Below are 72,089 nucleotides of genomic sequence, written 5' to 3'. Positions count from 1 at the left end.
CTGTATCATTTTGCTTTGTTCAATAGGATATTTTCAAGGAGTTTTATCAAGAAGGCACAAGGACAGAAATTTAACGTGGCTAAATTCATTTGGTGAATGTGGTGTTGAAAGCAGCGTTTCCTAATGGCAAAAAGGAGCTTGAAACATCTCTTTTTCAGGTTGGTCACTTCTACGTCAGTTATGCTTCTGTTTACTACCTGTGGGGCTCTTTAAATTTCACTTGTTTAAGTGGATGAAAACTAATTGGTTTCCTTGCCAGACTGTTGTCCTGATGCTGTTTAATGATGCTGAGATGCAAAGCTTTCAAGATATTAAGGATTCTACTGGCATTGAGGACAAGGAACTGAGAAGAACTCTGCAGTCCCTTGCATGTGGAAAAGTTCGCATTTTGAATAAGGTGGGTGCCTGGGTGGTTTCATGCATTACCTGATTTGTATGTAAAATCTTTATTTGCAACATAATTGGAAATGCCGGGTCTTATAAATATGTGCTACAGATTCCCAGAGGTAGAGAAGAGGAGGATGATGATTTATTCGAGTATAACGACAAATTTACTGATAAACGCAACCGTGTGAAGGTACACTGGTTTGTATGTCCAGCTAGCATAACAAAATAACAGTGATTATCAGAAGGCCTCAAGCTAGCATAAGCACTAAAGCCTGATAAGTTTTAAAAGTGAATTTGTAGTTCTGAAGTTTTGCTCATGTCCACTAGAGGGTGACCTTATTTTAGAGTTGCACCATTTTGGATAGCCAGTCACATTACGAAGCCTAAATTATTTTGATTCGTGTAGTTAAATGCCTTCAAAATGAAGGAAACAGTGGAGGAGAGCACCATGGTCAATGAAACAGTAATTGGAGACCACACATACCAGGTTGACCTTTGTTTATGTCCCAGACTTTTGCAATATCACATGCTTCCCATCCTATTAGAAAATGGTTTGTGGTCTTTTTGATTGAAATTTTTTCTTTGCGTGATGTATTGGAGATTAGGGCTGCTATGGTTCGGATAATGAAATTTCGGAAAGAGCTGAGTCACACTCTTCTGTTGAATGAACTGCACCAACAGGTAAAAAAACACCTCATTTTTATTTGTCTTTATAGATAAGCATGTGTGGGCATGCCATAATGGGTTGTGCCATACAGGGTGGGATGTCTTCTTGCCAATAAGGAGGAAGACACAGATTGAAGACACAGATTGAATATCTACTTGACGGTGAATACATTTTGCGGGACAAAAATGCTCCAGAAACTTACCGCTACGTGCACTGATTTGGGAAACTCACCTCTTCTAACTGCCCTATGAGGGGAAAAGTTTTGAGTTGAGGAGGAAGAGACAGGATGCCCCCGGTTCCTTGTCGTCTGACTCATGTACAGACATATTTTTACAACTTTGTTGTGATCAATACCGCAGTGTTGTAACTTGTACATTGGTGAGGGTAATATGTGCTGGTAAAGCTCAATCAAGAACTTCAAGGTCGGGTGTTTTGGACATGCGATTTTACAGGGGAAGATGACTGAGCATTTTTTTCCTGGGAGAGAGGGGTGAGGTAAGCTTTAACAGACCAATTTTTTCTATACATATTTTTGGTTACTACAATGAACTACAAAAGAATATTAAATCCTTCCGTGTAAATTTCTTTGCCTGAATCAATGAAGCAAGCCCAAGACTCAGAAAAATTGAAGTCCTAGAGCGATGTAGACCTTCTGCTTAATTTTAGAGGTGGGGAAAGGATTAGTGTGGGAACCAAATTAAATCACCCTAGGTCAAATAATTCCTTCCATTTGAGGATTATTTGACCTAATTGGGAGTTACTCAATTTAATTGGGAGTTACCTAATTAAATTGGGAGTTACCCAATTAAATTACGAATATTCTCGTGGGAAGAAATTTGTTCCCACAAATTGGTGCTTTCATTGAGAGCTCGAAATAATACTCAAAGCGTGCTCCAAATCCATTTTCCACACTTTTTTCCAATCAACCATGGTCGATACAAGACGTACGAAGAGTAACACCACCACGACGGGCCCGTCTCATGGTTTCGTGGTGGAAACCTCACTGCAACCGCAGGGAACCATGGCTGCCAACACCTTGCGGCTGCCTCCTAGCGCTTTGCAGCCACCTCCAACTGCCAGAATTGCAGAACGGCTGCGGCAGATAGCTGCTGGAATTGTAGAACAATCGCCACATGGTCCTGTGACTTGCACAGCCTTGTAGCCGCAAGCGCCAGCGGCCAGAGCTGCTCTGCCACGCCATCCTGCCGTCGGAACACAGCAGCCACACCACTCAGCTGCCGGACTTGTTGCACAGCCCCACGGCTACTTCGACGCTGTCCTAGTCTTGGAGCAAATCCACATTGTGGGTGTCATCGACGGGTGGCAAGTATGTTATAAGGCTCACATTGTGGGTGTTGCCAATGGGTGATGACAAGCCCCCTTTATCTGTCAATATAAGTTTTCGATGGGCCTCTAGTACTGAAGGATCACTCTTATGCAATTTTGATAATTAAGACCATGCATACATTCTCATTCTAGGTGCACAAGCAAATGATTATAAGGCTATGTATTTGTATATTTATATTTATATAGTTCCCTTCGATTGAGGGATCCCTCAAATTTATTTGAGGGACACCATTTAGGGTCCCCTACAAATATTTTTTCAACGATCCAAATCATCTATTTCTGAAGTCTACATTCATAGATCATTCTTGCAAAAAATTAGACAAATCGGAAATTGTTTAGATATCCAATTGTGTCCTACAAAATCAATAAATATGGTGCTTCAAGAAAGTACTAAAATTTCAATAACACAATTGAGTGGTCAAACGATATTGGATTTAAGTGATTTTTTGTAGAGATGATCTTTGAATGATTATCTAAAATGTAGACGGTTTGAATTATATATATATATATATATATATGGGTGTGTGTGTGTGTAATTGTTTGAGCTTGTTTGAAGAATGTTCTAGCTACTTACTGAGTTTATCTCACCAGTAGTTTATTGTGGTTTCAGGTACCAAAGTTACTGAGGAGTAATAGGAGGCTTAGCAGCACCAATCCTTGGTCATGGTCCCATAGGGTTTCCGTCCTCTAGACTTAGTTGATAAAAAAAAAAAATAAGTGGTTGACACATAACCCTCTTTGAAAATTTGCTTTTCTTCCACTAGATTTACTTATTTCATTTTTAGCTAAGATTTCGTTTGGTGACTCTTGAGTTTCTTTAAGGAATTATTGACAATTGGTTTTCCTTTCAATTATGATTCAATTGACATATATGTTTATTATTAACTCTTAAGTAGGTAGGATAAGTAGCACCTTTCGTAGTACGTAAGGGGGGGTGTTACAGTTGGTATTAGAACAACGTTCTAAGGGACTTTTAGCTCTTTAGACTATAGGATTTGTGAAAGTAGATGGGACCAGTTCGCTATGTAGAAGGGACTATTGCTTCCAGAAGGAAATACAATACATTCCTCTATGTTTGAGGCCAAAAAGACTTTGTCTGCTTTGGGGATGAGTTATGAGAAAATCCATGCATGCCCCAATGACTGCGTCTGGTTGTGTCGTTAAAGGATATAAAGCTTGTCCAATATGCGGCGATGATACCCTAGTCACAGGTTGAAAAATGGCCACAAATTTTGTTTCATCGGACATAGAAAATGGTTACCAACATATCATCCATATTGGAGGCAGCGTGCAACTTTTAATGGGAAACCTGAATATGGCACACCTCCTGAGCCATTAACCGGAGAAGAAGTGATGCAGATGGTTGAAGGTATTAATTACAAATGGGGCTCAAAAAATGAGGGAAGTGTTGGAGCGATGGATGTGAGAAGAGCTTTCAAGAACTCAAGAATCGACTAGTGATTGCCTCGATTTTTACTATACCCTCTGGTTTAGGTCGATTTGTGATCTACAATGACACTTCTCACAAAGGGCTTGGATGTGTTCTAATGCAAAATGGGAAGGCGATTGCATATGCATCTCGACAATTGAAGACTTATGAGCAGAACTATCCGACCCATGATTTGGAGTTAGCAGTTGTGGTATTTGCACTAAAGATTTGGAGGCACTATCTATATGGAGAAAGGTGTGAGATTTACACGGATCATAAAAGCCTTAAGTATTTCTTCACTCGAAGGGAACTCAATATGAGGCAAAGGCGATGGTTTGGGTTAATGAAGGATTACGACTGTGTGATCAATTACCATCCAGGGAAAGTCAATGTAGTAGAAGATGCCCTAAGTAGGAGGACTACAGGCTATGTTGCCGCACTGTTAACTACACAACTAGAAATCACGAGAGATTTTGAAAAGCTCAGTATTGAAGTTCGAGGAGGAGGTGATCGCTCGCATTTGACGGCATTAGTAGTACAACCTACCTTGATGGATAGGATTAAGGAAGGTTAGAAAAAAGATGCTGAGACGGGGAACATCTTAGATAATGTTTTAGAAGGCAAAGAATCAAACTTTAGGGTATCAGAGGATGGGGTATTACATCTTGGAAAGAGGGTGTGTGTACCCAACGATGACTCAATTAAGAAGGAGATATTAGTTAAATGCATAGTTCACCTTACTCGGTCCACCTGGGAAGTACCAAGATGTATCGAGATTTACAAGCCATTTATGAAAACGGAAGTAGCTCATCATTTTGAACAATGTCTGACTTGCAAGCAGATTAAGACAAAGCACCAACGGCCGTCTAGGCTTTTGAAGCTGTTATTGATCCCGATTTGGAACTAGGAGAGGATAGCCATGGACTTTGTGGTAAGCTTACCAAGGACTAACAAGGGATTTAATGCTATTTGGGTGATTGTTGATCAGCTAACAAAGTGTGCTCACTTCCTCCCAATCAAAAATACTTACTCAATGGATCGTTTGGCACAACTATATGTGGATGAGATTGTGAGGTTGCATTGAGTACCTATGTCCATTGTGTCTAATAGAGACCCCCGATTTACTTCCATGTTTTGGAAGAGCCTACATAAAGCCATGGGTACGAAGCTTAATTTCAGTACAGCCTTTCATCCACAAACGAACGGGCAATCGGAAAGAACTATACAAACTTTGGATAACATGTTACGGGCTTACGTTTTGGATTTCAAGGGTAGCTAGGATAAGTATGTACCATTGATTGAGTTCTCATGCAACAACAGCTACCATGCGACAATTGATATGGCTCCTTACATAAGGAAGTGTTGCTAGCCCGTACATTAGGATGAAATGGGTGGAAGGAAGGTGTTGGGCCCTCAGATGGTTCAAGAAGCTAATGAAGGGATCGAGATCATTAGAGAGAAGATGAAGGTTGACCAAAGTCGGCAGAAGAGTTATGCCGACACGAAAAGGAAAGATAGGGAATTCGTGGTTGGGGACAAGGTGTTCCTTAAGATGGCACCCATGAAAGGAGTTATGAGATTTGGAAAGAAAGGGAAGTTAAGCCCAAGGTTCATTGGCCTGCTTGAGACCTTGGAAAGGATTGGTGAGGTGGCTTACAAACAAGCCCTTCCACCAGCTTTGGCGGAATTCATGATGTGTTTCATGTATCCATGCTTCGGAAATATGTACATGATGCAACTCATGTCCTAAGTTATGAACCACTCCAACTCCAAGATGACCTCACCTATGAACAGAAAGAGCATGAACTACGATCAAAGAAGATACCACTAGTGAAGGTGTCTTGGAGGAATCATCCTACTGAGGAGGCCACCTAGGAGCACAAGGATGAATTGCGGGTCAAGTATCTAGAACTTTTCGCCACCAAAGGTATGTCAAATTTTAAGGACGAAAATTTCTTTAAGGATGGTAGATTGTAAGGCCCAACATGTTCAATTTCCTCCTTATAATTTATGTTATGTTATGATACATTTGTGAATAAGGCTGAGCATAATGGTTTACTTTAGCTTATTCTAAGTTTTTAGGCCCAAGATACTTTAATTTATGAAAGCCCAAGAAGCTTAGTGTGAGCAGGCTGGCCCTCCGATACGTTTTAAGAGGCCATCCAAGGTTTTAGTGCTAGAGTTAGGGCTGGCCCATTAGGTGACACATTTTAAAAGTGAACTTTAAGGTTTAACTCAGTTGGTTACAGAGAAAAAAATCCAAAAGGAAGGAGAGAGTTCGAAAAAGGGAAAAATGATTTTCTGGAGGCAAACTGACGGCTAGGGCTTAGAGAGGAGGGTTCGAGAAGGTAACAATCATTTCTCCTTCTAAACTTTTGATATTAAAAACTAGACATCCTCAGCTTTCTATAAATATAAAGATCTTCGAATTTGGACAAGTATAAAATTTTCAAAAGGGGTTTCACTAAAACACCCAAAATGGGAGCTGAAATTATAAAAAAACCCAACACCCAAAACACTTTATAAACACACGCAAAACCCATCATTACATGCACTCAAAACCCATTTAAAAACACACCCAAAAAATATACAATTGTTGATTTTGGGTGTGTTTCTATGTTTAAATAGTGTGTGGGTTTTTTTATAAATACATGTCTAGGATTGGGTTTATTTATAATAATCTATTTTCAAAATTGGTCCTATGATGTTGATTCCAGTCTTCCAATTACGAACATCAGTTTCGTAATTGGTCGACGAAATGGAATTCAAACTCCATTTTACCTCAAATTTTGATATGAAGTAAACCATTAAGGCTACTATGACTCTGTAAAATCTCGTGATCATGGGACTTATGGTTATTTTATGAGGTGGACTGAGTCAGGATCGGATGGCTTGATAGACTGAGTTCAGGAACAGATTGGGAGTCTTTAATGGGATGGTATTCGATAATAAAATGACTCAATATTTTTAACATACGTAAATTAAGATCGCTGATTCAGTGACTGAACACTGCCGTTTGACAGCAGAAATTCTAGTTTAGGGTTTTGTTTTTGGGATTCGTTTCGAGGCCTAAACAGTTGAGTTTTGTTTTCAAATGTTTACCCTAAGACCCCTATATGTCTATTTTAAGCATATGAATTCTGGAACCATTTCGTATTTGGTAGAATTTACAAAAATTATTTGAGTACACGCTGCAAGTGCTGGCAGACAACTTTGCCTTTGTATAGGGCCTTATTGGTTGAATTTGTTTATAGGTTAGCACCTGTTTAAGGCTTATATCTCAACTGGTTTTGTGAGATGCTCACTACAAGGTAAGTATCCTAGACTTGCTCTGGAACATGATAAACATATATATATTGTAATACCCCAAAAAATTCAGGGTGGATTTTCATATTTTAGTGAAAAATAATATTATGGTGGAGAATGATTATGGATATTTTATCAAGTGATTTTGGATTGAGATTATTAAATTAAGTGTGTTTAATTTGAAGTTGGACAAAAATGACCAAAAAAATACCCCTATGTGTGAGAGATTACCAAAATACCCTTGTAGGCAAAAAAAAAAAAAAAACAAAGAAACATGGAGGGCATCAAACCACCCTCCTCCCATTCTTCCCCTCTTGCCTCAAGCTTTCAAATCCACCATTTATGAAAGGATGAGTCACCTATTCTAAATTGATGACTCACCAAGCCTAAGATTTTTCAATCATGAATTTATTCTCTTCCTCCCCATTCATTGTATCATCACTCTCTTCTAAATTGATGACTCACCTAACCTAAGACTCTTCAATCATGAATTTATTCTTATCCTCATCATTCATTGTATCATCACTTTCTTACTCGTTCACCTTATTTTCATCCTCATTCTTCTTTTGTTCCTCTTCAAAATCCAAAATTCGTCACTTCCTTGGAGCAGCCGAGAACTCAAATTTCGGAAGCTCAAATGAGAAAACTTCCTGCATAAAAGTTGTTCATTTACGTGATTCCTATAACATTCTCCAATTTCAGCTCAATCCGACTAACACAGGCTCCAAAAAGTTGGTATGATCACAATATGTTCACCATTTTCTGATTTCGCAGTAGTATGCTCGGTTTCAATATGTTTCTATGATTTCCTCTTTATATCATATCCAAAGGTCAATAAAACTCAACTATTATAACTCTCTGAAAATTGGTATGAACAAAACTTGTTCATTGATTATATTGAATTTCTTGTTATAGATGTGTACTTTCTCTCAAATGGCTTGTTACTTGTCATTCCATTGATCAAATTAGCCACTATCATCTAAAGTAAATGATTCTTTGAAGGTATGAAGCTCATCTTCATATTGTCTCTTTGAGTACTAGTTGTAAATTAAGTGTTGGTTAGAATGCCTCAATGACATATATCTCTTTCGAAGTGAGTTTTTGTGAAGTTCTAGATTATTTCGATGTGATTTTGTTCCAATTTTATTATGGGATTTTCTTACATCAAAATGGATATCTCAAGGGTTATTTCAAAGTTGGTTTTGTGTCATTTGAATTTAAATTGATTTTTTTGTGAAATTTCAAAGTAGAGATTATGTTGCTGGAATTGTTCAGATTCTGCTATATGCCCTATTTTGAATATGTGTTTGAAAACTTCTTGAGCTTGGATTTTCATGACATTTTAATATGTTTTACTTTCACGTATCTTCTTCAAATCTGGAAAGTTTTATCTCGTTTGGTTGTAAATTGTAATTTTGGTGATTTTTCAAAACAAGTGTACAAACCTGGAAAAAAAAAAAAACAACATTCTACAGAATTTTGGTTTCTATTTTGACATGCTTTCCTTAACCCTAATTTTTATCAAATTTTGACGTTTTTAATGTTTGTATGTCTAGTTGTGATCTAGAAAGTTTTACATTATTTTGATTTAAACTCAATATTTAGTGAATTTTCAAAGTTAACGTGTTCCAACCCGATGATTGGGCTATGTCACTTTTAATCTTGGTGCTTATATATAGTACTATAAATATGAATATTATTGTTGAATTGCTTGGTGAATATTATTTGATGTTATGTGAATATTATTATTGATGTTTCTTCGCGGATATTATTTGACGTTGGATGAATATAAATGTGATTCAATCTGAAATATTATTATTATTATCTCTGTTATTATTCAACAGAGATAAATGATGTTCGTGCTACATTACATATGCATCATAAATACAGTGGTGTTTGGGGTGTATGTGTCGTTTAAGGTATATTTAAGGGGTGGGAGAAGGCCTTAGATATATCTGAGTAAAAAAAATGTGGAATATATTCAAGTAACGGGAGCAGGGCTTGAATTTATTGAGGTGATGGGAGCAGGCCTCTAATGAAAAGTGAAAGTTGAGAAATTTGTAAATAAAAGAAAAATGGGTTAAGGGACGGATGGGCGCTAGTTCATATTTTAGGGTATTCGGAGCCACAGTGGTAAAACGCATGGTATGGGACATGCATGCTTGTTTCCCTAAGGTATGAATTAGTGGGATTAGAAGGGAGTGAGTTCATGGCATCATTGCATATGCAAATTTATTTACCTGGTTTGATTGCATAATTTATATATCTTGTGTTGTTTGATGCATAACACTTTGATTAACTGTGATAGCTGACCTTGAGGGGTTTGACGACACTCTACTGGGCATTAGAATGCTCATACCCTAATAGATTGTGCATGATTAAAGAAGAAGTTTGAGAAAGCGGGTTTTAACCAAGCTACTAGGCTTTTGTTGTTGATTTGTGTAATTAATATTTGTAAGTAGTCAACCGTTTGATAAAGATCTTAGTGTGTATTTAACTACGAGCTACTGCGACTCTGATTCTATGTTGTTAAGTAAATTTGTATTTATTTGTGGCTCTTTTTCTCATCATATCATGGTTGTGGGATTTTATTCTTAGGACTATGGTATGACTCACACCCTGATTTGGGATTAATCCTTATTTTTGAATCGGGTCGTGACATGTATATGAATGTGTGCCTATACATATGCAAATAAGTAACTATATATATGATTATATCATTTGATTGTGGGGTTTGTATGTTTGCAAATAACATGGTTGCTACCTAAGTTTGTTTGATTTGTGTATGTAAGTGTGTATAAACCATTACAAGTAGGTATGATTAAGTCATGTAAAAGTCTCAATACACCATTCAACCATGACTTAGTTTAAGTAAGGACTACTAGAGAATCCTAGGTCACTAAGAGGCCCCGTGCATGGGGTGCACAACAAGTTTAAGGCTCACAATGTGGGTGTCACCGATCGGTGACGCTCAGTAAGTTATAAGGCTCACAATGTGGGTCTTACTGGCATGTGACGCGTTGTTTGTTACAAGAGGCTCACATTGTGGGTGTCATCGACGGGTGACAACAAGTATGTTATAAGGCTCACATTGTGGGTGTTGCCGACGGGTGACGAGAAGGCCCTTTTATATGTCAGTATGAGATTTTGATGGGCCTCTAGTACCGAAGGATCACTTTAGTGCAATTTGGATAAGTTAAGACCATGCATTCATTCTCATGCTAGGTGCACAAGCGTATAAGTATAATGCTATGTATTTGTATATTTATATATATAGTACAATTGTAATTGTGTGAGTTTGTTTGAAGCATGTTCTAGCTACTTACTAAGTTTATCCAACTAGTAGTTTATTGTGGTTCCAAGTACCGAAGTTACTGAGGAGTAATAGAAGGCTTGGTGGCAGCAGTTCTTGGTCATGGTATTTTTAATACTGGAATTGCATGCCCAAAAATTTTTAATACTAGAATTGCATGCCCAAAACCTGCATAATGAAAAAGTGATAAAAATAATGTCAAACATTACAATTTATTACAAAATTAATGTCATACAGAGCCATTAATTAATGTCATACAATTAACAGAATAACTAATGTCATGCATTACTGTTGTGTAGATACAGCTGCACCAAAATGGATTCAGTTGCATCCTCAACTTGTGATACTCGCAAGTGCACGAGCCATTTGGTAGTATAGCATATGTAAGTGCGAGGTCGATCCCACGAGGATTGGTGATTGAATGATCCAATTCATTTTCCCTATACAAAACAGAAACAAAAACAAAGAACATGAAAGAAGGAAAAAAGAAAATAAGAAAGTAACTCAAGCAAATAAGTTCCCAAGTTCAATTAGATTAATGGATTGATTCTAGCTAAAGTATGGTTAAGCCATGGTGTGTGGTCATAACCTTGTGTTCCTAATTCCCTAATTTGATCATTTGTTGTCTAACCTAAAATTAAGCATTAGGAACCCATTAAGCATAGAAGAACAATTTAAACAACCAAGCATGTATCTAATCCCTGTTGTCGAATGTCCATACATACTCTTCCTATTCATAGTTCAATTCGAATTAAAGCATGGTGTCTACTCTTAATTCAAACCAAGATAGCTAACATGCAAGCCTAAATGGTGATCAATCATTCAAACTAGCATATTAACTTATAAGCATAATGAATAAGAACAAAAACCATAATTGAAACTTGGAAACTAATCAAACTTGAAACTAAAGAAAAGAATTTACATAATGAAAAGTAAAGTGGAACTAAGAAAAACTTAAGGAGAATTTCAGCACAAAGATCTCATTATAACAATTGAAAACTAGAAAGGAAAACTAAGAGAATTTGAGGGAGAGAAGGGAAGGGAGCTCTAGAGAAGTGTTTGAGAGCTCCCCCCCTTGGGGTGTGTTTACAAGCTTAGAGAACTTCCCTATTTATAGGCCTAGGGGAAGTGAAAATCTGAATTCAATATGGCTAATGCATACAACACTTGTTTTATAAAATCTGAAATGGTTGATGCACTTGTATTAGAAAATCTAAATTGGGTGATGCACTTGTATTAGAAAATCTTGAATTGGTTGATGCACTTCACCAATAGATCCCACCAGCAGCCCTAGCTCATCTTCATGTCACCATGACCAAGCTTCCAACCAGAAATGATAGCTCATACCTAGCTCACCATGACCAAGCATCCAACCAGCACATGCTGAGGTCAGCATGACCAGCAACTTCAAGGGCTTACAACTTGGGCTTCTCTTAATCAAATTTGGACTTTAAGCACTCGAAATTGAAGTTCAGAATGTCTTCTTTCTAGCCATATGTTATTTGGGCCAATCCAAGGTCGGAGGAAGAAGTTAAGGCCGAAACAAATTGCTAACTCATTTTCCGCGCTGATAAGATCCATCCTGAGCATGGTTCTGTGTTTGCTAGGTAACGGACTCCAGATTTATCCAATAGGGCTGAATTTTGGATATGTTATAGTACACACCAATTGGAACAACTTTCATGAATAATGTGGCCTCATTCGAGCTATGTAGGTTGTTGAAACAAAGCTTGCAATATGACCTACGGAACTGGACTGGCAGGGGGCTGTAGCCAAAATGAGTTTGTCTTTAAGCTCTTCATCCATTCATCCAAATTAGGCCTTAACATGCTTGAATTGCATGAATTATGCTCTCTAAAGCCATCATTATTACCTAAAGCTCAATGAACTGAAAGATAAACACAAAAAGGATTAAAAGCACAAGTTTAACTCAAAAACATAACCAAATCATAAGCTAGAAGGGTACAAAATGATATACAATTATGAACCGATCAATTACAACCATCAATCAATCCATATATCTTCACATCCCTCTCTAATATTTTCACTCTCAAACTCACCCACTAGGTTCAAGATGTAAAATACGATGGTCCAATTAATAAATTTCAAAAACAGACATCTAAATCATACCCAACGTCGTTTTTTAACAAATGACGTGGAATGGATGATGTAAACGACTGTACATAAATAAAACCGCCATTTGAAATTAAAAAAAACACTTTGGTTAATTAAAATTGATATTACATAACAATTAGGCCACCCTAAAAAAAATAATAACCAACAACGACGGTCATGTTAAGCCGTTACTACTCAAAATTCATGTCGGCATTGTTCATAGAAGCGACATTTCAAAATTAATAACACGACGGTAAACTGCACAAACCGACATATTTAACAAATCACTACGACCTCCCATAAATATTTACCGTCGTCTAAAAGAACCCCAAAAGGCTTCTCAATTTAAGTATCTGTCATGAGAGTTCTTCTGAAAGTCGGTAAAATGAAACTTACCGTCGTCTCACAAAATACACACGATGATATTGGTGTTACAAGCACCGTGAACCATAGGAACCACGTCTATATTTATATTGTCCACATCATGATAAGTAAGTAAAAACGACGCCCAGGTAAATACTAGGGTTGTAGTATATAGTAATAACTACGTTCTTTCTATATTTACAACCGTTACTACAACATTTACACGTCAGTTAGGACCATAAGCGTCATGGAATCATATTAACCATGGCAGTTTATTTTAAATAAGTGTCGTGAAAGTCATTTTGAACGACCATTACGTAATATTTAGTGTCGTGGTTACTCTATGTTATGGCATGTTATCTCATTTAGACAACACGACTTTCCAAAAACCATCGTCTAAGATTATCCAAGTTACCTTTTTTGCTATTTTTTATATTAATTAGACGTCAGTTATGAAAAAATAGCGTTGTCATATATAGTAATAACTACATTCTTTCCACATTTACAGACGTTACTACTTTTTTGCATGTCGGTATGGATCATAAACGTCGTGGAATATATATTAACCACGGCAATTTATTTTAATGTACCATCGTGGAAGATATTCTACACGACGGGAAGTTAATATTTAGGGTTGTGGTTACTCTGTGTTACGTCGGTACATGGGTAAGTTGTGACATGTTATCTGCTTTAGACGGCGCAAGGTTTCTAAAAGCATCGTCTAAGCTTGTCGAAGTTGGCCTTTTTTGATGTTTTTATATTAAGTAGACGTCGGTTTTGTTTAGAGATGACGTAGTATGTTGTAACAACGTCGGTAATTTACCGTCGTGGTTTTATGCATCCAAAGATGACGGTCGATTTCATGACGGTTTAAAAACCATCTACATGACAGTGGATTCTCGTTGTCTATTGCGATTTTTGTAGTAGTGCATGGCCATAAAGAGATCAATGTGAAAACCTTGATGATTATTTGACCAAGTCGGAGAACGTAAGACTTAAAATTGAACTCAACCAACTAAAGTAGTCTTCTAATCATCTTAGAAGTTATCTAGGTTTCGATAAGGATCCAAAGCTCAAACACCATCCAACTAGCTGCCTTGTACAAGTGTTTCAAGTCATGTACAAGAGCTAGGGTTCCTACTTATATATGAATTGGGATTCGATATCCTATTGCATTATGGTACCTCTGGGTGTTTCTTGATAGGCAAGACATCTTGAGGGATGCATAGAAATAAATGGCTCCCTTCGAGACCGATACACACCAACTCATTAAGATTCACCCCATCCAAAATAGAGAGAGAGAGAGAGAGAGAGAGAGAGAGAGAGAGAGAGAGAGAGAGAGAGAGAGAGAGAGGAGAAGAGCTTTTATAGCTACTTCAATTCAAATGGCTGATCCAGGTATGCCCTGGCGGATCCATTAAGGGTTGAGCTAAGGCTGCATGCACTCAATAATGTTGTTTACCTATCAAATGTGCCAAGTTTCCATGAAATTTTTTGTTGGATAGGGGCAACTTCTAACCCTCTACTTATGTTATTCTTTTTGTTTCTATGGATTCACTCTTTTCATTATTCTCTTTATGTCATGCAATAGAGGAATTAGGTAGAAGGTGTAGATTTTGTGTTATTGATTGGTACTATTACTAGTAATGTTTTCTTGCCCCTAAGAAAGAAAATTCTTAAATCCGCCATTGCATATATGTGTATTAGGTTATATAACTATCTAGATTAACACGTCTGACTAAGCTCCTCATTACAAGAATAAAAGGTAATGAAAATTTTATTAATGTGCAAGACAAAATGTAGAGAAGACACTACTACAAAAAGTGAAAAAGACGACCAGAAAAAAAAAAAAAAAAAAAAAAAAGGACGGTAGAACCAAATACCGTCGTTGTGTTTAGAAAGACGACAGTAACAGAAAACCGTCATGGATAAGTAACTTAAACACCTAAAAAATGGAGGTCCGCTTGAATATTTTTTAAAAATGACGCACTCAAATAAAAAAGCGTCATCTTGTTAAAAAGGTTTTCTTCATAGTTAAATTCTGACCCAAAAACAACGACAGCATGTATGAAGCCACCGACGTAGAAAGTAAAGACGACGGTTCAACAAAAAAGCCACTGTATTAACTCCTACATAAACACGACAGCAGAAGAGTAGATAACGACATCTAAATTACAATATCCACGTCATATTTATTATATATCAAGACGTATTAATGTTGTACACGACGACGGTCGTAAAAGTAAGTAATAACCACGTTGGTTTGTTCAATTAGCGACGTATAATATTTATTTACCACGTCCTAAAGTTAAAATTACCGTCATATTTATTCAATTTATATGTCTACCTTCTCTGTAAACCACCGTCTTAATTTTTATTGCTTTTTAAGATTTTTTTTTTTTTTTTTTTTGGGTAGCCTACGCTCCAACACTTTGCTAATATCTTTCTTAATATCTTCTGAAGCACTATAAGACATTTCAAACCTTCAGTAAAGAGAAAAGAAAAATCAATTAGATCAAAATTAAACCCCATCTCCAAAACAACTAAACAAGGAAATAAGGAACCCAAAAAGAAATACAAATAAAGGAACTGAGATTAAGGGCCCTCTTGCATTTCTGCATAGCCTGCATGGGCTTGGTTTTGCAGAAGGAAAATCATCAAACATATAGGACTGAGAACACTACCACTTATCTCTTATTTTTCTGACATTTTCTCAACAGCCAAAAATAAACAATAAGAGAACCACACAAGATCATCAAACAAAAACATGTATGCGAACCAGAATCTCTTTGCTACCTTCTCCCTTTTCTTTCTTGCCTTCTCCTTTCTTGCACTCAGCTTTTCTTGTCTTGAACACTTCTCTTTTATTTCTTTATCAAAGGGGGACCAAAAACCTTTTTTGTTGGCTACCCAGAAAAACAAAACTCCAACTTCGCCCACTTACAAAAGTAATTTGAATCACAAGCTCAAATACCTCTTTTGAGAAAGCAGCAGCAAAACCCACTTCCAAGACAATTAATTTTAATTGTTTCCAAGAAAAATCACAACGGTTTATATAGAAAACCGTCATCACAGGAAAATTAAAATGAGATCCCAAGAGGTATGAAATCTTACCAGTGAGATCTTTGGATCTTGATCATAATCAAACCACCAAAGTGACGTCGGAAGGAGTTGTTGAATTTGAAGGCCCCAAATTCCCCTTCAAATGGTTTCTCGTGGACACTTTAGCTTCTATCCATTTGAAATATGAAATGTATAAGAAGCTAAAGTGACTGTTCAGATTTCAAATGGATAAGAAGCTAAAGTGTCCACTAGAAAGGTGAGAGAGAGCACAGGGCTAGAAGAAGTTGGAACCGAAATTGAAAGAACGCGTGAAAAGCCAAAAATTTATACAAAATATCTTCAAAAACCACGGCGGTCTTTATATAAATACGACGTTTAATAGTAAACACGACCATTTGAATATCACCGTCGTCGTGTTATTTTTCGTACGACGACGGTGATGTTTTACAACTGTCGTCTGAAATTGAATATCACGGCGGTCTTTTTCCCGACGTCTTCTATTTATTGTTACGTCGATCTATTTAATTAACCGTCGTTGTTTCTCTTGCAGGTTAATTAAAAATGGTTTCGAAATCTCAAAGCAGGGAGGCTCAAGTGTCAAAAGGTCCTAGTAAGGACCTTGCAGTTTCAAAGGCTCAAAATGGATGAAGCCAAATCATTTCAAAGCAAACCCGCGAAGATGATGAGATTTACTTCAACCTCTGAGAAAGACCCGAGCTCAGCCACATTTGATGAGGAGCCAAAATCGACTCACGGTATCAACACAATGAGACATGTTGTGAAGAGGAAAATTCAGAAGATTAAGCATGTGGTTGAGTACAACAAAAGGGGCAGACCACATAGCAAAGCTGCTATTGAGATGCAGTCTTACATTTCCCTCTTGTGGAATAGAAATGGACTCAATAGCCCAAGGACCTGAAGGAGCAGATTTGGGAAGCTGTTCAAATGGCTTATGTTGTTGGGCAAGGGGACAAGAAGCTGGTGCTATCGTTTGCCTCCAAAAAATGGAAGGATTTCAAGTCTACCTTAACGAGGCAATTTATCCTTCCATTCAAAAATGACAAGGAGAAGTTAAATGAACCCCCTCAGCTATATAAATTCATAGAGAAATCTCAGTGGGATGCCTTTGTAGCTTCAAGGTTATCCCCAGAATTTGGGGCTGTGCATTCTGAGCAGTCACAGAGGAGGGAAAAATGCGAGTACAACCATAGGTAGTCTCGAAAAGGGTATGTGGGTTTGGAGGATGAATTAGAAGAAACCATGCCCAGTGAAGAAATCGATCGTTCTCTGCTATGGAAGAAGGCAAGAGAAGATAAGCAGGGAAACATCTCAGATCCAAAGGTTGCAAAGAAGGCAAAATTAATCGTAAGTCTCACTAACTCTGTTCTAAATTTGAAAAACATAGTGTTTTATTTTCGTATAGACGTCGCATGTTTAAAATCTCTGGTACTTTCTTTTTCTGCTTTTTAAATTTTAAATAGACGTCGCTCTTTTAAATATCCGACGTTACAATTTCCAAACAATGACGGTATATCTTTACCAACATTTGAAAACCATAATACGTATATTTCTTCCAAGAACTGATGTTGTGAGTGATATACCACGACGCTTTTACTTGGTTTGCATTTTATTTATGCCTTGAAAATAACGACAGTCTTTTTTTGCCGTCGTCTCATTCTTTCATAAATCATTGTCTATTTCATTAAAGCATTCACTGCATTTTAATTAGACGACCTTTCTATAGTGTAGCGACGTTAGAACATTTACACAACGACGGTTATGTCTGTACTGTCATCTATGACCTTAACTCCGTCAGTATGTTCTAGAAACCGTCGTTTATATTATATACCACATCAGTTTGGTTGGTTTAGTTAGAGTCGTTTATTTTACTTGATATACAAATTTACTTATATTTCTTTATTTATTTCTTGTAACAGGATCTCTCAAAGCTAGACATGCCACCTCTTCTGTTAGCCCTATGCCAATTTGTCCAGACCAAGTTGAAGCCTGCTAACGAGATCGTGAGAGTTCACATTCCAGAGGAAGTGTTTGACACTGAGCATGATACATTCCTCTTGTGTGAAGATATTTTACAGTTTGCTTCCATGGTTGAGATTGGAGCCACAGTGATTGCAGTATACATGAGGTAATTCTAGAAATCCTTTTTTTTTTTTTAAATATTTACATATCCCTTTCTTTTAAATTAAAATATCATTTAATTGAATTTCATATATTTATGTACCTATTTGACTATTTAAAAATGGCAAATATGGTAAACCTTGTTGGCCTCGTCAACCCTAGACAAGTCAGTGCTCAATCTGGATCTTTATCTTTCCGAACAAAACAACTATCAGATCGCCTGAAAAACGCAGATGGGGATCAATTTTTCTTGGTGCCTTATAATCCAGGGTTAGTCCCCTTAACTATTTAACCTATTTTCCGTGTAATATTTTTCTTTGTACTATTTAACCTATATGGATCATTATGTGTAGGGGCCATTGGGTGTTGTTAATTGTGAGACCAGCTAAGGAGACTCTCTATTACATGGATTCATTACCAAACCGCATTGTTGACGATGACATGAGAAATATAGTGAATACGTAAGTTGATTTATTCCAATCTAAGATTTTTTTTTTATATGTGCATTTGAATTATACGACAGGTTCGTATAATACCGACGTTATAATTAAAATACGACGACGGTAATTTATTACAGATGTTTGAAAGAATTTACTATGTCAGTATTTTCTTTAAATCGTCGTTTTAATTGAAATACCACGTCGTTTGGGTTTTCCATTTAAGGACGTTTTAATTTTTTCTGTTCAACTTTCAATTACAAACAACTTTTGGTTATACGACGTTTTTCCTTGTTACCGATGTTATAATTTTACACAACGACGGTAACTACCGTCGTTTGAAATAAAATACTACATCACTTTTTTTTTAAAAATCCGTCGTCTTCACTAATTTACCACGACGGTTAATATTTTTGTTTAGATTTTTCGTTTGGTCATTAACACTTTTTGTTTTCTTGAAACAGTTCAATGAAAATGTATAACTCTCATGTAAGCAAACATTCATCACGTAAATCAGCCATATGGAAAAATCTACAAGGCACTCCTCGACAACCAACAAATGTAGAGTGTGGCTATTACGTTATGTGTTTCATTAGAGATATAATTCATTATCCAAGCCTAGAATTTGAGAAGAAGGTAAAAGGAAAAATTTAAGATATAATTTCTTTATTTTACTACCACGACTTTTTCTTTAAAAACGGTCGTTTTTATCTTTATAACATGTCAGTTTTTTCGTTTATTTTGCAATTTGACAAGAAAAAAGAACCAGTTCAGTATGTACAAGAACATATTGACGAAGTCAGGCTGGAATGGGCAGAATTCGTTAACAAGTAATTACAGAATGATAAGTGATGTAATTTATTTTAATAATGTTTAGGTTTATTTTAATTTATTAACAATGTACATAAATATTTTTTTTGTAATCAATTGAACAATCATCAAAAAAATTAATTAATTTTTTGAAATTTTTTTTTAGTTTAGGATATTTATGTCTTTAAATGAATTAAAACGAGAGTAATTCATAAAAACTTAATTTAATTCCCAAAAACCGACGTCTCATATGTGTATACAATCGCCGTCTTATTATAACGGGATATATAACATCAACGGCAATTCTTAAAAACGCCATGTAACAGGAATAAACACGACGGTTTATATTTACCTTCATCTTGTATAAAAAAAAATTTGTACCGATATACTACGTCCGTTAGTACAAACATATCGACGTCTTAAAGACATACAACGGCAGTTAGCTTAAAAAATTTGACGTTGTATATGAAAACAACGGCGGTAACGACTTTAGAAAAGACGTACATATAACCCACGTCCGTTATTAAGAACAGGATGACATGGTAACGTAAGAACCACGTCGTTTTTTCTTTTCGACGTCTCATATGATCTAGGACGACGTTTAGTGTTGTTTAACGTCGTTGTAAAGGGATCCAACGTCGGTTATGTTATTTGTCATTCATTTTAATATGACTTTTATATTTTATTTAATTCCTAATATTCATAATAAATTCAAAACTAATTCCAAAAAATAAACTGACAACTACCATGCACTCATTGAAAGATTGTCTCTCCCCTAAAGCTTTAAAAAATGTAATTTTTTTATAATAAAAAATTATTGTATTTAATTACTAATATTCATAATATATTTAAAAAAATCCGAAAAATAAACCAAAAAATTATATGCACTCATTGAGACAATATCTTGGCTCTAAAGGCCTTAAAAATGTAATTTTAGTTTTCAAAATTATAAGTGATAACAAAAGTCAAAAAAATTTAGAGACAAAGCACGATAGTCCTTATACTTTTCATAACATAACCCTAAGGTTTATGTGATCCATTGGTGGCCATAAATTCAAAATTATGAAATTCAGATTTTAGCCTACTAATATGGAAGGCATTGTTGTAAGGAGTCCGCAGCAATTTTCGGTTCATTTTTCTCATACTTGTGTATTTTTTTATAATTATTGTAAAATTTAGGGTTTAAGGTTTATGGTTTATTGAAACGACGCCGGTTTTCTCTCGCTGTTTTTGGTCAATTACACGCATTCGAATCCCAGGAAACCCAAACCCAATCTAATTATTTAATATTTAAGACGTCGGTTTTTTAAGGAGCGACATAAAAATAATTTACTACAACGTTTACTTTATTTGTCTACGTAGTTTCATTTTACAACATCGTCTGTTTACTTAAATTGTCGTTGTAAGTAAACATTAAGCGTCGATATCGATATATTTACCATCGTCTTTGAAAAACACGGTCCTTTGAAATTTTTGACCGCGATCTAAAATTTTCAGAATTTCCCTTTAACCCTAAAATATTTTGATCTCTCTCTTCAACATAAATTTGTCTTAAAGTTTTCGCTCTCTCTCAAAGTATTGGGTATATTCTCCGAGCTCTCTCTCAAGCGTTTGTTATATTCTCTCAGCTCTCTCTCAATATACATGAAAGTACAAACCCTAATCTCTTTATTTAATGATATTGCATGGCTTCTTAAATCCATAAATGTTTTCGTTGGTTTTGGTAGCTTTGGTTTCTTAATATATGTTTTGGGAGCTATGGGTTCTTAATTGGGAGCTATATATGGGTTCTTTTATGTTTTGGTGTTTGCATTCTTGTAATAATAACTCTCTGTTTGGGTTCTTTTACGTTTGTTTGGCCATGGGTTCTTGGAAAAGGAATGGGGATGAGAGATTTAGACTGCGGTTTTTTGTAAACCACGACGACAGTTGATGGATCAAACCGTCATCTAAATTTTTATTATACGTCGGTTGTTCATTTACTCCCGTCATCTGAATTTTAGTTTGCATTTGGTAACCTAAAGATGACTGTTTCTCCATTAACCGTCGTCTTTAGGCTACCAGAACCTAGAACTTTGTTCTTCAAAAAGCAATACAAATTTCTGGGTTTGGGTAGCTTAAGGACGACGATAACTAGAGATACCGTCATCTGAATTTCTATTACACGACGATTATTTTTGTAAAAACCGTCGTCTGATTCTTGTTTTATTTTTTATTTTCAATTTATTCTCTGCTATGTGAATATAGTAGTGTTTCATTTCTGGTCTTTTCACTTTAATATATATATATATATGATTTTATAGTGTGTGAGATGGATAAGTCGTGGATGCATGCGGATAGAAGATCGAAGGCATATGAGTTAGGGGTGGAAGGATTTTTGAATTTTACTGTAGAAAATCTTGGAAATACAACTCATATTCGTTATCCATGTGTTAAATGTGGGAATATTCGATTGTTTGGGGTTGGAATTATAAGGGAACACTTATACTTTAATGGAATTGACCAAAGCTATAAGATTTGGACATGGCACGCAGAACCTTGGGAATGGACTACTAATGCTAGTAGAAATGTGGAAGAAGATAAGCAAAGTAGGTTCAGTTTTGTTTATGAAGAATTAGGGATGGATGATATTGATTTAGGCGATATTGGATCTGATCCTTATGAGTTTGCCAATGTGATTGGGGATGGAGATCAACCCTTGTACCCTGGTTGCAGTAAGTACACGAAGTTGTCGGCTTTGGTGAAGTTATATAATTTAAAAGCAAAACATGGGATGAGTGATATTTGTTTTACAGAATTATTGATATTTCAAGGAGATTTGCTTCCAAAAGGAAATACACTACATTCCTCTATGTACAACGCAAAAAAGACTTTGTCTGCTTTAGGGATGAGTTATGAGAAAATCCATGCATATCCCAATGACTGCATCTTGTATAGGAAGGATTATGAAGATTCAACTAATTGTCCTACTTGTGGTATCTCAAGGTGGAAGGAAGGCAAAGATTCAATCTTGAAAGAGGGTGTGCCAGCGAAGGTGGTGTGGTAATTTCCTCCAATTCCAAAGTTTAAAAAGATGTTTAAATCACATAAGACAGCTAAGAGTTTGACTTGGCATGCTACTAGAAAATCAATTGACGGTCATATGTTTAATCCAGCGGGTTCCCTGTCTTGGAAACTTATTGATGATAAATGGCCCGAGTTTGGTAAAGAGCTAAGAAACTTGAGATTGGTTCTCTCATCTGATGGATTCAATTCCCACAGTTCTTTAAGTAGCAGATATAGTTGTTGGCCAGTTATCTTAGTTACATATAATCTCCCACCATGGCTATGCATGAAACGGAAGTTCATGATGTTGACCTTATTGATTTCCAGTCCTAAACAGCCCAGAAATGATATAGACGTCTACTTAGAGCCTTTGATTGATGATTTAAAATCTTTGTGGGATGGGATTAAAGGAGTGTATGATGCACACATAGGAGAATACTTTACACTCAGAGGTGTATTACTGTGGACAATTAATGATTTTCTTGCATATGGGAACTTATCTGATTGTGTCATTAAAGGATATAAAGCTTGTCCAATATGCGGCGATGATACACCTAGTCACAGGTTGAAAAATGGCCACAAAATTTGTTACATTGGGCATAGAAAATGGTTACCAATCAATCATCCATATCGGAGGCAGCGTGCAGCTTTTAATGAGAAACCTAAATATGGCACGCCTCCCGAGCCATTAACCGGAGAAGAAGTGTTGCATATGGTTGAAGTTATTAATTACATATGGGGCTCAAAAAATGGGGGAAGTGTTGGTGAGAATGATGGTGACAGAGTTTGTTAGAAGAAGAAATCAAAATTCTTTGATATCGAGTATTGGAAATACCTTCCTGTGAGGCATGTCCTAGATGTTATGCACGTTGAGAAGAATGTTTGCGATAGTATTATTGGTACATTACTGGAGATCCCTGGAAAAAATAAAGATGGGGTTGCTGCTTGGTTAGATTTATTGAACATGGGGGTCAAAATTGATTTGCAACCCAAGTATGGAGAAAGACGTACTCGCTTGCCTCCGGGGCCTTGGAATTTGTCAAGAGCGGAGAAGAGAGCGGTTTGCAATTCTTTCTATGGTATGAAGGTCTCTAAAGGTTATTCTTCAAATATAAAAAATCTTGTATCTTTAAAAGATTCAAGACTTGTTGGCCTTAAATCTCATGATTATCATAACTTGATGCAACAATTGCTCCCTGTGGCAATTCGTTCTGTTTTGGAGAAGCCTGCAAGGTATGCAATAACTCAATTGTACTTCTTCTTCAATGCTATATGTACAAAGACAGTAGATGTTTCCAAGCTAGATAAGTTGGAAGAAGATGTAGTAGTTACTTTGTATTTGCTTGAGAATTACTTTCCCCCTTCATTTTTTGATATCATGGTTCATCTAGTAGTACATCTTGTCAAAGAAGTTCGTCTATGTGGGCCAGTATATTTTAGATGGAAGTATCCATTTGAAAGATTTATGAAAGTTCTAAAGGGGTATGTTCAGAATCGGACTCGTCCCGAAGGTTGCATTGCATAGCTGAAGAAGATGTAGAGTTTTGCACCGAGCATTTATCTGATGTTAGTACAGTTGGAGTGCCATCAAGCCAAAAGATGGGAGTTTCAAAGCCTTTATCAGGTTGCACAGTGAGCTTAGTTGATCAGGACTTGTTGAACCACGCACATCTATATGTCTTGGAGAATACGGAGGAAGTCCTACCTTATATCGAGTAAGTATGAGTTTTATTCTTTAAGTAGCCATTTTAAATATTATTATTCCTTATGCTTATCTTATATACAAGGGACCGTAATGCTTGATTTTTTCTTGTCAATGTAGGGAACATATGATCCACATCAAGACCACTTATCCAAAATTTAGAAAGAGAACAAAGTGGCTGCAAGATAACCACAATAGCACTTTCATTCAAGGGCTACACTTTAAGGTATATATGTTATTGAATGACATATTGAACTTTTAATTTTCTTTCTTTCTATGTTAGATTGAATTAAGAGATATGATTAATTTGCAGGTTCAAAGTGAACTTAATTGGGAAGAGAATAATGGCGTATCAGAATATTTGAGGTGGCTAGCAGCTGGTCCAAGCATGGCAGTGCCATCATATAGGAGCTATCTTATTCATGGTGTTAAATTTAACACCGAGGCATAAGATGATGTGCGAACTGTCCAAAATAGTGGAGTTTATTTACTTGCACATACTACGCAAGTTCCTAGTGCCAATGATAAAAACCCTATTGTCTCCAATATGGATTTTTATGGTGTTATTCAAGAAATTTGGGACCTTGACTACCAAAAGTTTAGAATCCCAATCTTGAGGTGTGATTGGATAGATAACACTTCAGGCCTTGTAGTCAACGAACTTGGATTTACCCTTGTAGATCTGAGTAAAATTGGACATAGGATTGACTAATTTGTTATGGCTTCTCAAGTCAAAAAAATATTTTATGTTGACGACCCAATGCATCGTGGTTGGTCGGTAGTGTTATCAATGCCTAATAGAGAATATAATGATGTTATTGGTGATGATGTGCTAGGTGATATTAGAATTGAGTGTGAGCCATTTACTAGAAGGATACCAAATGTTGACATATTTGATGACCTAGTGGGTGAGTTTGGGATTGAAAATATTAGAGATGGGTGTGAAGATATATGAATTAATTGATTGTTGTAATGTATGACATTGGTTATGTAGTTAATTGTATGACATTAATTAATAGCTTTGTATATCATTTTAATTCTGATCACATTTTCATTATGCAGGTTTTGGGCACGACAAATCAAAATTTTAAAATATTGGATTAAAGGTGGGAAATACGACGGTTTAGTTAAAAAAATGGAAAAACAGATGTCTAAAATAAAACCAACATCGTATTTTTTAAAACGTCGTGGAAAGAAAATGCAAAAGACTGTAAAGAAATAAAAACCGCCATCTGAAAATGAAAACACATCAGTTTATTAAAAATTAAATTACAAGTGATATGTAGTAATAAACATCAATGACGGCACACAAAACAAAACACGACGTATATTTCTCTATAACATGACGTTGGAGTACTCCAACCGACGAATTTGGTAAACACTGCTTCCACGATTAAAACATACCGTCGTCTAAAGGACGAAATAAAGGCATCTCTGTTCTATTAACTGTCGCGACAGATTTTCTACACGTCAGTTAGTCTAAAATATATGACGTCTCAGAGAATACATACGTCAAGGAGGGTTACACAAGCGACTTTTAAAACCCCAACCACGTCAACATATATTAGAAACCGATGTGGTAAGAAATTACAACGTCATACAATTGGATCCTCATGACGTAGTGAAGGAATTAACGACGTCGGTTAGTCTAAAACATCTGACGTCTCAGGGAATACATACGTCAAGGAGGGTTACACAAGCGACTTTTAAAACTCCAACCATGTCAACATATATTAGAAACCGACGTGGTAAGAAATTACAACATCGTAGAATTGGATCCTCATGACGTAGTGAAGGAATTAACCACGTCCTTTATTTTACAAAAATCGCCGTTGAAAATATAATCCACGTCGTTTCGTTTCCTGTCCACACCTTCAATATAATTTTTAACGTCAGCCTTTAACAAAAGTAGTTGTGGGTAGGATTTTTTACGGCGATATTGAATAATATTGTGTCATTTTAAAATATTCAGACGTCCGCTTTGTAGAAAAAGCTTCGTCTAACTCTGTCCAAGGGACTTCTTTGTATAATTTAAACGACGATTCTCGCAAGAGATAGACGTGGAATATTTTTAAAAAGGCGTTGTTCTCCTGCATTCCGACGTGGATAATCATATAAGCAACAGTTTTTTCACATTTATGGCGTGGTTAAATGATTTTACGTCGTCTTTTACAAGTTAAACGTCGGTTTGTTTATTTATTTAACGTAGTATATTTTAACCACGACGGTTTCTAGTTTATACAAATCTTTATTCCTTCAATTTGAGACGTGGATAATTATCTGTACATCGGTGCCTGTGTGATTATTGACATGTAATATGCTTTAAACGTCCATTCTTTTGTGTATTTGTCGTCTTTTATAAGTTAGACGGCAGTTTGTTCATTTATTTAACGTAGTATACGTTAACCAAGACGGTTTCTAGTTTATACAAGTCTATATTCCTTCAATTAGGTATGTGGATAATTTTATGTACGTTGGTGCTTGTTTTGATCTTGACATGGGAAACTCTTTAGACGTATGAGTTTTAATAAAACCGTCGTCAAATGTTGTCGAAGGTTTCATTTTACGATATATATATATATATATATATATAGTAATTAGACGTCGGTTTGTAATATTTTTTGACGTTGAATGTTTTAACGACGTCGGGTATTAGCCGTCGTTGTTTTATATATCAAAATATGGCGGTCGATTTCACGTCGGTTTGAAAACCTTCTAGATGACGGTGGATTCCCATCGTCTATTTCGATTTTTGTAGTAATGAGGACACTCATACCTAAAATGAATTTTGTTTTTGTACAAGTAATAGTCTAAATTATAGGGAGGGGGTTTCTCACAAACAAACAACCAAGATGTCATGGGGGTTCAAACCTGAGACATCTGGCTTACAATTTAAGGCCGTTTTTTAATGGGCTAGACTCCATTTTTTATGTGGGCTTTTTTTTTTTCTTTTTTCTTTTTAAATAGGAAGGAAGGCTCCTAAGAATTAAATAAATGCGGTTGAGTTGATATATACCAAATACTTTAATTGATGAGTGCTCCTATTAGGTGGGAAACCTCCATTGTTCTGGAATATGTACATTGACCACCTTGACAAAGGCACCATATTCAAGTTTGATTATTGGATGCTCAAAAGTTTTGTGGGACCATTTCTCCCCTATAAATCATTTTCAACTTTATTTGAAGAGAATATGTGTGTGGAATGGTAGAAAGTGAAACAAGAAAATATAGAACATGTAGAACAATTAAAGCAAAAATAGGTGAATGGGTTCTTGTCAAAATCTTAGATATGCCTTCACTCACCAGTCTGTCTAGATATGTAGGGCACTTATCTAATTTTCCCTTTGCTCTAAGTCGTTGGAAAAGATTCAGAATGTTTCCTCTTTTTGTTATTTTGCATTAGGTCGACTATAAAAAAACAGGATGATATTTCCCATATTAACCCTATAGGCTAGCTATAGACTATAGCTAGGTAGCTAGCTAGCTGGGACACATATAGGAAAACAGGCAATTGCTACTTTAAGTCTTCCAATTATGTGGGCTTGAATGGAGATGATAGATATGTGCTTATTTTCCTAAGAATATCTGTTTGAAATTAGGCAAAACCACCTGCCAGCCTATCCTTTTTCAATTAGGTCCATAAAATAAATGGAATATTATCCAAGTCTTCCACTATATAAACTTTAGATTTTAATCCCATAATATGGTCAAGAATGTTGCTACTTTGTCGAAACAATGCTGAGAGACATCTTTTGTTGATGGAGATTTCTCTATCAGATTGCCTAGATATAACTTGAAAGAAGAGAATCTTTTTATTTTTTTTCATTCTTTTGGGGCTTGAATTGACATGTTTTTCCTGTAATTGGTGGAATTAAAGAAAGGACTCAAACACACCCCAAAAAAAAAAAAATTGGCCACCAAATTCAAATCTGTATTAGCGGAAAAGAGGATAGAGACATAATCCTGGAGAGAGATGCTGAGAGCTACAAATATTCAATCATATGCAGTAAAGACTATCTCCTTCACTAGATTCCGTTCTACTGAAATAAATATGTACAACTGTTGCAATCATGCTGGCAAAAAGCTTGATATAAACGTATTTGTTTTAGTCCATTTGTCAATAAATCGCTTGTGTCATCTTTTTTAAAAAGTGGAAAACATATGCTGATGCTTTAATAGTGTTGAAAAGATCATCAAGTTGAAGAAAATACTTCACATATTATGTCTATATTTCCCATATGCATACCCTCCAGGCAATAACATGTAACTTGAAAACTTAAAAAAGAAAATTAAAGTTTATACGAAAACAACGGCATGTTCGGGAGTGCTTCTGAAATGGCTAAAAACGTGTTTTTTGACAATATTTGGCAAAAAAATTTGGAAGTGTTTATGGGTCATAGAAGCACTTTCTGAAGAACATGCTTCAGGGAGCACTTTCGAATGCTTTCTGAAAAGCACTTGGATTAACAAGGACAAACGAGCTTGAGAGTTTGAGATCGATGGAACAATGAAGACAGAAGGTTTAATTTGTGAGGGTAATGAAGATGAATCATCTGATAGTGCAAGATGGCTTTCTCATGTTTGGTACAAACAAACTTTATGTCCCAATCAAGTACTACCTAAAAGCCTATGGATAATAATTTAATATAAAAAATACCTCAGCTTACTTCAACAAATATTTGCTTTGACACTATATAACAGCTATATTGATAAAGGAAGAACAACTTGCGTGTGCATATATGTCTATGCACCACTCAAAAAGACCATGCATTCGTCAATAGGCACATTGGCAACGCAATTGATTAACTATATGCTTTTTTTTTTACTTTGTAATGGTGCATTGCAAACATTTACTTATATTGAAAACTAATGCAGTATGTTCATGTTAGCTAGAGTGCTTTCACGTCAAAAATGGAATCCTTGCATTATTAGTTTAATGGGTTATTTACTCAAATGGTCCTCAAATTTATACCCGAGTTGTATTTTGGTCCCTCAATTAAATTATTCTCTCAAATGGTCCATCAACTCTTTATTATTCGGTAAATTGGTCAAAACCTTCTAATTTTCTGTTAGATTTAACCAAATTTTTATGGTAAATATAAATTTTTGTAATTAAAAAAATAAAAATAATGTTAAAATTAATACAAAATTATAAAAAAATTTGAAGAAAAAGAGAAAAAAAATCCTCAAACCCAAACCTAGCGCACCCCCCTCCCCCTGATTTCTTCTCCCCCATTCCCCCACAAACTCCTCCCCCTCTCTTTCTCTCTCTCCCATTCAACCCCCCGGCAACAGACCCCTCTCCCCTTTACTTCCCATATTTCTTCTCACCCCTCTAGATGCAAAAGCCATTTAGCCAACCCTCTGCTGCACCCACAAAACCACAAACGCTTCAAGTCAACATCAAGACTCCTTAACGGAGATGTTTAAGAGACATAGATGCTTTTTAAGGTACACTCATTAATGACCCTTTTGTCTAAATTAGCAATCTTATAGAGATTTGACTGGTTTCAACACCACAGCAACCTCCATCAAATCAACCTCTCCATAAAATACTTAAAGTGCATAGAAATCTGACTCTCCCACTAAAACCAACTGTATGTATATGTATCGTTTGTTCCATACCGCAACCCTCCCTGCACAAAGAGAGAGAGAGAGAGAGAGAGAGAGAGAGAGAGAGAGAGAGAGAGAGTAAAAGCTTTTTATTTCATTTTTCAGTATTTATTTATTTTTAACGTACGAAATGACCAATTTGTTCTCATATTTAACGGCAATATTGACAGAATGTAAGGTGGACCAATTTGCTGAATGATAGAGAGTTGATGGACCATTTGAGCAAATAATTTAGTTGAGGGATCAAAATGCAATTAGGGTATAAGTTTGGGGACCATTTAAGTAAATATACCTAGTTTAATCGATCTTGGACTTCTTCGGTGATTACCAATTAGTTTTAGGTTAAATTCTCACATGATAACATTGTCTCATAGCAAACTATTCACATTTCACGCTCAATAATCATCTAATGTTGTCCACACGTTAGGCTTGAGTGACCCCACATGTGAGAGAATGAGTATTAGTCTCGCGTGTGCATATATGCACCACTCAAAAGGCCATGCATTCGTCAAAAGGCAACTCGGCAATGCAATTGATTGATTATGCTCTTTTTACTTGTAATGGTGCATTGTAAACATTTACTTATACTGAAACCTAATGCAATGTGCAATTTTTGTTATGTTGAGAGTGCTTTCACGTCAAAAATGGAATCTTTGCATTATTAGTTTAATTGATCTTTGTAGAAAACGTGTTTCCTTGGTACAGAGTACATATTGGTCATTAAGAACAGGATCATTGACAATCTTCGACTTCTTCGATACTTGCCAATTGGTTTTGGATTAAAAGCTCACATTATAACATTGTATCATAGCAAACTATCTATGTTTTGGGCCCAACATTGAGCCAATGATGTGGTGTTAGTTTTGAGTGACCACACATGTGAGGCGGTGTGTTGAGATTGTTATCCTACATTGAAAGTGGAAAAGTCTTGCATTAGTAGTTTAAATAATTTTGGATATCTTCATGCATTGTCAATTGATTTTAAAGTGGATGTTCACATTCTAATAATTCATCTTTCTTTGTCAAAAAAAATTTATTTATTTTATGTACTTTTCAAGATTAATTATTGTGCCAAAAATGGGAGAGGCAATCACACACAAGAATATGAGAACCCCAATCTCCACGAAACCCATAGCAATCACACAAAGACATGTGCTCACCTTTATATATTTACATGTGGTATAAATGAGGCCCAAACCCTGGTACAAACAAATACCAAAAATATTGTGATCACGCAATAGTAGGTTAATTTATGTTCATGAAGATGTGTCAAATGTTGAGAATAATAGTAAACATACACTTTGAATTAAAATAGTCCCTCTTCATGCTAACTATAGTAGGCTTAATGCGCGTTAGTTAAACAATGATGAGATTTACCCCAACAAGAAAATACAAAAAGCATGTAGTAGTTGAAAATTTTACCCCAACAAGAAAAGAAAAAACATGTGGTTGAGACTTGCGAGAAAGCAATGTATTGGAGTGAGCTAATTGTCCATAATTAAATCAATCATTTGATTGGAAAGTCACATATATCACAATCAATTCACATTCTGGGCACAATTATTGTTAGCACGTGATCTCTCAACTCTCCCCAAGTCAAATTTGTGGATCCAGGATGTCCTTTTGCTTTTCATATATATAATTTCTTAAATCCAACTTTTCATATATTTTGGGGAGCTTTTATTTGGTTGGGGCCAAGGTCTTACATATTAGTGATTTTCAAAAATAACCATTATCAAAACATTCAGAAGCACCGACAAATTATCAATATATAAAAAATTGGATAGAAATTATGAGAATTGTGATACAAATTATGAAATTTTTTTAATGAGTACATTGCGAACTGACAAATATTGTGACTTCAAAAATGTGTACTAATTAATGAAAGAGGACTAATATTTTGTTGTGTTAGGAGATCGAAAATTGTCAAAGATTATAGATATGGTATTGTTGAAACGTCGTGATAAATGATAGAATCGATAGCACAATCTATAAAATCACGAAAATTTGTTGGTTCCGCTGCATTAGTCTCCATTGATTTACATCTACATCAACATATGCCATGTTGTTAGGCCTTTGAAAGATCTGATCTAACATAAGAGATTTTGGATCGTCATTTTTTGTGTTAGGACTTTGTAGACATAGGCTTTTACTGTTTTTTTATTTTATTTTTAGAACTGAAGTGTTGCATTCAACACACGGCAAAGAAACCGCTACAAAGCTACAGATCAAGAGGGCCCATACACGAAGGGAAACAACATATGGTGCCCAAGGTTAAAAACCAACTAAATTTAACAGGGGCCAAAAGTAAAACACTGCTAGTGACAAAGATAAAACAGCTAAAGGAGTTACATGAGCAAGGACATAGGTAGAGCCTAACACGCGTCCATTCCTTCCAGTTGGAAATATGGAGCTAAATACCTGGAAAGGGAGACCATCTTTGTTCATAATAACATGGGTCAGAAAAGATGGGGTCTAATGACCAACACTTCTGTGCGCATCCTTTCCTTTGCTAGCATTCCCAAAAGATTGGCCGCTTCATTCGCTGAATGAGGAATCCAAGAGCAATGACAATTAAAAAAGTTGGAAAGTTGCTCCTTGAACTTGCTCACGATGGGATACAATGTCCAAGCCCCTCTGGCAATACTGTTTTATGCAAGGGCATTCGGATTGCATTCTTGAATTTGGGACCTAGTCCAAGGACTAACCCTATAAATAAGTGTCCAAAACATGTTATTTTTCGCGCTACGAGTTGTTGAGGGGTATTTTTAAAAGGATTAAAAGCACTCTATGACAACTAAATCCACTTCTGATTGCATTTGGTAGAATAATTTTGAAGTGCTTATGGTTCATAAAAGCTTTTTATGGAGCTAGATGCTTCTTTAGGAAGCAGTCCAAGAATTTTTAACAAAAACTACAACATTCTTCTAATAAAAGCGCTTCTAACAAAAGCAAGTATGAATAGAAGTGAAGAATGGCCTATAATACCCACACACAAAAAAAGTTAACTATTTGGTCTTAAGCTTTACTGGTCTTAAGACATCGATCTTCCTTTTAGGCTTTTATATATATGTGAAGCTTTTAGTAGCTAGATTCACGTAATTAACTATAGTCTAACGTTTCTTTTTTTCGTTTGAAAGGAGGGGTCTAATGGTTTTTGTGCTAGCTTTTGACCATGAATATTAAGACTCAGAAAGAAAAGGAGAATCAATGATTACAAGCCAAACCCCCAATGTCTCCAAGTTTATTTTTGTATGCAAAGACTTTATTCTTGTGTGCAGAAAGTCTTGCATACACATACCATCAAGTTCCTTTACAATTAAGGGCTTAATGTCAATTAACTCACTGAAGAGAGAGATTGCAACTATCAAGGCAGCGTTCCTTCCATGTAGCATGGTCCTAAATAACTAATTTACTATACTTATATTAACATCCTCCTCGTTGAGAAGAAGTCATTTTTTGGGGTGTTTTGTGCACTCACTACTCCAAAAAACGAAATAGACGACGGGGATCCACCGTCGTTGTAATGCTTTGAAATCCATCGTTAAATCGACCGCCGTCTATTTGGGTGTCAAACTACGACGGCTTTTCACCGTCGTTGTTTATCTGTAAAGACGACGGTTTTTAAAGAAAATCGTCGTTGTTTAAAGGTAAAGATCGTTAATTATAGGATGAAAGACGATGGTTTTAAAAAATGTCGTGTATTGTATGTAAAGATGATGATTTTTTATGAAAACTATCATCTTTACATACAATAGACGACCATTTAAAAAAAAACAGTCATCTTTACTTCACAATAGACGACCCTTTTTAAAAAAAACTCTCATCTTTACATATAATAGATGACCTTTTTAAAAAAAAAACCATCATATTTACATATAATAGACGACCCTTTAAAAAAAAAAACGTCATCTTTACCTATAATAGACGACCTTTTTTGTAAAAACTGTCGTTAATTATCTGTAAAGATCATGATTTATTATAAAAACCGTCGTCTAATACGTTCCCAAATTGCTACATTTTAGTTCTTTTTGATTTCCTATGATGCTATACAATGATTTTAACTAGAAAACCAACCATAATGCTTTATTAATGAATATATACACTCAAAAATAGTTTCTTTCATAAAACTTGAAGATTCAATAGTTATTACATAGTTAACCAATCTTTATTCTACAACAAACATAATTCCTAGCAAGACCTACGTACTCCTAATCCAAGCCTTCCTCATCCAAACATACAAATGATGCACAACTGAAGTCTCCTCCATCATCCCTATAAATAAATCAAAATGACAAAGAAAGAAAACAAAAAGCTAAGATTATAAACATAAAAAATTAGGTGGAAGAGAAATTTTACCATTGGACCATATTTCCATAGAAAACTTGTAAAATGAGCATAAAAAAGACCGTCGAGAACTTGCAAAAGAAAAAATTTATAAATAAAATGATAGTGAAACGAGAAGGTAACAAATTTTCAACAACAAAAAAACATATGACTCACATAGAAAACCTGCAAAAGAAAAAGTTATAAATCTGCAAGCTTCCTCCTCATCTCCTGATAATAAAATCAGAAAATCTAAAAAAAACCAGAAATATAAAAAAAAATTATGTAAACAAACCAGACAAATCAAGAGAGACAGAAAATTTGAAATCAGGGAGACAAAGAACATACTAGAAACGCAAAGAGACTAATCCAGAATTCACTAGCAAGATATAGAAGGGTATTGAGAGATTAGGTGACTTTCAAATCAAACCTTTCAACCAGCTTTGATTCTCAAATACAGAACCTCCCTCTACATATTATGGATCTGCGAAAATCTCTCAACTCTTTCATTGATATCGATTTTTTGATGATTTTGTAGAGAGTTTCATGAGGGTGTTTTAGAGAGTGCAGGAGGGTTTCAAGGAGGGAGATATAAGGTTTTCAGAGACGGGGGAAAATCTGAAAATTTGTCGAGCACGAATTCACTTAAGTAGCCTTTTTTTAGCGTGTTTTAAAAGACGACGCTTGTTAATGAGAGATAAGGTTTTCAAAGACGGGTGAAAATTTGAAAATTTGTCGAGCGCGAATTCACTTAAGCGGCCATTTTTTAGCGTGTTTTAAAAGACGACGCTTTTTTAAAAAAAACCGTCATCTTTACATATAATAGACGACCCTTTTTTAAATAAAAAAAACCGTCGTCTTTACATATAATAGACGACGATTTTTTTTATAAAAAGCGTCATCTTTACATATAATAGACAACCATTTTTTAAAAAAACCGTCATCTTTACTTCACAATAGACGACCATTTTTTACAAAAAAAACGTCATCTTTACATATAATAGACGGCCCTTTTTTAAAAAAAACCGTCATCTTTACTTCACAATAGACGACCCTTTTTTACAAAAAAAGCGTCATCTTTACATATAATAGACGACCCTTTTAAAAAGAAAAAACCGTCATCTTTACTTCACAATAGACGACCCTTTTTTACAAAAAAGCGTCATCTTTACATATAATAGACAACCCTTTTTAAAAAAAACCGTCATCTTTACTTCATAATAGACGACCCTTTTAAAAAAAAAACCGTCATCTTTACATATAATAGACGACAGGTTTTTCAAAACAACCATGTCTTTACCAAAAAAAGGACACTTGATTTTTAAAAGACGACGCTTGTCATATTTGCTGTCGTCGTTTTTTGGTCAGATTTTAAAAACCTTTTTAATAAGACAACGCTTTTTTATTTGTGTGCGTCGTTATAAAAAAATATTCAATAGTACCTCCGTTTTTTAGTTGTTTAAGTCACTTATCCATGACGGTTTTTTTGTTACCGTCGTCTTTTTAAACACAACGACGGTTTTTTCTTCTACCGTCGTCTTTTTCTGGTCGTCTTTTTCACTTTTTGTAGTAGTGACTATTTCAAATTCTAATAGAATTTATGTGGATATATTTTGGTTGATAGAATAGCATGTCCTCTACTATTGATATTTTTTATTCTTGATTTTTCATGCATTTATTATCACATCATAATTAAAATTTATATGAATTCCACGTTAAAATCCGTAATCTAATACCCTATTCCTAGATTTCTTGATTCATGACTTCCCTCATTTCTAATAAGGAAACATACTCTAGGTGATATAATAAGAGAAAGAGAATCAAACGCAAAATCTTATGTGCAAAATATTTCTAACTTCATGAGCCACAAAAAATATGAAGTTGATCTCACAATAATCCGAAAATAGAGAAGGAAAAGAAAAAGAGTTCAAAACTAAGATCATCATCAACTAATTAAAAAAAGGATATGATTTTCCCACTCCTTTCTTGTCCATTTACATTCCCTTCATTGAAAATTGTATGTTCCCACTCCTCTTTTATTCACTTACACTTCTTTAAAAAAAACATTTCTCATAATATTTGCACTGCAGAGCTTCACGTGTGCTCGAGGTTGTTTGACTGATCTCCTCATTAAAAGGTAATTAAATTTTTAAATTTTTTTTTAATTACTACAATATTGAGGAAAGAGAACACTGTCCATGATGAACTATATATATAAAGTAATAATTAAAGAAGTAAAGATAAAATAATTGGTTGAAATGAGAAGGTATTAATGTAAGATTCGTCCTTGACCTCTTTGATATGGCCAAAAGTCTGGGAAAGCTGAAACAAAGACTAGTAAAAGGGTGTGTGAAAATTCTCGGTACTGATATAGATGCTTCCGCACAATTCAAATCTACCTAATAAATAAATAAATTCCATAAAAACATGTACGTTTCAAAACCCTAATCTCAATTTCCGAGGAATGGTTGACATTGATCGATCCAAAATCCAAATGCTTAATTAATTAATTGATTAATTAAACTAATAATAATCAATAATCCCCCCAAGCGTCTTAATTAATGATATAATCAGGAAGGTTCATCGATTTCCGACAAAGGAGAGAACAAATTGTCAGTCTTCTATGCTGTTCCGTGTTGGTCGCCGCAAAAATGTTCGTAATTTTGGATTATAAATTAACAATTTATTATGTGTTTAATTAATACTGTCTGTCAGGAACCCTAGGAAAAACAAATTCTTCTTCTATGCAAAATTGCCAGTGCATGCTAGCACTTCTTAGCTTGGACACATTTCACTTGGAAAGTTGAGAAATTCGAAAGATTAATTCCTAAACTATTTCAAATTTAATAATTCAAAATTTTTTATAAAAAATGGATTCAACAACATTTTTGTTGTTGTTGATCTCAAGGTAGGGTTTTGTTGTCTCTCTCAACCTTGAGTTCATACATGAACTCAACTTTTTAGGACACACAAAATTATAGGCAAGGTGTCAACCAAACACCAGGGCTTGGGGATAGGAAAACCTAGCCCTTGCAAGCAAACCCAACAAGCAATGGGTTGGGATGATTTACTTCAGCCCAACTGTATAAAGAACCAAAATGGTTTTATTTTGTTCTAGTTTTTTAAATACAAGCGATATTAGAGAATGATGATTTCAGCACAGAATCTCTAGTGGGTGCAATAATAACCACTTGAGCTACAAATCTTTGCATATTTCCTGTTTTAATAACACCAAAATGGTTTCAATTTATCTCCTACTATAAAAAATAAAAATAAAAATTGAATACCATACTTTTCTTTTTCTTTCTTTTTTCCTTTTTCCTTTTCTCAGTATTATAAATTTATAATTAATAGTCTATGGACCCCAAGTCCTTATTGGGCTTTATGGGTCATGGCTCGTGAAGGTGTTGGTTGGTTGAAAGTTTGACAGTTTGTTAGTGAAAGAAGAGGTAATTGCAGAATGAAAAGATAAGAAAATTAAAATAAAATTAAAATTAAAAAAAGAAGAAGAAGGGGGTTTTAATGAAAAGGGTGGGGACCCTAATTTGCGTGCCCAGAAGCAGAGCCAGAGCCATGGATGGGTGACTTAACCAAAACCAAAGTTGCATATAACAAAAGGTAACACATACCGATGTTTATAGGCAGTGGTTAAAGGTATTAAAAGCTTTGCATCATCTTTCAATATGCCCAAGATAATTGATTCTACTTTTGTCATCAAAAGGGGAAAAAAGAAAAGAGAGAAAAAAATATATATATATATATTATACCTTTGTTTCTCACAAGCAACTGAATTATGTGTCTTTGTTTATAAGCTTTCAACCTTTTGTGCAACAACTAGCCACTTTTTGTCCAAGAATAGAGTTCTAGTCATTATACTATTTCAATTTTTTTTTTCTTCTTTCTATTGTTGTAATTTGGGTCCAAATGAACCTTTTAACAACTGTGTATGACTTTAGTATACTATCGTCTCTCTTAATAGGAAAGGTCCTCAAAAAAATAACAACAAATATGGGCGTGTACTTCCTACTTTCTTGATTTTTTTTATAAAAAAAATTATAATTAAAGGAGAGGAGGAGAAAATAGGAGAAACAATATATAGGAAATTTAATTTATGCAAATTACTTTTCCATTTGTTTTAAATTTTGAAATGCAATTATCATAGTTTCTTTTCTAAGTCTAATCAATAATCGTATATGTTTTATTAATTTTAGATCAGAAGTCAACCAAATTTTGACTTTTTAACTTTGACCTAATTAAAACTAAATGAAAAACAATAATTTAAGTGATTATTAATATTGAAAATATTTTTGACCTAAATGAAATTAGTCCAAAGAATTTTTTATGAAATAGAACTTAAACAAATTTACATATTTTTATGAATTATCCTTCCCCTTACTTAGTTTACTATTACATGGTGTATTGGGGCGAGTGCCCTATTTATAGAGGAAAAGTGGGAGGTACTTTGTGTTATTATTTCGATGTGGGACTGCGTCACCTGAGAGGCTGTCACGTGTCCGAGAGCTTGAGCGGCACGACAAGTGCCTTTGTTTATCCGGTTCGGCAAAGGGTGGGCTTGCCGAGGGCTAGTCCCCTTTCATGATGACTAGCGTATATCCCAGTGGCTGGGTTAAGCTAGAGAGGCCTTCGGTTAGGTCCCATTCCCCTGTGATGTCCTCGCCAAAGACGCTCGGTCAAATATGGTATGAACACTTTATCTTTTTCATGTCACCCTTCTTTTTTATTTAATTTAAAGGAAACAAAAAAATTTAAAAACAATAGCTTGTACTAAAATATATATTTTTTTTTTAAATTAAAAACAAAACGCTACCAAACAATTAACCCACCTCCATGAATACCAATTGCAATGTTTCAATGTCAAATGTCAACATGTGGCAAGAAATATAATCAATTAAAGCTAAATTTTGCCCCCTAAAAAATTGGGTGATGTTGAGAGTATTCCACATTAAAAATAGAAGTTGTACTTGAATGCTTAAAGTATTTTGGACCTTCTCATCCATTTTCAATTGAATTTGGATTAAGTACTCACATTCTAACATGGTATCAGAACAAGCTATTCAAGTGACAGGTCTGACAACCGCACATGCAATTGTTAACACTATAAATTTATCTTACATTTTAAATCAGGGCTTTCATTCAATTGATAGTAATATTTCTTCTGAGATTGATCAGCTCTCAAATTGAAATCCAAGTCCTAAAATTTTGTCTCTATTTTTCTTTTTCTTTTTTGAAAAAAGAAAAAGAAAAAGAGAATTGTTGGCACATTGGTAAACTTTGTACGCCAGACATGCCCTGCTGTTATGGTGTCACAGAATGTCACAAGGTGTGTGGGTAAATTTTGGTCTGTCCAGAAATTGACCATTGTTCTTTTTTAATCCCGGCCCCAACATTGTCCGTGGTACACGTGGTTGGTGACCAGGGCGCAAGAGAGTACTTCGGATGATTTATAGCTCCCAGTTTCATTGCTGGAAAAGACATAATTACCCCTTCCAAACCCATTTATCTCTCTACCTTCTAATGATGGAGTGGTAAATTTGACTTGCCCCACTGCCCCTCAGATATAAGGAAGGACCGTCCTTACAACTAACAGCCACAAAACCATGTACCTTTGAATTAAATTTTTTTTAATCTCCGGATTAGATTTAATTAAAAGTGAAATTAGATGGGAATGTTGGGTTTAACTCTAAAAAGAAGAACTTACCGTTAGTGGAAAATGAAAGTTACATCATGAGCGGGGTGGAATTGGAGACGATTAACTAAACCCTAGGATGTGGAAATTAGTGTTCAATCATGTGTGTGTGTGCGTGTGTTCAATTCAATCAAGAAAATCATCTTTTTGACCAAAGTGTTCAATTTAGGGTTTGTAAAAAGGAGCACAAAACCAAAGGGTTCTTCTGTTCAAAGACTCTTCTGTGCGTTGCGTTGCGTTGCGTGTGTGGGTTAGAAAAGGTTACAAGGATGAGTTGGTGAGGGGCATATGCACAAGTTAAAGTTCATTTACACTCAAATTTTTTGGTTTCCTTTTTTACTTTTTTCCTCTAAAGAAAAGGCATATAATTGCACTTTTTTATAAATAATTATATAAAATACCACAAATCAGTGTAAAAATTAATTTTGCAAATTAAATATTAATATCTGCTGTTCAAAAAGAAAAAGAAAAAAAAAGAGAGAGGTGTAATTAGAAGGAATCAAGTGATTAGAAAGAAAAAATGTCCCTAGCTTTATTTACTATTTTTCTATCTCTTCTCTTTATCTTACTTTCTCACCCTAGTACCCTACCCCCACGTCCACAAAAGAAAAAACACACCTTCTCTGCTCTCTCTCTCTCTCTCTCCCTCTCTCTCTCTCTCTCTCTCTCAAGTGTCATTTTCTCACATATACTTCACACAAAAGAAACAACCATTCACTTCATACCTTGTCATTTCTTCTCTCCTCTTTGTTTCTCTCTCTCATATCAATCTGAAATCTCTCTGCAACTACTCCCACAAATTGATCGAAACCCATCTGCACAAAATACCCAGAAATTAATCTCCAACGCCTGAAAATCCATAACCTTCATCCCCTCTTCAGATCACCAAGGAAGCTCACATACAAATAAAACACTCTTGGGAAGCTCCTCCACCACACGCACAAGCACAAGGGAAGAAGAAAAGTTAGAAACAAGGTAGAGGGGAATATATATATATATATATATATAAGGAAAGAGCAAGCAGAGGCGAAGATCATGGAGCTGTTCCCTGCACAGCCAGACTTATCTCTTCAAATTAGCCCTCCAAACAGCAAACCCACATCATCAAGTAGTTGGAGGAGAAGTAGTAGAGAAGAGCAAGAGGAGGTGGATTTGGGGTTCTGGAGGAGAGCCTTGGACTCCAGAACCTCCTTCTCCTCCTCAATGGCAAAACCCGATACCGGTTACGAGCTCGAGCTCTCAAATCCAAGGGTTTATGCTCATGGTCTCCATCATCACCACCACCAACATCATCAGTCCAATATTAGCTCTAACCATATAATCCACCACCACAACCAAAATGGTAATGTTTTCCAGGGTTTTGAGCAAAACCAGTTCTCAGTCCCCCAAGTAAATCATCACCCACTATTAAATGTTCATGACCAACAATTTCAATTGCAATCACAATCACAATCAGATCATCTTGGGTTCTTGAGGCCCATTAGGGGAATTCCAGTGTACCAAAACCCTCCTCCCCCTAATTTGTTCCCATTTTCTTCCCAAAAGCCTTTGGACAGCAATTCCTGTACTTCCACCTCCACAATTACAAGCTCTTCAGGCCCACTATTTCAGGCTCAAGGGGGTCTTCTTCGATCCAGGTTCTTGTCCCGCTTTCCGGCGAAGCGCAGCATGAGAGCCCCTCGGATGCGCTGGACTACCACTCTTCACGCTCGCTTTGTTCATGCCGTTGAGCTTTTGGGTGGCCATGAAAGTGAGAACCAGCTCTACTCTCTCACTCCTCTCACTTGTTTTCGTTTTCTTATTTAATTATCCTTTCTTTATTGGTTGTCTTCAACAACATACAGGAAAAAAAAACAAAGAAAATGGAAAAGAAGTTGACTTGTTCTCATCTATTCTCCTGTTAATGCCCTTTTCTTTTCTTTTTTCTGTTTAATTAATAATAATGTTGTGGGTTTTTATATACATTAGGGGCTACACCAAAGTCAGTTCTTGAGCTAATGGATGTCAAAGATCTCACCTTGGCACATGTCAAATCTCATTTACAGGTGAGCTAATAGTATTTTTCTTTAAGTTATTAGATGTGTGTTCTTCTTGTAGCTATGTTTTTGTCATTCTCTTCTCCCTGAGAATCAGCTAGCCTAGCATGCATGTTTGTTTGGCTTTCCTGCAATCTCCCCATCTTTTCTTTTCATCTTAATTAAGTTGGGTGTTGAAATTGAGGCACTAATATTTACTGATGGAGCTAAGTAAAGATGAAGTACGAAATTTTCAATTTTTACAGCCTGCATTAGTTAATATTTGTACACGAGGAAGGAGCTATGTAGGTTTTTATTATTTATATAAATATTTATATGTTCCAAATTCCAATGGTGTTGTTTTGCTGCAGATGAGACTCAGAAATCCTTAGCAAGTAGCTTGTTTTTCTACTTGCGATAGATAGATAGATAGATCTGATGGTTCTGCTTCTGCTTCTGCAAGCTCATAATGAACAGCTTTTTGCTTGGAGGAATGAACCACCCCAAATTAAAGAAAAAATCAATGCTTTCTCTCTCTCCCTACTATCTAGCTAAGAGAGAGAAAGAGCAGTGAGAGATGCATCGATTTCAGAAATCGAGTAAGACAAAGCCCAAGGAATTCAAAATAAGTCGTCGTAGCTATAGCCAAGCCGATCCCAGACAAGCTTTAAACACTCCATCTATCTATATATAATATTAAACAAGTACACAAACATCATCATTTCTCAATGATATCTTCATCAGATCATGGGTTCAATTCTAACCATGGTTAATTACCTTGATATCTCTAACCCCAACCAGGGTTACTTAACCGCAAGCATATGCATTATATATGCATGGCATGATGCATCCATGCTCACATCCCTATGCAAACATGCATGCATTGAATACAAGAATAATACAATATTGCACTTCATCCATATAAATGTCTCTCTGTATGTACTTGCACTGTATTTTCAGACATGTCTATAACAAAAACAAACTGCAAATTTTTTGTAATCTTCACTCTCTCTCTCTCTCTCTCTCTCTCTCTCTCTCTCTCTGTTTAACTGGTCAAATTATTAGTGTAATGCCAATGCTCTATTATCCATTCTAATATATGCATCAAAATGTTACTGTGTGCAGATGTATCGGACGGTGAAAACCACCGATAAAGCAGCGCCCTCTTCAGGTTAATATAATAATGCCCTCCACTTTTTTTTTTTTCCAGTTTTTTTTAATTTTCTGATTTATTTGAAATCCTAGTTAGAGATGAGAAATGTGCAACAAAGCATTATGGTTAGGGGTTAATTTGTTAATTAATAAAATTTTAGTTTATTTTATTGTACAGGACAATCTGATGTGTATGAAAATGCTTCGTCTGGGGACACCACTGAAGACATAATGCTTGACCTTCAGAACCCAAGAAGGTCGTCTTGTGATCAGCTCTCACCAGCTCAACAGCAGCAGGGATCAAGATCCACTCCTCAGGTTCAAGATAATAAAGAATACTATGGCCTCTGGAGCAACTCTTCAAGGTAAACACTAATTATAACCTGCTGCTTAATTAATCTTAATTAGTCTCTTTGAATAATACAAAAGAGACAAAAGGAAGGGGAGAGGGGGGGATGAAAACTTTAAGAAAAATGCCAGTTCATCATGCAATAATTTGACTTCTTTTTGTTGTCTTGTCTAAGCTTTTGTTCTTTTATAGCTAATCATATATATATATATATATATATATGGTATTGATTGAGAATTGGAATGTTCTTGTGGTAAATTTGAGCATGTTGGTCTGATTAAATGAGTTTGTCTAGGTTGGGTTAAGTGTGATTTTGAAGACATTACATGTACATGCATGGCCCATGAGGCCCTCATATTTTTTTACTTTTGCATGCAAGAAATCACAAAAAGAATAAATCTAGAAATGATGATGATGGGGTAATTATAAGCTGTTTCATCAAGTGGGCAGGTGAAAAGCAAGTAAAAAAGAAATTTTTGACAAAATCCACCTCAAAGATGGAGATATATCTCTTTCCTTTGGATTTTGTGGGGCTCCTATTGCGTGGGGCCTACACAGTTGGAAAACTTAGTCTCAAAGATAAACCAAAAACCCATTATGAAATGATATGGACCCTTTAATTTGGAACTTCCTTGTAGTCTCTGTGAATTGCTAGCTATATGCTCATTCTTTCTTGTGTTTAACAAATGCCTCTCACATGGGAATTCTGCTTTATATCAATCAGCACAAAATTTAAAGACTAAAGTGCGAGCTAAGAGAGAGAGAGAGAGAGAGAGAGAGAGAGAAGCTAAGCTACCTCTCTATAAACAAGAGAGTCGTAAAAGATTGCTTTCTTTGAATCTTTTCCCAGTTTGCTTTTTCATCTGCATGCATGGCTTCCACTGATAGAAAATATTCTCTCAATCTGTTTGTTTGTAGCAGAGAAGCTTGGTTGCATGCAAACACAAAGGATTCTTCTGCACCTGCAAATATACCATCTCTAGATGATCAGGAGGTAACAATTTATTCATTAATTACTATTTAAATTCAATACATACATACATACATACATACATACATACATATGTATATCAAGTCATGCGCATTTACAAAGAATAGAGAGAGGGAGAAAAGGGAAAGGCTTTTCAAAAGCTGGTTCCCTTAAAAACTTGAAGGGTTAATTCCGTCATTCTCACATGTCCCAGGTGAAAAAGAGTTCTTGTGATACGTAAAAGCTTGTTTGTTATTCTTTGTAGATTGGCATATATATAAATGTATAAATCTCTTTTTCACTCGGGCAAAAGGGAAGAAAAAAAGAAGAAAGCCTCTTTCTGCATATATAAAATTAACAATCCCTCTCATCCCAAAACCTAACTCATTTGACTCACCAAGCCCATAGGTTGACCATGCATTGCATAATATGTATATGTACACACAATTGGAGATGTTAGCTAGCTAGCTACGGAGAGAATAATGCACAGTTGTGCAGGCTTTAAAGTTTCTTCTTTTCCTTGATAAATATTCCCCTCTGTGAGTCAAATGTCCTTTGATTCCCATTCTCACACACTTGTTAGGCTTCTTCTGCATGGTGTTTTGTTTTAAGTGTATTTATAGGCATATCATATAATAAATATGCATATATCTTTTGTTTCAGAAGGAAGACATGATGGATCCAAAAGGCTTGAGTTATGAGAGAATATCAGATGTAAGCTCCTCAACAACAAACATTTCTGCAGGGACAAGAAGCCCCAGGAAGCCCAATTTGGAGTTCACTTTGGGCAGGCCACTTTGAAATTGAATTGGGGAAATAAATTGACCCTATTCAGTTTTTAATCATTTTTAATTCATTATATTATGTCTCTGAATGAATTGGGGCTGCCATGGAGATGAGAATCAGGTACCCGCTGAGGAAATCAGAGGAAAAAGAAAGGAAAAAGAAACAAAAGAAAAAGAAAAGTAAAAGGAGAGCTAAAGAAAGACAAGGAGACAAGAAAGACAGAAAGCAACAAAAGGAGAGGGGGTGGAAAAAAAGCATGTCCTTCCTATCAATCTGTGAGATCCCAATCAAACATATTATATTCCCACGTAAATATATCAAGGACATCTAGCTAATTGATTTTGTATGATTTTGCACTGATGAGAGAGAGAGAGAGAAGAGGGAGAGAGAGAGAGAGTGACCTTTAACTATCCTAAAGTATGAAGTGATCCTTGGTAATTGTAATGGAGCACTTTACATTTATATATGAAATATATTTTCTTTCATATTTTTACCAAAGGTGTTGAGTTCTCTTTTCATTCTTATGCACCACCACTGTCATGCTTTACACTTTACGGACAAAAGGGAAAAGAAAGAATTTGAGAATATAAACTATATAAAAGTTTCTGAAACGAACCAAAAAAAATACAAACACAAAGAAGGAAAGTGGAAAAGGAGAATTTCGGGCAAAGTTTTTTCTTTTCTTTCTTCTTGGTTGTCATTTTTATCTCAGATGACATTAGGGTTCTTCTTTTTCCTAATTAATATCATCCTGTGTTTCTGTGAGAATGAGATAATGCCAAATTCCTCAACCTTCTTTGGTGGCTAGAATCATTCGCATGATGATTACTTTTGTCATTGAACTTTAAGTTTTATAATGGGTAAAGTTTAGACTGTCATCGTTAACTTTCAAAAAGAATGGTTGCAATTTGTAATTTTGATGTCATTTTTATCCCCAAACGGAAGCTTCTCTGAAAGTGGTCACCAAGTAACACATATGGGTTTTTACTTTTCCTCTTTTATTTAGAAGGGGGATGATTTCAACTTTGAATTTCTCCTAAAAAAAAAATAAAAGGAAAAAAAATCACTAAATACATGTTAATGGGCTCATATTTTGCAAAGGTATGATCCCACATATAATTTTGGAGTGGTAATGGCAATTGTATATACTATATTATTTTATGGTAGTCATAATAATCAATCAAAATGAGGAGTGCTATTAATATACTTATCCGTTAGTATTTTAATAAGACACAACATGTTTTGCAAACAAAAGTTAGGCCATATGGCCAAGACAATGGGATATCAATCAACTTCCCAATAAGTTTTTCCTTGATAAAGTGTCGATTCAATTCAATGTGTTTAGTTCTGTCATGTTGAACTGGATTGTTTGCAATTTCTCGAGCTGCGTGATTATCACAATAGAGATTTATAATTTCCAGTGGTGGAAACCCAATTTCAATGAATAAACTTCTTAACTAGAGAAGCTCACACACTCCTTGAGCCACTCCCCTGTACTCGACCTCAACTGCAAATCACCCCCATCTTGCTTGATGAGTGTGGCCTTGCAGCGGAGTTCATACAACTAGGACTCATGTACCTCACCAAAAGGGTGAACCTCCTGGTATGATGATCTAGGTAAATCTGTGAAGGGTTGTTTTTGTTTGATTTTGGGATCACTGCCAACTACGGCAAAAAATTGGGATGTGGTTTGGCCGAGTAATAATCACGCCGGCTAGGGTTTGTGGGTTTTTGTGTTTTTCCTTTTTATTTTTCTAGAGACAAGTCGAAACCAGGGACGAATCTACGTTGGGGGTTATATGGGCTATATAGCCCATACAGATTTTTTTCAATTTTTAAAAAATGTGATGTAGTATTTACACACAACCAAATAAAAAATAAAAAATCAGCTAATAATATCGATACTGAATGAATCATTAATGTTTTTAATTCTTTAAAGACTCGAATGGTGCAACTTAAATAGTTTTTTTTTACTAGCTTCTATCTTATGTATTAGATGCATTTTGAGGGGTATATAGCTCATTATGTCCTCCCTAACTAGGTGTATTATTTTTTTGTTATCAATAAAATTCGCTCATGCCATCAAGTTTCTTTGTAAGGTAAATCCAACCCAGTCCATTTTAAAATTCTAGATCCATCCCTAGTCGAAACCCGCCCTGATACCAAATTAAAAGGAAATTTGGGATTGAATTGTTTGTTATGTATTCTTCTTTGTGGAAGTGAATATAAAAATGTATGGACTTGGAAGTTGCATATTGTATCACAATGGCTTGAGTTTGAATTGGTAATTTTGAGCATTTTTGGGTTACTCTAGGTTGAGTCTAACCCTAAACAACATTGTTTCAACGAATGAAGATAAATTACACTACCTAATTAACTCGATGCTGCACCAGGATCTCTTTCAGATTTAGAAGTATTTTAAATGTCTCTCTATTTTATGAAGTGGATAGGAGCACGGGTGAGTTGTGTTTTTCGATTTCTATCTAAATTTTGTCTAAAGAGATAATTTAAAGAACCAGTAGATACTCTTAATTCACTCTTGTTTTAAGCAAATAGTTATTCATTTTTTTTAAGATGTGATGCAATCTTTACAACAACAAAAAAGCTACTTAGTCAAATAAACATAACCCAGCTCACCCAATACCTACAACATAAAAGTACACCTACGTGATTGGGAAAGAAAAAAAGCAGAACATAACTACGTGAGAGACAAAAACCTATATATATATATATATATTAAAGTGAGGAACAGAGCAGCCACCAAAGTGGACTGCTGCGAGAGAGGCACACCAATTCAGCAAATCAGCAAGCGAAGTTCCTCTCTTTTTGTTTGTTTTGGTAATTTTTTTTCACTCAGTTACTAGGAATTTGTTAAAATTATATGAATTTTAAAAAAAAATTAAGAATAAGTTAATATATATCCATTATTATTTTATCTTACTAGAGATTGTTTTTCACACTAGTTGCTTACATGTTTTATACATCATTCTTAGGTTATGCTTTATATAATGTCGGATCATCATCGAAATTCTAAGAGAACAAAAAATATTTTGTATTTTTTTTAAAAAAATAATAATAATGGATCATCAAGTAGCAATAATAGAACGAACATTTTCATCTATGAGACTTATCAAAAATGAACTTCGAAACAAGATAAAGAATGAGTTTCTTGTTGATTGTATGATACTTTACATTGAAAAGAATTAGTTGATAATATCGATAATTAATCAATAATTAGTGATTTTAACTCTAGAAAGCCTTGAAGGGTGCAATTTAAATAGTTTTATTTTTGTATTTTGCATTGCATATTTATTTATTATTTTCTTTTTTAAAACTAGTTTCTATCTTATGTGCAAGATGCACTTTAAGGGAAAACGACTCATTATGTCCCATCTGACTGCATGTATCATTTTCTTTATCAATAAAATTATAGCCAGCGCAGTCGAGTTTGTTTGTGAGGTAAATCCAACCCAATCCACTTTAAAATCTTGGATACATCCTTGGTTCTTAGTCAATTTAAATTTAATCAACTGAATTTGTGTTAATTGTGTGTGTTTGGAGTCTCTCCTTCGAAGAGCTTTTAGTTTTAAGTTTTATTTTGGCAATATCTGGTTTAACCAAGCCTAGCTAGCTTTATGCAGCATATTTGTATTGCCCCTTTGTGGTTGTGATCGGAGGAAAATCATATATTTCTAGATACTGTTAATGTACCCTATCTTGAATTTGTGGCTGAATTGTGAATGCCAGATTTCAACTTCTATTAACTTCTTTATGTATGCATAAAGTGAAAATAGAAGCATGTGAATTATTGCCTATTTTTGAACAGCTTGTGAATTATATATATATATATTTTATTAACTTATTTATTCTTGTGTGAAAAAGAAACAAATATATAAACACAAAAACAAAAACAAAAAACAAACTATGAAAAGAGAAAGACTGTCACATGTGGATGCTACGAATTTAGCAGAATAAAAAGAGTCAATCGAGAAAAACAAAGAAATGAGAAGTTACTAACAAAAGACTGAGAAGCACACAAAACCATTAGTTATACGTTCACAATCACAACGCATTGCAAGCCGAAATTCCCGCGCGAGCGAAGAAGACGGTATAATTCTTTTTCGGACTGCAGAATATTTATTTATTTATTTATTTGTTCTATTTTATTTTGGACGGACAACAAAAAGCATAAAAATAAACTCAAGCGTTATGCTTACAAAATCCTTCGCACGTGCCCAACGACGTGACGTGTCATGGGTGGTCCGTAGTGGCAATATGGGGCTAGGGATACAGTCAAAGACACACGGGCAGTGTCAGAGCCAATGAGAGTCAAGCGGGGTGCGGACGCCGAGGCAAAATCATTTTGCAATCTATTGCTTTATGATTGACCCCTCGCTGAATGCACTGTCGTTTTAGCAGCAGAGAAGTTGGCAGAAGCAGAAGCAGCAGCTGCAGCTTTGTTGTCCTCTCACATCTGACGGGCAGGTCGGGCAGGAGAGAGAAGGGGTGAAGTGATGGCGACCATACCTGCCCTCTCCTCCTGCGCATTGAAGGCAGTCCCGTCTTTGTCTGCCCGGCTTTCAAGGCGGGCTATTTACCCTATTTTTCTCCCATAAAAACCTCTCGCTCTTCTTCTTCCTGTCCCTCTAAATTAATAACTAATTAGAAGAAATAAACATCTCTTTCTCTCAATCAAAATTAGGTGTAACTCAAGTGGTTAGGAAAGTTTACTCCCACACTTGAAGTCAAATATTCGATTTCCTTCTTTTTTTTAATATCGCTTATTTAAATATATATATATCAACATCGGAGGAGGAGATGTGTATTTGAATTTGAAACATTTTTCATCATCCAAATCAAAGATTTCATTAGAGCAAGAGCTACCAAAAGATTTAATTTGATTTATAAACTCTCTATAATCCTTGGAGAAAATTTCTATAAAATTGAACCTATTATTTTGACAATTTCATTGAATGTTGTAAAGAGCTTTGACTGATATTGGTGGCATAGTACAATGTACATTGCTTTGCCAAAAGAATGAAAGACCCAAAAAGAAAAAATTATTGAAAAAGAACCCCTTATTTGCTTTAGCCCTAAATCTATGCTTCTCATTTCCTTCTTTTTCTTTAATACATCAGGTAAAGAAAACTATTATTTGAATACAAATATACCCCTGTCCTACTCGATATCTACATCCTGTATTTTAGAATCTATATCCGACCATTGAAACCCATCTTTTTTTTTTTTTTTTCATAAATGTGGTCACTTTTTTAAATGTTTTCAATTTGTAAAAAAATTATAAAAAATTACTTGTCATGCCCGTTGGAGGTCAGACCATTGAAACCCATCCTTTTTTTTTATTTGGGGTTTTCTAGGGTTTTTTATTTGGGGTTTTGGGGTGTGTGTTAGTTGCGTTTGCATACTTTGTTTATGCAAATTTCTATTACAATAATACTATGTAGTTGAAATAAAAAATTATGCTATTGCTATTTTGGCAAGTTTGAAAACTCTGTGGTTGTTTTACATATTGAGTAATTGGTTTTTCAGTTTTGGGAATTTCTAATTTATTTTGTGATGCAGCAAAAAAAAAAAAAAACTACTATATTTTTGAAGTGGTGCCTTGTTCTCATTGTTCAAAGCTCTTCTGCTAAACTCCACATAAGTCTCTATTTTGCTTTGTAGATAGATATCAAACTCAAATTTACACTAAATTTGCCTATTTGAGGCTTCATCTGAATTTATTTGTGTACTTTGAAGTTTTTCAAGCAAATCATAAAACCCATAAACAAAAAGTTGTCTAGAGTTTTAAATAATGATAAATTATGCATATATTCAGTACCTGAAAAGGAACTTTGGTCTTGTGCAAAAATAGATCAATTAGAATAATATGTGCATGTGTTTCATTGCTGCAAAAATTACTGATTGTTGGTGGACCTTTCACATTGCTATCATTCTTTTGATTCATTGCTGCAAAAATCACTAATATGTGCATGTTTCATTGCTGCATAAATAGACTTTTACGCATTTACCTGAGCGTTGTTAGGCTTTCTAAATGAAGGTTGGTCAATGAAGTGATGATTTAACTCTATGCTCATTTAACTTGTATTCCTATTGGGGAATTTGCAGGTTTGTTAGAAGCAAGGCAAAACCCTACAATTGCTACTCAAATTAGGGAGTTAGTTCAACTTGACCTAATTGTCAAGTTTGATTGGGACTTTGATCACTACTTGGAAGAGGATCTGCCTGTTGCGTTGAGTTGACAACCCCTTAATTTGTTTTAAAAAAATAGTTTTCCTAATTGGAATCACATTTTCCATTACAGATGGTGTGTGCGTGCTTGCATGTGTGAGACATAGTTTTGAGTTTTTACTTTGTTATATTTTGGACTTCTTGTATTTTGATGGGCAAAAGCAAATAGGTATTTAATTGCTTTGTTTACTTTGGATATGTTTTGAGCTATTTTAGAAGTAGTTTCTCAGTTTTAATTATGTACATTTTTTTAATAAGCGCTAAAAAAAGAATTAAAAAATATTTTGAGGTCCAGTCTAGTCCAGTCTAGTCAAAAGTTAAGTATAGCACCAAACAACAGACTCAAAATATGGTCCTGTTTAGCCAGCCCAATTCAACACTCCAAGCCGAATTTAGTCTTGTTCAATCCGGCCCACCAAATAGAGCATCAGAATGTATAAAAGTCATCACCCGAAAGAGCTAACAAAAAGTTGAGAATTTTAGGATTTTTATGCGTATATATTTTACCTATAAAATTTCCTAGCTAGAGCGCGCTTCCTATTTTAGAGTTAGGGTAATAATGATTCGAAGGGAATTACAAAAAGGTATACTGAAACAAAATAAGGTCTCACTAAACAATATATGTAAATAAAAAGACAAACACGAGGAGAGGAAATAAGAAACTATGTATAGAGATGGTCCCCATAGGCAAAGCGATCTTCCGCTTTGTTTATTGTTCTACATTGTTATTTCGGGGACTTTTATCTTTCTCTTTTCATACGATATTAGATATTAGAGAAGAAAGAATCGAATCTAGGATCTTTGGTGTATAAATAAATACTATTAATTACTTGAGCTATAACAAGTCCTTACAGGACTTTTATAATTTTTAAAAAAACAAAACAAAAGTTGTTTGAATAAATGTACCACGGTCTTCCTTACTTCAAGGAGATCTCCAAATTCGTCCTGTCGCGGTGTTGGATCGAAGGAGGGGGTGAGAGAGGAGAAGTGTCCAGAAATAAGAGAATGTATCATAAGTAAACAAAATATTGGGTCACAGGGACCCACTGTCTTCCTCTGATGAAAATCTTGGTTTATTTTAGACCACATTTCCCAAGCAAAGCAAAACTAAGGGGATGAAAATATCCCACAGCATAATTAACTCTATGGGCTTAGTTGCTTTGGGCTTCCAGGCTGCCCCAGCAACTCCCACTACCATTTTTATATTATTTTTTATTTTAATGTTTGAAACAACACGAGAAGAAAAAGAGCAAAGTAAAAGGTGTAGGGTTTGGTTAACCTTTGATGTTTCCTATCTGCTGAAATTTAAACCTATTTTTGTAGTGATCAAATGTTTAAGTGTGTTGATTGAGAAATAATTGAAATGTGAATGATCTCTGAGCTCAAAAACTATGCTTTCTTGCACGTACCAAAGGATCAAAATGGTCAATACCCTTTCGAGAGAGTATTTAGAGAGACGACGGCTCAATCATTTAACATACATCTCATTATACAACCCCTTACTGAAGATGCTCTTACAATACAAACGTACAAAGTCTCTCTCCATTTGATCAAAAAACAAAAAGTCTCTCTCTCTCATATATATATTTTTTCTTTTTTGAAGGAAGAAAGAGAATGAATTACAAAAGGAAGCCCAACGATCGAAGTCCACAGTTTACACACAAAAAAGAGTATGATATAATGTCAGGAATATGATCAGCAGTCAAAAAATAATGCAACAATTGTGTGTGAGTGGCAGGCCAATTAGTACGAGGACATTATTATTATTATTATTATTATTATTATTATTATTATTATTATTATTATTATTATACATGTGGTTGCAGATTAAATTTATAATGAAATATATTTGTTCAAAATGCAAAGCAAAAGTGGGAGTTGGAAATATTGTTGGGAGGTCAATGAAGTTGACAAGAGAGAGAGAGGGATGTGGAGATTGTAATATTCGTGAAATCCAGGGGTTATATGTGAAGCTGACCGTCAGAAAACGTTACCTTGTGATGTTTCTTTCTCTCTTCCCCTCCTTATTTCTTTGTTTCTGACACTGACTCAGAGTTTATTTTATCTTTATCCCAAAGCCTGTATTGAATCATTCATTCATAATTACTTGCTTTTCAATGCCACGATGTGACGTATGCTGTTTAAAATTTAATCTGTGCATGCATGCATGCATGGTCGCTGGTCGCTGGTCGCAAAGGCTGAGAAAGATGAGACCACAAGGGATGAGGGGCCACCATTGACTTTTGAAATTGGCAACTATGAAGAATCCTATGTAATTTAACTTGGACCATATGGATCTTCTTTTATCAAAGCAGAATTGTTTGACACTGTCTGAGTATGATCTCATCCATCGAAACTCAACGAAAGAAAAATTATTGTTATTCATACGCGTCGTATTTTCGCTGAGATGGTGTTTACATTTTGTTTAATAAGAGCCTGTTTTTAGAGAGAATAAGAAATAGTGAAGTGTTCTTCTGCCTTTGTTGTGAACTTTTGACTGTCTGCCTTCTCCCATTTATAGAGCTTCCTAGCTGACTCTTCTATTGGGCCTACAAGCATGGGCCCATGAGGACACTATTTGGGCCTGCAAGCAAGTTTAATCATGTTGAACTAGACATGATAAAACTAAGGCAGCCCAAATGCTAACAGGGCACTTGAAATATTTTGAACTATCCCTTTCTTTGCACTTGTTAGCCTTATTTTATTGTTGATTAGAAACTAATATTATGAAGAGCTAAATGACAAATAAAGATTATTGGTCCCGTTTGGTGGGCTGGCTTGGACTCGTTGGGATGAACTTTAAAGCATTGGATTGGGTTGGCTTAGACTGGCTAGGCCTTGAGTCCAGTCTTGTTCATTCTTGCACCAAACAACATAATGGAATTAATTTTATCTTTTTTTATTGATAATAATCAGATGCAAATTCTAACTGTTGCAAGAGTATCTTTTTTTTTTTCCTTCGTATCTTTCTTCCTCTTTTTTCAGTATCTTTTTTTTATATTTTTTTATAATAATAATTTTTTAATTTTTATATAGTCAAAATCAGAAGAGAGAAGAGAGGAGAGAGAGCATAGACGACACGAAGCGATTGAGGGAGATGATGCGAGGGACACTTCACGTTCAGCAAGAGGAGACGACATGAGGGAGTCTTCGAAAACCATGTCTCGACATGGGTTTTGATATCAAGCATCTGCTGGTTTCATATCCTTAACAAAAATTTATGTGATATAGGTGTGAGGCCAGGATTTCCGTAGCCACCTGTCCAATTTGTCTACACAGGTGGTTGGATAGTTTCCCCCTTCCTTGATTACCTTTAGATGATTGCATGTACCTGTATTTAGTATATAGGTGTTCGACCATGATTTCCCCAGCCACCTGCTCGATTTGTCTACATAGGTGGTTGGCCAGTTTCCTCTTTCCCCAGTTGCGTTCAGATATGGTGATTAAACAATGCCTTATGTGTGTTGTTGAGTGCATTTCCAAATAAGAGGTTGAGTGCTATGTAGGTATCAATTTGGTTTTTAAGAATATTGTTATTTTACTTTGAGCTCGTGTTCTACCTATTAAGCATTGTGATAGTTCTATATAACTTATATTGGGGCAAATGGTTTCATGTGCTCAAGAATGTTTTAAATAGTTGTTAGCCTATGGGTTGATTAGAGGAATGGTTTGGTTTTGTTGTGCTCGAGAATATTTTAAGAATTACTTGTGGGCAACTTAAAGTCAACCTAGGTGCAGCCACGAGGTTAGGCTTTTAGTAGTATGGTCAATTTTGTCAGTAAGGATCTTGACAACTTATCTATGTTGTTTTGGGGGTTTGAGACTTGATTTAGTTTGATGATTGTTTTTTTTATTGTGTAAAGGGCCTGAGACCCATAGAATCTGTTGTTAATTGTTGTGGTTTATAGATTGTGCATGATGAATGGTTGGGAGATTGAATTGTATTATCTTTGCAGGTGAAAATTTTGGGTTTAGTGCCAATTTGAAGGGAGACTCGCGATTTTCCGGTAGAAGTCAAACCCTAGGGTTGTTTTAGAATTAGAGCAATGATATTTTAGTCATTTGGGTGAGACACCTGTCAGGTGTCTGACATGCATAGGGTTTGTCATGGATTCTAAGGTGGGATTCGGATGGGTCTTGTCAATTGGTTTCAGAGCATAGGTTAGTGATTCAGTAGACTTGCACGTTATGTGCACCTTTCAAAAGACATTTTAGGATGTACTATGTCAATTTGCTTTTAGATGTTTACATGTACCTATGTTTAGTATATAGGTATCCTGCCAGGATCTCCCTAGCTACCTTCTCAATTCTCTACACAGGTGGTTGGCCAGTTTCCCCATTCCCTAGTTGCCTTTAAATGTTTTCCTGTACCTATGTTTAGTATATAGATGTTTGTCAAAGATTTCCCCAGCTACCCGCTCGATTTGTCTACATAGGTAGTTGGAGAGTTTTCACTTTCCCAATTGCCTTCAAATGTTTGCCTACCTGTGTTTAGTATACAGGTGTCAGGTGAGGATTTCCCACCCACCTGCCCGATTTGTCTACACAGGTGGTTGGCCAGTTTTCCTCTTCCTCGGTTGCCTTCAGATGATTGCATGTACCTATGTTTAGTATACAGGTGTTCGACCATGATTTCCCCAGCCACCAACCCGATTTGTCTACACAGGTGGTTGGCCAGTTTCCCTTTTCCCCAATTTCATTTGAATATGGTCATTACATGATGCCCTATGTGTGTTGTTGAGTGCATGGTTTCTAAATAAGAGGTTGAGTGTTATGTAAGTATCAATTTGGGTTTTAAGAGTATAGGTTAGTGATTATGTAGACTTGCATGTTATGTGCACCCTTCATAAGACATTTTAGGATGTACTATGTCAATTTTCCTTTAGATGTTTGCATGTACCTATGTTTAGTATACAGGTTTTCGGTAAGGATTTCCCCAGTCACCTGCCCGATTTGTCTACACATATGGTTGGCCTGTTTCCTCCTTCCCCAGTTGCGTTCAGATATGGTGATTACCCGATACTTTATGTGTGTTGTTGAGTCCTTGGTTTCCAAATAAGCAATTGAGTGTTACGTAGATATGAATTTGGTTCTTAAGAATATTGTTGTTTTACTTTAAGCTTGTGTTCTACCTATTGAGTATTGTGACAATTCTATTTAACTTATATCAGGGTAAATGGTTTCTTGTGCTCAAGAATGTTTTAAATAGTTGTTAGCCTATCGATTGATTAGAGGACTGGTTTGGTTTTCTTGTGCTTAAGAATATTTTAAAAACTACGTGTGGCTTGATCCCTTAAAAAAGGCACGAAGGCAACTTAGAGTCAACCTAGGAGCAGCCATGAGGTTAGGCTTTCAGTAGTATGTTCAATTTTGTCAGAGTGGATCTTGATAACTTATCTTTGTTATTCTGGGGATTTGAGACCCGGTTTAGTTTGATGAGTGATTTATGTTGTGTAATTGATCAGTGCATAATTACATATCATTTTTTTACCCTTCTAGCTTTTGATTTGGTTATGTTTTTGAGTTAAACTTGTGGTTTTAATATCTTTTGTGTTTGTTTCAGTTTATTAAGCTTTAGGACTCATTTAATGTATTTTGGAATCAAGATAGCTCAAAATTGTGTTTGCAATCAATCAACTTCACATATTAGACTGTACGTGCTCAGGAAGAACCAGCTAATGAGCCATACACCATTGGAAATATGTGGAAGTCAAGTTTCTGGAGCACTTTACGGTTCATGAGGAAGTTATGGATGTTTTGGCATCATATGGCAACTTAAGGTGAAATTCAGTAACATCTGCGTTATTGTGCCAAAATGACATTTGAAGGACTTTTCGATTTTTCCTTGAGCTGAGCTACATATGGTTGGAAAGATAAGACAAAGAGATTCAAGATTCATATTTTTCCAGAATTGAGGAATTGAGGAATAAGCCCAAAACGAGCCTACAAGCGGACTGCAGTGCATTCTCATGCATGACATATGCATGAGCTAATTGTTTTTGGTGGGGAAGTTAGGTAAAGTTAGTGAAGTGTGTAGGTAGAGGCAATACTCAAATCAGATTTTTACTTTCCTTAGGCCTATAAATAGTGAAGTTCTCCAAGCTTACAAACACACCCCAAGGGGGGGGAGCTCTCAAACATCTCTCTAGAGCTCCTCTCCATTCTCTCCCTCCAATTCTCTTAGTTTTTCTTTTAAGTTCTCAATTGTTGTAATAAAACCCTTTTGCTAAATTTTCCTTTATGTTTTTCTTAGTTGTAATTTATTTTTCATTGTCATTTAATTTCTTATTTTAAATTTTCAAGTTTGATTAGTTTCCAAGTTTCAATTATGGTGCTTGTTCTTATTCAATATGCTTATAAGTTAATATGCTTGTTTGAATGATTGATCACCATTAAAATTTGTATGTTAGCTATCTTGGTTGGAATTAAGAGTAGACACCATATGCCTTAATTCAAATTGAACTATGAATAGGAAGAGTATGTATGGACATTCGACAACAAGGATTAGATACATGCTTGGTTGTTTAAAATATTCTTTTATACTTAATGGATTTCTAATGCTTAATTTAGGTTCGATAACAAAAGATCTAATTGGGGAATTAGGAATGCAAGGTTAGGACCAAACACCATGTCTTAATCATACTTTAGCTAGAATCAATTCGTGAATCTGAATTGAACTTGTTAACTTATTTGCTTGATTTAGTTCTTTTCTTTCTTTCTTGTTTTCTGTTCTTTTCTTTCTTGTTTTCTATTTTGTACAGGGAATCGAATTGAATCAATCTATCATCAATCCTTGTGCGATCGACCTCGCACTTACATATGCTATACTACCGAACGGCTCGTGCACTTGTGAGTATCACAAGTTGAGGATGCAACCGAATCAATTTTGGTGCAGCTGATTTCGACAACAACAAGTTTTTGGCGCCATTGCTGGGAGATTGGCAGCATAGTTTGGTTATATTTCGTTTCCCTACTTATTTTACTTTCTACTTTTCCTTTTCATTTTAGTTTTTGTTTCCTAATCCTTTTAATTCTGTTTTAAGTTTTTTGTGTTTGTTTTAGCAATCTAGGATAGCTCAATAAAAATGGAGAGAGAAAACAACTTCAATCATAAGGATAAGAAGTGTGGAGTAAAACAACTTCAATCATAAGGATAAGAAGTGTGGAGTAGTGAGAGAAGTCACGACCTCCAAATGCATCCATGCTCGACCTAATCGCTTCAAAGGGGAGTATTCCAATCTTTTCTCTTTACTTGTTTTGTTATTATTTTAGTAATTTTAATTTTCTGTTTCTTTTTATAAAAAAAACTTAAAAAAAAAAAAAATTTGTGTCATATGAGTTGACTTTTGATAACCCCAGTGAGCAATCTTCGTCTAGGAGTTCTTTAGGCAACACTTTCGGTGTCCAAGAAGGTTTGGGTTTTAAGCAGGACCATTGTGACTCCTCCAACCTTCCCGAAACCTCTGGCTGTGTTTTCAGAGGCCCTTAACTGGTCATCCTTGAGTTGCTTGTATATTTGTGTGTTCTTAAAATAAATTAAAATTTTTATTAAAAAAAGAGTTTAACTAAAATAAAAATTGAAGTTTGGGTAATGTATTGTTTGAATTTTTTTTAATAATAATAAATAAATAAAAATTGCAAATTGCAAATTGGAACTTCTTTGTTTTCTTTTCTGTTTAGTTATTTTCTTATAAGTACTACTCTATTTTTTTTTTTTGTGAGATCGGTTAGTATCTTTCTTAGTGTCGTTAAATTTTTTTAAAAATTTTAAATTAAAAAAAATTATTTCACTTAAAAAAAAAAACAAAACAAAAAGAGGAAATAAGGGACTGCATCAATTTTTTTTTTAATAAAAAAAAAAACAACAACAACATCATGGTGCACTTCCTAATTCCATAATAGGAACCTTTAGTTTGGCCCTCTAGACCTCTTCTCTTGGGTTTTCATGCACAACTTCTTAGGGCTCATCGCTTGAGCTCCTAAAGATCACACCCTTAGCTTGAGCAACACTTGTGTCGTGATCTCGTTGCTTGCGTTTACCCGGTTGCTCTAGGGCCTCCAGCTGCTTTTGCATGTCTTGAGAGTAAAAATCTACCATCTTTGATAGCTTTTGATTCTCTTCTTGCAATATTTCAAGTTGGTGTCTTGTCTCCTCCGTCGTCTTTGCCCTCTCCCTCTTCAAACTCTTTATAACACGCTGACAATCTTCAACCAAACTCCACTCTGCCACTAACTGAGCTTTTAGCACCTGCACCTCATGGGATTTCACAATGAGGTGCTGGCCCACACTTGCGACATATGTCGTACTTTTCACACTTAATGCCATGACATCACTCACTACTCGATTGTCATCCCTTGTTCCCAGCATGCGCACATCCTTGGGAGTCACCAAACTCCTCGCAACTCCAATGGCAACATCGTTGTCAAGGAGTAAAGAGTCATTTATGGTAATTGGTCCTTGTGAGGAAGCAAAGTAGGGCATCCACACAGGTGCAGCTCCTTGCCCCCATGTCTGTGTTGGTGGAGCTAGGTTGGGCGTTGATATTCCGCAAAGACTAGTACACATAGTATCTTCTTTATATGTAGAGAATGATGTGGTCTCAAGTCATTGTGTGTAGTGATGCCAAGATATGTGTATAGGTCCTTGCAGGAGAACAAGTACACTGAACACGATCAAATACATAAGTTCTAGAATGGAAGTCTTTACTCACATGTCAAACTAGAACTCATAGATTGCAAACTAATCCTTAGACCTAAGACATTATAGATGTCATGTGGCTATGTTGTTTATCTTTGAGGGCACTATACTGTTGTGTTGTAGAAGACATGACTTAAAGATGTTTATGAGGACTTTCAATAAAGTTATGGAGGCAAATGAATGTACAACTAGGGATCTCTACTCTTAGTAGTGAGAGAGAATACTCCAAGGATATGATTGATCAAATTTCTGCGCAAAGTAGTGGATAAGATGTGAAAGAAGAAGTCTTCAAATCTTACTGGGATAATCATATAAAGGAATAATTCACATTCGGATATTCGACATTAGATTCCATTATTATCTAATAATGTGAATAAGGAGTATTGTATAAGAGAATGATTCAATTGCACTGTCATTCCAATTTGAATAGATTCTTCCCTACACCCTATTTAGCTCGGATAACCATGACATGCTGCTAGGCATTAACCATGGTTTGTAGAAGCCCTGGAAGGCTCAATCATAATTGACTTTCACTAATAGGAAGAATTAAACAGTGAGATTTAATTCACAAGTCAACTTAGAGAAGTTGAGTCTACCCACTATCTTGCTAAAAGGAACCTACAGATCACACACCAAGACATGTGATTAGAGGAACAAATGAAGAGAACAGAAACTAGGAGTCAAAAGTAAATTGTCAAAGTCAACGATCAAAGTCAAAGTCAACATGTTTGACTTGATTGAGTCAAATAATAAGACTATAAGTGTAACTTAATTGACACAAGGAATTAGATTGGGCTTTTAAATATGATTTAAAAGAAAATGCAAAATACCCAAAATCCAATTGGGCCCAAGGTTAAGTGTTGTACGACAACACAAATCCAGAGTTTGCATTGACTACAAGAATCTTAATGAAGCAAAGTCAAAGGATGAATACCCAATGCTTTTAGCGGACATGCTGGTAGATGGGGCATCTCACAATCAAATCTTATCCTTCATGGATGGAAATGCAGGCTATAATCAAATCTTGTTAGTAGAAGAAGATTGTCACATAGCAGCATTTCGATGCCCAGGGCCTGTTGGCGCCTTTGAATATATAGTAATGCCGTTCGGATTAAAGAATGCAAGAGCTCAAATTAAAAACTAATCAAGATTTCATGTGGGGGCACCTTAACTAGCAGCTTTATCTGAGTAACCCACCTGTCTTGACTCCTCCTTGAAAAGGAAGACCTTTGAAGTTGTATGTTTTCGCTGCTGAGAACTCAATTGGTAGATAAGGAACAAGCCATCTATTAGTTGAGTTGTTCTCTCACCTCAGTAGAATTCAAATATACTCCAATTGAGAAGTTATGTATGGCCCTTTATTTCACAGCAGTCAAACTCATGCATTATATGCTTCTAATTAGAATATACATTGTGGCTCAGATAGACTTGATTAAATACATGCTCACACAGTCGATCTTGAGAAGCCGCTTGGGCAAATGGGCTCTTGCTTTATCAGAATTCAATGTCATGTATGTCTCTCAAAAGGCTATAAAAGGATAGGCAGTAGCTGTTTTTCTCGCTGCACACCCCAGTATGGAGATTGAAAATCTCAACCATATTGAGATCGCACATATTTCTTTCAGTCCTTGGAAATTATACTTTGATGGTTCAGATCATTTTGCCGATGTTGGGATAGTATTAGAAGATCTACAAGGCCATATTTATTCTTTTTCTTTTCAGTTCAATTTCGAGTGCACCAACTATCGTGCTGAATATGAAGCCTTGATCATTGGCCTGGATATTTTGCTAGAATTGAATGTCAAAACTGTAGATATTTTGGGTGATTCTTAGTTAGTAATGAAGCAGATTGCAGGAGAATACAAATGTACTAATCCTCAAGTGGCCACCTACCTAGTAGCAGCTCGCAATTTATTACAGCAATTGACTGACACTACTTGGGGATACATACCCAGAGAAGAGAATTTTTCTACTAATGAAATGGCCCAACTTTCTTCCCATATTCAATTCCAAGACATTTGTTTTGAATGTCTATTTCAAGTCAAAAAATGCAGTTTGGAGGAGCCCCATCATTCACTACCTTCAATATCCAAAATTGCTTGTTGATAGCAAGATACGAACTTTAGCACTCAATTATCTTCTATGGAATGGAGGACTGTTCAGGCGCATCAAGGATGATCTCTTGTTACGATGTTTAGGTATGCCTGAAGCAATGAAAGTCATAAGGGAAACTCATGAAGGTCTTTACGGAGCACATCATAGTGGAAGGAAAATGGTATGGCTCATTCGCGAATATGGCTATTATTGGCTGCATTACTTATGTCAAGGGTTCTGGAGTTTACGAATGACATGGTCAGATCCAACAAGCACCAGCAGTTCCACTTAATCTTGTGGTAAACATGTGGCCTTTCAAAGGCTGGGCAATGGATCTAATAGGGAAAGTACATCAAGCAAGCAGTCATCACCACACTTTCATCATCGTGGCTACTGACTACTTTACTAAATGGGTGGAGGCTAAGCCAATCAAATCAATAACATCCTATGAAATTGTGCAGTTTATTCAAGAGCAAATCATTCACAGATTTGGTGTACAAGAAACCATCACAACTGACAGAGCAAGTTCATTCGTGTCCAAAGAAATACAAGCCATGGCAGAGATATTCAAAATCAAGCTCTTGCAATCTACACCATACTACGCTCAAGCCAATGGCAAGCAGAATCTAGCAACAAAATATAAGTTCATCCCGTAAAAGGATTGGTTACAACACTGCAAAGTTTTAGAAATTGGATTTTAGTAAAAACTCACCAAATAACTCCTCCCACCACATTATGATGTTGCCCAATTTTTGGACTCGATCAAAGATAAATTGGTCAAAGAACTTCATCACTGTAAGTTCGTACTCAAGTTTGTACCGTATAGGGACAGATTGGAACATTGCATAGTTTAAGTGATTGCATTTCAGTAAACACTCACCAAATGACTCCCCCGACAACATTATGATGTTGTTTAAGTTCTGGGCTCGATCCGAAATCAATTGATCAAAGAAGTTGGTCACTACTATAAGTTCATACCAAACTTCGTCCAGTAAAGGGATTGATTACAACATTGCTTAGTTTAAGTAATTGGAATTTAGTAAAAACTCACCAAAAGACTTATTCCACCACATTATTTTGTTTCCCAAGTTTTGGGCTCAATCCGAAATTAATTAGTCAAAGAAGTTGGTCTCTTTAAATTCATACCCAAGTTTGTCCCTTAAAGGGATTGGTTACAACATTGCTTAGTTTCAGTAATTGGATTTCAATAAAAACTCACCAAATGACTACTCCCACCACATTATGATGTTCCCAAGTTTTGGGTTCGAACTGAAATAAATTAGTCAAAGAACTTGGTCACTGTCAGTTCGTACAGTAAAGGGAGTGGTTGGAACATTGCATAGTTTTAGTGATTGGATTTTAGTAAAAACTCACCAAATGACTCTTCCCACCACATTATGATGTTGCCCAAGTTTTGGGCTCGATCCGAAAGAAATCTGTCAAATAAATTGTTCACCGTAAGTTCGTACCCAAGTTTTTATTGTAAAGGGAGTGGTTGGAACATTGCATAGTTTGAGTGATTAAATTTCAATAAACACTCACCAAATGACTCCTCCCACTAAATTATGATGTTGCCCTTGTTTTGGGCTTGATCTGAAATTAATTGGTCAAACAAGTTGGTAATTATAACTTCGTACCCAACTTCGTCCCGTAAGGGGATTGGTTACAACATTGCTTAGTTTCAATATTTGGATTTCAATAAAAACTCACCAAATGACTCCTCCCAAAACATTATGATGTTGCCTAAGTTTTTGGCTCGATCTGAAATAAATTGGTCAAATAACTTGTACAATGTAAGTTTGTACACAAGTTTGTACCCAAGTTTGTACCGTAAAGGGAGTGGTTGAAACATTGCATAGTTTTGGTGATCGGATTTCATTAAAAACTCACCAAATGACTCCTTCCACCACATTTAACATTGCCCAACTTTTGGGCTCGATCCGAAAGAAATTCGTCAAAGAACTACTTCACTGTAAGTTTGTACCAAAGTTTGTATTGTACAGGGAGTGGTTGCAATATTGCAAAGTTTTAGTGATTGGATTTCAATAAAAACTTAATGACTCCTCCAACCACATTATGATGTTGCCCAAGTTTTGGGCTCGATCCCAAATCAATTGTCCAAAGAAGTTGGTCACTGTAAGTTCGTACCCAAGTTCGTCCTGTGAAGGAATTAGTTACAATGTTGCATAGTTTTACTAATTGGATTTCTGTAACAGCTCACCAGATGACTCCTCCCACCACATTATTATGTTGCCTTTGTTTTGGGCTTGATCTGAAATTAATTGGTCAAAGAAGTTGGTCACTATAACTTCGTACCCAAATTCGTCCCATAAAGGGATTGGTTACAACAATGCTAAGTATCAGTAATTGGGTTTCAAAAAAGTTTACCAAATGACTTCTCCCACCACATTATGATGTTGCCCAAGTTTTTGGATCAATCTGAAATAAATTGGTCAAAAAACTTGGTCACTGTAAGTTTGCACCACAAAGGGAGTGGTTGGAACATTGCATAGTTTTAGTTATTGGATTTCTATAAAAACTCACCAAATGACTCCTTCAACCACATTATGATGTTGCCTAAGTTTTGGGCTAGATCCGAAATCAATAGATCAAAGAACTTGGTCACTGTAAGTTCGTAACAAAGTTTGTCCCATAAAGGGAATGGTTACAACATTGCAAAAGTTTAGTAATTGGATTTTAGTAAAAACTCACCAAATGACTCCTCCCACCATAATGTGATGTTGCCCAATTTTTGGGCTAGATCATAAATGAATTGGTTAAAGAACTTCGTCATTATAAGGTCGCTCCCAAGTTTGTACCGTAAATGGATTGGTTGGAACATTGCATAATTTGAGTGATTGGAATTCAATAAACACTCACCAAAAGACTCCCCCAACGACATTATGATTTTGACCAAGTTTTGGACTCGATCCGAAATCAATTGATCAAAGAAGTTGGTCACTATAAGTTCGTACCCAACTTTGTCCCGTAAAGAGATTGGTTACAACATTGCTTAATTGAAGTAACTGTATTTAAAAACTTACCAAATGACTCATTCCACCACATTATGATGTTGCCTAAGTTTTAGGCTCCCCCAGAAATAATTGGTCAAAGAAGTTGGTTACTGTAAGTTCATGCCTAAGTTTGCACCGTAAGGGGATTGGTGTATAGGATAGTATTGTGATATTTATGTATGGGAATGGGAGGGTGATAGTGGTGGTGTAAGAAGGTTATGTTATGAAAGTCATATAAAATATCTATATTTCTTGTTCTTCTTATTATTTCTTTTTCTGTTATTAATTGTTGTGTTCTAAATTTGTTTTTGCTCTTTTATTTTTCTTGTTATGGGAGTTTATGTAAAATGTGACATGATTTTGAAAAGGAGAGTAGAGTAGAGGAGTATGAGGAAAGGAGACTCTTAAGAGGCACTCTAGATTTCTTTTTAATGGTAGTGAGTCTTCTGTTTCATTTTAGGAGTCCAACTGACAGGTCGTTTAGCAATTGGGTTACGGCTTCTTCTTCTTTTGCCAACAATCCCCCAATTTTCTCTTATCCTCTCTTTCCATCAAGAAATTTTCATGGCCTCACTCTTCAATTTCCTTCTCCCCAAATGCTCTCCGCTTCCAAATGAGATGTTGCTGTTTCAATCCAAGCTTAATTTCCGGTAAACGGAATAGAGACGGCTGAAGTAAGTAGGGCCGTTTGGTTAAAGCAAGACTTTCGCATCGATGATCATCCGGCCTTCCTCGCTGCCTCTAACCACTTTGTCGTAGTTTTAGACTCGATCCGAAATCAATAGATCATCTAGTAAACATCTACATCGTAAATGGTTGGATTTCGAAAAAAAGTAACCAAATGACTCCTCCAACCACATTACGATGTCGGCCAACTTTTGGGCTCAATCCGAAATCAATTGTTCAAAGAAGTTGGTCATTGTAACTTCACACCCAAGTTCGTCGCGTAAAGTTATTGGTTACAATATTGCTTAGTTTTAGTAATTGGCTTTCAATAAAAACTCACCAAATGACTTCTCCCACCACATTATGATGTTGCCCTAGTTTTGTGCTCGATCTGAAATAAATTGGTTAAAGAACTTGGTCACTTTAAGTTCGGACTATAAAAGGAGTGGTTGGAACATTGCATAGTTTTAGTGATTGGATTTCAGTAAAAACTCACCAAATGACTCCTCCTAGGGCTGGGCACGGTCCGGTGCAGAGCTCGAACTAGAACCGAAATTGGCACTGTTCATCCGGTCCGGTCCGATTCGATTTTTAGTAAAAACAGTGGAAAAATCGGACCAAACCAAACTGGTTCGGCCAGGTCCGATTTTTCGATTTGGGCCGGTTTTTTTTTATTTTTTATTATATATTTTTTTATATATAAATTTTTTATAATCTGTTTGTGTTGGGCTTCAGTAGCATATAAGATCAGCCCTGTTTCAGATTCCTGTAAAAATTTGGCCTCAACTTAAATAATTTATACATGCCAAGCATATGCATTTAACTTCCAAATACAAAATGTGGCCATCCAATCCAAACATACAAAACATGGCCATCCAATCCAAACATACAAAATATGGTTATCCAATCGAAACATACAAAACATGGTTATCCAATCCTAACATACAATCTTAAGAATTATACAACCCAATGTAAAGATTGATAATTAAATTACAAACCAAATTAGAAGTTCGAAATATAAGCCCAAAATTAAAACATAAAAACCAATGAAGGCTTCACATATTAAATGATCACTGGAACGTAGAAGGACTTGAGTTGGTAGGTGCCGGTAAAATTGCAAGATCTACAAATAAAAACATAAACACATTAAAACATTAGGCAAACATGCAAACTATATATATATAGTAATAGTATACATCATTAAATCACATAAAACTAAAAACAAATACCTGACTCAATGGATTCATAAAACTCCATTTCTTGAATGGTTGGCTCATATTGTATAACGGAGATGTCATCGGACCTTAACCAATTTCGAGAACAAATTAAGGCCTCCACAATCTTAGGAGTTAAAGAAGCACGGAATGAATTAATCACCCGACCACTCGTGCTAAAGCATGATTCCGAAGCCACTGTTGATACGGGAATAGCAAGCACATCCTTTGCAATAAGTGACAAACTCGGATATTTAACCCCATTCAATTTCCACCACTTCAAAATATCGAAGTTGGGAACCATTTTTTCAATTGGGTCGGTTAAGTACCTATCAACTTCATGCTCCAATATCACGGTGTTACTTGCTTGAGATTCTTTTATCCAACCTTCTTCCATTTCCCAAAGGTGCTTTCCTCCTCCTTTTTTGCTAGAACTTGTTATAGTAATACTACTAGGAGAACTAGTATCACCATTACCACTAGTGCATTGAGTAGGAGGTGGTGGGATAACATACTCCTCATAAAGCTTCATTAAAAGCTCTTTCACTTCATTTTTCTTCTTAGTAGCATCTTGTGGGTTTTCAAACCTCCTCTTTAATACAAACTCCAAATTCCCCAACTTGTAACTTGGATCAAGAACAAGTGCTACCATAAAAAATTGGTTCACTTTATCAAGGTCACCCCAATAATTTTCATATTTCACCTTCGTGCTACATGCCATATCTTTCAAAACCGTGGAGGTGTGTGTTTCACTTGGTAATTGCTCTCCAAAGAACAAATCACCAATTTCACCCTCAATTGCAATCAAATTATGAAAAGTGGTGTGAGAAGCCGGATGCAAAGAAACACTCATCTTCAATGTCATATCATAAAATACCTTCAAAAAATTGACAAAGGTAAGTGCATTGCTCCAATCTTCCTTAGTTGGTGGCCCTACCCTCTTTTTATGGCCTATGAGATGCAACCATCCCCTCATCTTCCCCAACCGGTTCATCTTCACCAAACCAAGACGTAAATGGGGCATCATCATCTTCTCCCATTCTTACAAAGGCTTTTTCAAACTTCAAAGCGGCATCCAACATCAAATATGTTGAATTCCACCTAGTTGGAACATTTAACACTACAAGCCCTTTGCATTCAATTCGCTCCTTCAAAACACATGTTTTAAATTCCTCTAACCTTTGTGGAGAGGATCTCACATACCTAACCGCATTCCTTATTGCCAATATGCTTTTCTCTAGTTTTTTCAAGCCATCTCGAACAATCAAATTGACAATGTGAGCACAACACCTCACGTGCATATACTTTCCTTCCAATACAAGACTACCATTTTTCCAATGACCCATCTTTGACTTCAAGTAATCTATTGCCTTCGTGTTTGAAGAAGCATTATCGGCCGTAATTGTGAGTATCTTCTTCAAATCCCAATGAAGCAAACAAGTCTCGAGGAGTTTACCAATTGAGTTTCCCTTGTGGTTAGCAATGACACAAAAGTTCAAAATTCTTTTATGCAAATTCCATGCACCGTCTATAAAGTGTGCCGTGATCACCATATAATTTACGTTTTGAACACTTGTCCAAGTGTCCGTTGTGAGGCACACTCTATGTGATGCTAATTCTCCTTTCAACTTTTGTTTCATCTCTTCATACATAACCATAAAATGTCTTACAAGTGTCCTACGAGATGGCACTTGGAAATGAGGGTTCAATTTTACCTTCAACCACGCTAAAAGGCAACTCATCCATCACTACCATTTCTACACAAGACCTTAACCAATCTTCTTTAGTATGCCCGATTGTTGAAAGACCACCAAGTGCTTGGTCAAACGACAAGGTCTTTTGCCTTTTATCCTTTCCAACACTCCCAGGGTATTTCTTACATATAGACTCAATATGTTTCTTCAAACTTGACGTCCCATTCACATTGGGGTCCGCGGCATAATTAGTAAAGTAATACTTGCACCTAGCTCTCTTTTTACTTGTCAAAGATTTGCTACCATCCTTCTTCACGGTCTCAACCACATCATCATATTTCTCAAAGTGATCCCACACCTCTGATTTTTCTCTTGATGATTTTCTAGTCTCTAACAGAGGTAATGGTGGAAGACCACTTTGTTGAGGAGGTGTTTGGGCTTGAGGTTGGATTATTGGTATAGTAGGTGATGGTGATGATGCGGAAGCGGAAGCGGATGCGGAAGCGGAAGCGGATGCGGAAGAAGAGCATACTTCATTACTATTACTAAGCAACTGCTCAAATTGGTCCATCCCTCTTTTAATATTTAAAAATCAACACCTAATTATTTATCAATACAAAAATCAGTAGCATACAATAATATCAACATACAACAGCAATAAACTAAGAGAGAGAGAGAGAGAGAGAGAGAGAGAGAGAGATTTAACTTGAAGTCTAAAGTACAAGAACATATCTGCCACTCCGACATACCAATATATAAATGTTATCAATTTGAGAGAAGCATGAACCATATTTAAAAGGAGTAAGTCTCAACTTACTATAGGTAAGACGATACAATTTTCCTAAATCTTTTATCTATCTATCATGTGTATTATGGATCATTTCCATCATGCTACATGACAAGATGTACACTAACTTAAAGGCACTACAATCTTGATATGATGACCCAATAATATCAAATTAACACACATGCTAAAGAAACCACCTTTATCTAATTAATTTTCACAAGTTCACAACAAAGATAAATTTATAAACAGAAAGATAAACCTTTATAATAACCCATTGCTTTCTCAAAGACAAGAGATGGTTTAACTTACAGTGGTAGCTCATGCGTCAATCCTTCAGATAATAATTGATTTACTCCAGCTATAAAATTCAGCAGCTTCAAAGCCCATCTATCTTCTATTGATTCAATACGAACTTTAACTTTTTTTACAACCTGTACAAAAATATAATCAGACCATAAGAGTGCATAGAAAACATGGAGGTAAGAATAAGAACTTCCAAAAGCCAAATAAATTTTCTTACAATAGTACAAAACTAGATATACTACAAGTACAAAAGTATGGAAGAGTGCTTTGTACTTTGGCAAAAAAATTTAAACAAGTACCATTCATGCAGTACAAAACCAGATATACTACAAAAGTAGAAAATTCAGTCTCTAATGCGTACATCTTCCTCAAGTTTTGCATGGTGAGCACTGCCTTTTTTCAATGTCAATATGTGAGGAATGCCCTTTGCTCATTGCTTCCTCTCAATCACAATATACGTTCCTGAAATTTCAATGCATAACAAATTCAACAATTCAATTTGGTTTACCTTCAATTCTTAGCAACAACATGACAGCAAAAAAAAAAGTAAAAAAAAGCAACATCATGATCAAGCAAATAGACAAAGAGAGAGAAGGAGAAGAGGAGACATCCAAAATAGCAAGCAAACAGAGAGAGAAGAGGAAGATCATGACTTACTTGAGGTGTGCGCTGCGTGATTGTCGTTGTCGGCGACAAGGAGCGGCAGCGTGGCTGCGTCTGATAGAAGAGAAGCAGACACAGAGTGAGAAGGAGAAGATGAGACTGAGGGAAAACCTAATTTGCGTAAACTAAAGTGGGCCTGTTTCTTTGTAATCAGATATGGCCAGTTCTATTCTAACAAAATAGAAATGGCCTAATAAAATAATATTTTTTATATTGTATATTATATATAATATATTTAAAATATATATTAAATACTGGACCGGTCTTGTTCGGTCCGGTCCGGTGTTGTCTTGTGTAAAATTGGAATAGGAATCGGTTTGAACCGGTCCGGTCCGATTTTGTTGGCTTTTTAGTCAACTTGATTTTTTCCGGTTTTTTTTGGGTCCGGTCCGGTTCGATTTTCCGGTTTTTCGGTTAATATGCCCACCCCTAACTCCTCCCACCACATTATGATGTTGCCCAAGTTTCGGGCTCGATCCGAAAGAAATCTGTCATAAGTTTGTACCAAAATTTGTATTGTAAATGGAGTGGTTGGAACATTGCATTGTTTTAGTAATTTAATTTCAATAAAAACTCACCAAATGACTCCTTCAACCACATTGTGATGTTGCCCAATTTTTGGGCTAGATCCGAAATCAATTGATTAAAGAAGTTGGTCATTGGAAGTTCGTAACAAAGTTCATCCCGTAAAGGGATTGGTTACAACATTGGAAAGGTTTAGTAATTGAATTTTAGTCAAAACTTACCAAATGACTCCTCCCACCATATTATGATGTTGCCTAATTTTTGGATTCGATCAGAAATAAATTGGTCAAAGAACTTCGTCATTGTAAGTTCACTCCCAAGTTTGTACCGTAAGGGGATTGGTTGGAATATTGCATAATTTTAGTGATTGGAATTCAATAAACACTCACCAAAAGACTTCCCCAACGACATTATGATTTTTGACCAAGTTTTGGGCTCAATTTGAAATCAATTGATCAAAGACGTTGGTCATTGGAAGTTCGTAACAAAGTTCATCCCGTAAAGGGATTGGTTACAACATTGCAAAGGTTTAGTAATTGAATTTTAGTAAAAACTTACCAAATGACTCCTCCCACCATATTATGATGTTGCCTAATTTTTGGGCTCGATCAAAAATAAATTGGTCAAAGAACTTTGTCATTGTAAGTTCACTCCCAAGTTTGTACCGTAAGGGTATTGGTTGGAACATTGCATAATTTTAGTGATTAGAATTCAATAAACACTCACCAAAAGACTCCCCCAACGACATTATGATTTTTGACCAAGTTTTGGGCTCAATCCGAAATCAATTGATCAAAGAAGTTGGTCAATGTAAGTTCGTACCCAACTTTTTCCCGTATAGGGATTGGTTACAACATTGCTTAGTTGAAGTAATTGGATTTAAAAACTCACCAAATGACTCATTCCACCACATTATGATGTTGCCCAAGTTTTGAGCTCCATCCGAAATCAATTGGTCAAAGAAGTTGGTCACTGTAAGTTCATACCCAACTTCATCCCGTAAAGGGATTGGTTACAACATTGCTTAGTTGAAGTAACTGTATTTAAAAACTCACCAAATGAATCATTCCACCACATTAAGATGTTGCCTCAGTTTTGGGCTCCATCCGAAATAATTGGTCAAAGAAGTTGGTCACTGTAA

The 72,089-nt window shown here is 35.6% G+C and overlaps 1 protein-coding gene and 2 pseudogenes across 5 annotated transcripts in view; 2 read left to right on the top strand and 1 right to left on the bottom strand.

The window, feature by feature from the left end:
* LOC148294383 (cullin-4-like) overlaps nucleotides 1-1,621 on the top strand; it is a 3,283-nt pseudogene extending 1,662 nt beyond the window's left edge. Inside the window, exons 6-11 of the transcript XR_015835725.1 lie at nucleotides 27-158; nucleotides 260-397; nucleotides 497-577; nucleotides 794-874; nucleotides 993-1,068; nucleotides 1,146-1,621. The product of XR_015835725.1 is annotated as a cullin-4-like (transcript). The remainder of the gene's footprint in view (nucleotides 1-26; nucleotides 159-259; nucleotides 398-496; nucleotides 578-793; nucleotides 875-992; nucleotides 1,069-1,145) is intronic.
* Nucleotides 1,622-40,406: 38,785 nt separating this feature from the next.
* On the top strand, nucleotides 40,407-45,539 carry KAN2 (Homeodomain-like superfamily protein). Of its 4 annotated transcripts, none has more exons than XM_088253496.1 (6): nucleotides 40,407-41,519; nucleotides 41,738-41,814; nucleotides 42,910-42,955; nucleotides 43,115-43,301; nucleotides 44,204-44,279; nucleotides 44,922-45,539. In XM_088253496.1, the coding sequence occupies exons 1-6, from the start codon at nucleotides 40,805-40,807 to the stop codon at nucleotides 45,054-45,056; spliced, it is 1,236 nt and encodes a 411-aa protein (XP_088109622.1). In that variant the 5' UTR covers nucleotides 40,407-40,804; the 3' UTR covers nucleotides 45,057-45,539. The 4 variants fall into 4 exon arrangements, with proteins under 4 accessions (XP_088109622.1, XP_088109623.1, XP_088109620.1 ...); XM_088253497.1 differs by having other exon boundaries at nucleotides 40,408-41,519; nucleotides 44,207-44,279; XM_088253494.1 differs by having other exon boundaries at nucleotides 40,412-41,519; nucleotides 44,919-45,539.
* Nucleotides 45,540-59,163: 13,624 nt separating this feature from the next.
* LOC148294382 (uncharacterized) lies at nucleotides 59,164-59,661 on the bottom strand (annotated as a pseudogene).
* Nucleotides 59,662-72,089: the final 12,428 nt, after the last annotated feature.

The sequence above is a fragment of the Prunus avium genome, chromosome 5 (genome assembly GCF_965620075.1).
Source record: "Prunus avium chromosome 5, drPruAviu1.hap1.1, whole genome shotgun sequence".
Lineage (NCBI taxonomy): Eukaryota > Viridiplantae > Streptophyta > Magnoliopsida > Rosales > Rosaceae > Prunus > Prunus avium.
This window is presented reverse-complemented; position numbering and strand designations above follow the sequence as displayed.

What these genes read in the sequence shown, in the direction of transcription:
- KAN2 (XM_088253494.1), top strand. Translation starts at nt 40,805, where the DNA reads ATGGAGCTGTTCCCTGCACAGCCAGACTTATCTCTTCAAATTAGCCCT. An exon ending in CTCTGGAGCAACTCTTCAAG is followed by an intron (nt 43,302 to 44,203) that starts GTAAACACTAAT and finishes GTTTGTTTGTAG; the next exon opens with CAGAGAAGCTTGGTTGCATG. An exon ending in CATCTCTAGATGATCAGGAG is followed by an intron (nt 44,280 to 44,918) that starts GTAACAATTTAT and finishes CTTTTGTTTCAG; the next exon opens with AAGGAAGACATGATGGATCC.